The sequence below is a fragment of the Chenopodium album genome, chromosome 10, assembly GCF_948465745.1.
Source record: "Chenopodium album chromosome 10, dcCheAlbu1.1, whole genome shotgun sequence".
Classification (NCBI taxonomy): Eukaryota; Viridiplantae; Streptophyta; class Magnoliopsida; order Caryophyllales; family Amaranthaceae; genus Chenopodium; species Chenopodium album.
In genome coordinates this window covers 34,594,141-34,666,229 of record NC_137843.1, presented here as the reverse complement: position 1 = coordinate 34,666,229, position 72,089 = coordinate 34,594,141, and the positions used below count along the sequence as shown (strand labels likewise).

The 72,089-nt window shown below is 39.5% G+C and overlaps 1 protein-coding gene and 1 long non-coding RNA gene across 5 annotated transcripts; both read left to right on the top strand.

Annotated features, from left to right (window-relative positions):
• Nucleotides 1-47,013: 47,013 nt before the first annotated feature.
• On the top strand, nucleotides 47,014-51,297 carry LOC145563895 (uncharacterized). 4 transcript variants are annotated; one of them, XR_014094664.1, is made up of 5 exons: nucleotides 47,026-47,092; nucleotides 47,819-47,931; nucleotides 48,031-48,200; nucleotides 50,447-50,496; nucleotides 50,716-51,297. It is a non-coding gene; the product is annotated as an uncharacterized LOC145563895 (long non-coding RNA). The 4 variants fall into 4 exon arrangements; XR_014094662.1 differs by having other exon boundaries at nucleotides 48,028-48,200; XR_014094663.1 differs by lacking the exon at nucleotides 47,819-47,931 and having other exon boundaries at nucleotides 47,014-47,092.
• Nucleotides 51,298-62,110: 10,813 nt separating this feature from the next.
• LOC145562407 (altered inheritance of mitochondria protein 32-like) lies at nucleotides 62,111-66,891 on the top strand. Its single transcript, XM_081622678.1, has 5 exons — nucleotides 62,111-62,506; nucleotides 63,812-63,897; nucleotides 65,419-65,724; nucleotides 65,810-65,893; nucleotides 66,219-66,891. The coding sequence occupies exons 1-5, from the start codon at nucleotides 62,291-62,293 to the stop codon at nucleotides 66,574-66,576; spliced, it is 1,050 nt and encodes a 349-aa protein (XP_081478804.1). The 5' UTR covers nucleotides 62,111-62,290; the 3' UTR covers nucleotides 66,577-66,891.
• Nucleotides 66,892-72,089: the final 5,198 nt, after the last annotated feature.

Sequence of the window (72,089 nt, the reverse complement as noted above, 5' to 3'; positions counted from 1 at the left end):
TCTAAGGAACATGATTAAGTGTTTTATAAGATGTAATTTACCTTGCTTGATACATGATTTTGACAAAAGAGTTTATGAATTACAAGGTACAAAATATTTTAAAAGGTTGTTGGACTAATTTCATACCCCCATATGCAAGGATTAAGGGAAAATATTATTTATTCTATTATATATTTTATTTAGTCCTTGCACATAATAATAATATACAATAATGGCCAATTTTCGTACGTAGCTTATATATCAATGATTTATAGAGGTGGCCACATGATTGTTAAATATTTAGAATGACATCATCTTGAAGATAGATATGAACTAATGGCGTTGACTATATATATACCAATTGTACATTTTCCAATCAAATTTGGTGTCCTAGAAAAGCATCATCAGTTGCTAATGAACCTAGAGCACGCCTGAAGTGCAATAGGACTTGTAGCCCAATAGGTTCAAAAGATTATATTAAGTAAATTGATATGTACCATGATTATATAAAATACTCCAAAAGAGTATAAAATGTCCAACGAGCTTAGCATGGATCAAGATTATAATCAAAAGCAATCCAGCAGAGTATGAGTTAATATTAGATCAAATATTAGTCGTTTGTCTTGCTAATTGTATAAACAAACACATGTTGGTGTTCTAATATTACATCATACTCATGCCCATGCATAAAGTGAGTTTAATAAAGTGATCACTAGTGTTGGAAAACTTACTAGAGTTCAATCTTAGAGATATGATTGGATGTGATAATTAAATTAGGCCATCCGGGTTCAATAAATACCCGTTATGGAAACCTAAAGTTTCATTTGATAAGGGTGCTGACACTCCTCAATGTTAGATATATGAAATGAATTGAATGGTAAGACATAACATTGAGATTGAGCTATAATAATTTGTGTTGATGAAAATTTCAAGAGTTAATAGGTCTTGATTTTCATATACGAGAAGAGTAATAGGCGACCAAAAGTTCACCAGAATAACTTATATATTATTTTCAAGTATTAGATGACCAGAAACTCACCAAATACAATATTTTAGTCTTCAAAGATCTAAAAGATCACCACCTAATAGAATTACAAGCAAGTGATTTATGCTTGTATACCAATTCTTTTTTATTGGGGCTATTATATGTCAGCACATAAGAAAAAGGAGAAGAAGGAAAAACATACAACTGCACAACACATATCTCCCCATTGACATTGATCTCCATAAGAGAAAATATTATGGAAAATGTAATAATAAATACACATAAAATTTAAAGTTAATGAATAAATGATTCTTCATTGAAATTGTTCTCTAGAAGAGATAGATCTTATTTAATACAAATCTTCTGAGAGATAAATTTTGATTGTTGTTTTGGGTGTTTTTTGTCCCTTGGGAGAGTTACGTCACAAAGTCTGGTCCGGCTCAAGCTGCACCTGCAAAAACACGGAGACTCCGGTTGTTGGAGCTCCGCCTCCGACAATCAAGTTAGTAACTTGAAAGGAATAAAGAGTACGGAAATTTAGGTGGGTATCTGCTTGGATTCCAAGCTCAGGTATTCTTTGATGAGAGAGAATATGTGTGTCATAAATGATTGTAGATGTCCCCAAAATGGGGGAATATCTCCCTATTTATAGGGTTTCTAGGAAATGTGCCCCTCCCTAGGTCACTCGATCTGACCTAGGACTGGTGGTCTGCGCCGCAAAGTGCGGATTCTTGGAATTAGGCCCTTGAAAGCCGCAATTCTGATGAAAACCTGAGATTTCCACGTGTCAGCTAGTGAGTGGTCGTTGATGACCTGCCAGCCCTTGACACGTGGAGCTTTCTCATTGGTCCATGCGTCTAGGGTATTTTTACCCTAAACATTTGCCCCTCACGGGGGTGACGTGGCAGGCCACGTGGCGCCTGTGACACGTGTTCCCCCATGAGAGGTGAACAGTAAAAACGGCTGGTAATAAATTCGGGGTATGACGGAGATGCCCCCGTTTCACCCTCTATAAATAGGGTTTTACCCCCCCCCCCCCCTCCTCCCCTCACTATTTCCATTTCATTGACTTTCTAGAGAGAGAAAGAGAGATTTTTAGAGAGAGATACTCTGATTCCGTCTACGTTAGTTTTTCAAGATTTCTGTGTGCGTTCTTTGACAACACTCGGTCACCCGTCTATAGCAGTTTTTAGAGTTTTTCAGAGTTAAAGTAAGGTAACTACTTGTACCCTCTTTCAGCTTTTCTTCCTTTCCGCCTATTATACATTTTTTTTCCGTCTGTATACATTCTTTTTTCCGTCTATATACGTTCTTCGAAAATAAAAATGGACTCTCCATCCACACACTCGACACTGCCTAGGACATTCAGTCGGTCTCCTGGTACGGCTGAATCTAGAACCGGGGGTGCCTTTTCTGATCAGTCGGAACTGCTTTGCTCATCCCCAAATTCCTCCCTCTCTGTGTCTGTGCAGGACACAATGGCCAAAGTTAAACAAACGGCTGTTAAGCCTAGACGGCGGCGCGCTAGGGAAGTGCCCGCAGATGGTGCGGATGAGCTAGAAAGTTCATCAGATGGTGCCCCCTCTTCCCAAAGTAACGTGAGGGAGGCAGACGATGAGGAAGTCGTCTCCTCTCAAGAGGCGGAAGAGGCGACAGGCGGCGAGGACGCCGCTGAGAGACCAGGGTTAGAGGCTTCTGGCTCTGGGCAAGATAATTTCGCGGCTGACTACCAGCAGCCGGCCAAGATCTCTGTTAGCCCTGAACCGAAGAAGACAAGGATGCTTCCGGGTGATATAGCCCTGCTGTAGAGTGGCTTCAAAGCCTTCAAAGAGAAGTACCCCTTGGAAAGGGGTGGGATATAATTGTTCCGCCTGGGGACGCAGTTATGGCCTGGGAGGACGACATCGAAAATGCAGACAACTACTTCATCTGCTTTGAGGCGGTGATAGAAGCTGGCCTCCAGTTCCCCCTCCATACGGGGATAAGGAAAATCCTCAAAGGATATGATCTGGGCGTCTGGCAACTCACTCCCAACTCGTGGATGAATATACTGAGTTATATTGCCGCCTGTGAGCTCCAAGATATAGACCCCAGCTTCTCCGCCTTCGCTCATATGCACTACCTGAGCAAGGCCCCAGGCGGTCATGGGGCATGGTATACTCTTACCACCTTGCCCCAATACCAAATAACTTTGGACAAGGTGTCCAAATGGTCCGGGTGGAAGGAGAAGTTTTACTTGATCTCCTCCCCCACATTGAGACACAACCGGTCCTTGCGTCGGTATAATAAAGAACCGGCTCTCCTAGCCAGAAAATGCGCCCTCCCGATACGCTCCTCTAGAGCCCAGGAGTAGAAAATGGACCCGGGTTTCTTCGAAACCACAATTGAGCCCTTGGGGTATGGAACTCAGATTATTGTGCCAAAGAACTGGATCCCCCATCCGGACTTCTTTAAGGACGAAGCCTTTTTATCCACCTGCGGGTTAAGCACCATGTTTCCCAAGGGTAGATCCACTTTACATTCGGCAATTTTGCCATCTTTGTTTTTGTACTTCAACTTTTATTACTTTGACTAACTTTCCGTTTGCCCCTTGCAGCCGACGCCTTGAGAATGGTGGACCCAGAGAAGACCCTGGCGAAATCTGCTGCGTAACTGCGCAAGGGGCAGCTGCTTGCTAAAAAAGCAGTCGTTGAGGCCAAAGAGGCCAAGAAAGGCGGGGTAAGACCGCCTGACCTTTCTTTCAATTTCCTTTTTAGGGTTTTTTGCCGGCTGTTAACTTTTTAATCTTTCCTTTCCAGGGCACCGTCAAAAGCATTCCTCACTCCAACTCCAAGCTTATCAAAAGACCTGGAGACGAGCTGAACAAATCTCCGGCTACTAAGGCTGTTAAAAAGAACCCTTCTCAATCAACCCCCTCGGCCAAGCCGGATCGTCCTACGACCGGCGGCAAACCACCCTCTGCTCTGAGGGCTTTGAGTGAGAGCTCAGGGGGCTCAGAGAAGAAAGCACCGGATGCCTCTGAGGCATCGAAGAGTAGCGAGCCACTCAATGCTACAGGCGGTGTTGTAGCGACTGGGAAGGAGGAAACCCCACTGCCCCAAGCCCAAGGTAAGAACCGTATTGAAATTCCTTGGCCACTTGACTTCATGAGAGTCAAGACTATGGTCGACCCTTCCGGAGGATCGGTAAGCAGCCGGCAACGGATGAATACCAGCTATGCTGCATCTCTCTCACTAAGTACTTATGGTGCAGATGCTTCTTCCGGGCCACCAGACCTCCCGGCATTTGCCAAGAAAATGGTGAGGACTCTCACCCGGTCTGAGAAGAATTCAGTGCCTGATCTGCAGGTGGTGGATTTTGACCGGATAATGGGCCAGCTGGCGGAGGTAAGTAACTCAACACTTGTGTTTTTTTTATTTTATTTTATTAAGTATAAACTTTCCGGCTGATCCTTTCTAGGTTATGCTGAGAGTGGACGGGCTTCGGGGCCCCTTCAGGCGAAAACAAGACGAGGTAAATGATGCCAAACGGAGGGCCACTCAAAACCTGAACTCTACTGAATATGCTAATTATATGTCTGAATTAAAGATTAAAGCAGTAGAGTTGCAAAAGGAGGAGCTGATCCGGAATTTGACGGCTGCCAACGATGCTGCTACCAACCGGGCCAATGACCTTGAGCAACAACTGAAGAATGCTCAATCTAACCTCAAGGCATTGGAGGGGGCTGACCAGGAGAACGCCAAACTCCGGACAGATGTCACCCGATTGGGGATCAAGTTGGTCACACTGAGGAACAAGCAAAGCGATGCCATTGCTAAGGAGCAGCACCGGCTGGTGGAGGAGAATGAGCGGGACAATGAGGCCCGCCTGAAAATAGCCTGGGGGCTCCTCTACCCGGAAATAGACTATGATGTCTACAAACTTCGGTATGATTACGCCACTGCGGTGTATGATGCCCAAGTTCTGGGGGAGGCAGCTCTGCCTCGTTTCAAGGCCTGGGTTGCTGAGCTGGGGTACGAAGTCTCCGATGATGATGAGGAGGAGCCGGCGGAGGGCCAGGGAAACCAAGACAGCCAGCCTCAAGCGGCTGAAGATCAGTCAGGAACCCTCCTTGCCGACCATGACCAGCCGAAGCAGTAGCAACCTCAACATCCCTGAGTCAACCACTCCAACTTCTGCGGCAGTATGCCATTTATTTTCCTTTCCGGCTTGTAGGCCGAGTATTGTTGTACCTTTACCAACTATGTAGTCGGGTAACATTAGTTTTTGTTTCTACACCGGATGTGATTTCGGCTAACAATCTTTTTGGCCTTTGTGCCAGTTTTAATTTTATAAAGTATTCCGACTCAGTCGGTTTTTTGTATTTAGGTTTGATTTTTGAATTTTCAGTTTGCGTGTATACTTGTTATTTTTACCGAACTTATCAAAAGCATGCAGCAAATGGTAAACCCGGCTGTTCTTGCCCCTGGACGGCTGTGTGGTTGGTTTTAACTTGAATTGATTGATTGGCTTAGAAATGTCTGATGCTTTAAAGAGCATGATATATTTGTAAGCCAATCAATCACAGTAGTGATTGCCCCAACCCAAGTGCACAGCCATCCAAACAACAAGCGTTCCGGCCATCTACCCAGACGGTAAATGACCGTCTGAGAAGGTTGCATAGCCATTACAAAACTCTTTTTGCCCCCATGGGAGAGTCTGTGCAATTTTGGAATAAAAAGCCTAAGTAAGAACTTCGGTCGGAAACCGGCTGATGTCTTAGGACATCCGGTATTCCAAAAACTTAATCGTTCTATAGACTGTTCTGGTCAGACGATTATGAGTTGACCAGTTTGGTCATTCAATCTTTGTCGTCTGCATAGGTACGTAGAGCAAACAGAAAGGCTGCTCTTTGCGACGATTGCACCCGGAGGGGTGTCGTCAGACGCCGTTATCCATGCTGGGACAGGCAATTTTATAAAAAAAAAATAACAACCATCCGGCCACTGGCCTCTAGTCTAGGTTGAGACCGACTGTATAGCCACTAAGCGTTTTTGTGCCTAGTTTAGTTATGGCCATTGGCCGCATGTCACTTGGACGTTAAATTTGCTACTAAGTTTCAAACTTAGTTGGTTTAGCAACTGACCTGTCTGTGCATTGCCCAGACGGAATGGAAATTATAAAAACAATAACACAATTGAAAACAAAAAGAAACTTTTCATTAATGGACTCTTTGTTTTCAAAAAATTTACAACTCTCAGAAGTAGTACTTTTTTAAGTTGTCTACATTCCAAGTTCTAGGCAGGCGTCTGCCGTCTAGGGTTTCCAAGCGGTAGGTGTCATCCCTTACTTCTTCATAGATCCGATAGGGGCCTTCCCAATTGGAAGTTAGCTTTCCAAGCTCATTGGCTCTATCGGTTGCCTCCATTTTTCGTAACACGATGTCGCCAAATTTCAAAGGGCTCTTGTGCACTTTCTTGTTGTAGTCTCTCGCCATTCTCAGACGGTATATCTCATGACGCAGGGCAGCATTGCCCCTGCGTTCCGGGAGGGAGTCTAGTGCTAGCCGCATGGCCTCCCAATTTTCCTCTTCATCATAAAGCATGACTTTGAGAGTTGGCTCGTAATGTTCAATGGGCAAGACGGCTTCAGCACCGTATACCATGAGAAATGGGGTTTCACCGGTTGCCCCTTTGGCAGTTATCCGGATGGCCCATAGGACATGAATTAATTCTTCTGCCCATAATCCACCGGCTCTTTCCATTTTCTTTTTGATGCCGTCTGAGATGAGTTTGTTGAAGGCTTCAACTTGATCGTTTGTTTAGGGTCGGCCAACTGATGCAAAACAGTTTGAGATCCCTTGATCTCCCAACCAAGTCTTAAGCTGAGGCATTTCAAACTGAGGGCCATTATCAAACACCATAGACATAGGTACCCAAAATCGGGTGATGATGTTCTTCCAAATGAAAGAGATGACATCCTTTGTCTTGATGTTCTTGACCGCCTCCGACTCCACCCACTTGGTGAAATAATCCACAGCCACCAGAATATAACGCTTTCCGCCTGGTGCAGGCGTATAAGGACCTAGAATGTCCATGCCCCACTTAGCAAATGGGACTAGGCTGTGGATTGCCGTCAGATCAGTAGCCGGGCGGTGAATAAGCTTGCCAAACTTCTGACATTTGTCACATTTCTTCACCAGCTCTTTGGCATCTGCCTCAAGAGTAGGCCAAAAATAATGCCGCCTGGCTCTAACGGCCAGGGACCTGCCGCCTATATGGGAGGCGCAGTATCCCGCATGCAACTCTTCGAGAACTTCCTTCCCCTTTTCTGGGGTAACACACTTCAATAAAGTAGAATTAGATGATTAAACATTAATCGATTGAGTGGATTACCTAGAGTATTAGATCTGATAGTCAAAGGTTCACATATGATTTATTATTTCATCAATCAATTTGTTTCAAGTAATTTCTTAATTGATAGTATCTACAAAGATATTAATCTTGGATCCAATTTGGAAATATTATATATTGACAATGGTATTTATCCATTCAAATTGCATAATATATAATAATGACCATTACACAATACGCCTACTCACAATCAATACTACGTATATGTTTGTTGTTTTGTTTTGCCTGAATACATTATATAGTAAAGCATAAATTTCATCTACTATATTTTATTGACTTCATGTTTAAGATCAAACAGTTTTATCTTTAATTTTTTTAGTCTGCTTGCGTTTAGCCTCATACAGACAATGTTTATTTACTGTATTTATTTTGTGTCTTTGAAATCATGTCCTGATCTTGATGATAAGGATTGACATAATCTTAGTGATAATATCTTGTTATTATCCTCTTTAATTTTTTTTTTTTTTTGTGTCAGCGAGAACAACGAAAGAAAAAACAACCAACTTAAAAAGACCACAAAAGAAATTCTCTAGCACGAGCCTTTCTAGCTAACCAATGTGCAGGAGCCACCCACTCTCTAGGAACCTTCAAGATCCTGCAAGCCTCAGCTGTAGATAATAGTTTCCTGATATCCCAAAGTAACTAGCATAAAGAGATATCGTCCCGCTGCTTCTGGGCGAAAATAAAACCCAAGATCTCAATCTAATTAAATAAGGATCTAGCGAAAGCCTCTAGAGAAGGCATTTTTAATCCCCAGAAACAAGCTCGTAACACGGAATGTAATGCTGATGAAGACACAAGAGAAGCACGGACACCTCCCCTACGAACTGTTGGCGAAACAAAATCACAAAAATCCAACCAGCACCTGTTGTATTGTCCGAAAAGGACCAAGACGCATCACAAATCAGACAAATATCAAAAACAGAAGTAGGCCCCCCCATAAAGAGTAATAGTGACACCCGAAACAAAAGGTCGCAGACAGGGACCCAAGGAGGAGAGACGAAGGCTAAAAATTGAGCTTGTTGCCCCCGTTCAATCAACTGGGAAGAAAGGATAAAAATATCATCTGAAGAGACATCATGTTATCAAAATCGGACATTATTGTGAAAAAGCCAAATAGCCCATATTCTATAAACTAGTTGTACATATATTGTTGCTACAATTACTCCCTAGATTAAGGTTGACTTATATTCTTTATCTTAATCAAGGAAATCATCAATGATTCAAAACATTCTTTATACTTGATTCCTATGATACTCGTATTTGATTATATTTCCATTCACAAACATTTATCATGAACTATATCCCAAGACTGTTGCAATATTAATCATTTATGGATGTCTTTATGTGTTAATTATTTCATTTGTATGTCTTGTGACTCGTGATGACTACTTAAGGCTAGTTAGCATTGCTCTCATGATCTTTTGTACCTTATGTGAGTAATTATTCGCTTTGTTTATAATTGTGTCATGTATGCAGTAGCATTGATACTTATAATACTCTATTAAACCTATCACTTTCATTCATAATTATGTGATCGATTGATACTTATAGCACTCTATTAAACCTATTACTTTCATTCATAATTATGTGATTGAAGAGAGATAAACTATTAACCCAAAAAAAAAAAAAAAAAAAGTGTAACATCTAATTCCAAATTTTCTTTTAAGGAAAGTGCAACATCTAATGAATAAAATAAAATGGAGCAAGTATATTGTTTTCGGAATGGATGGTTTTTTTAATCATGTTTAAGTGGTTATATAATGTTTCTTATTACAAAAGATTGTTTATTTGTAAACTAGTTAATGTCTGTTATGAATTAGTGTAAAACTAGGAGATGATTGTTTAGTATCTATAAGGAACTTTACTAACTAGCATATCATTAGTTCATTAGTGTATCTTGACAATTATATGAGGTCACGCTCAACTATTATAATGAGTAATGTTTTAAGTTTATGGACTAATCTTTAAACCTGTAACTCCTTGATGATCGCAAAATTACTTATATTGTTATACATTACATGATGCATGTCATAATTTTATTGATTGCGTAAATGTTTGTTGTTGACCTCGAAATGTAGTAGTATTTGTGTAAAGATTATTTTGATATAATTAATTGAAAATTCATGAGAATTGAAAATTCATGAGAATTGAAAATTAATTGAAAATTCATGAGAATTGCAAAACATCATTACACATCGTTACATATATTAGCTATTTGAGCAAGAAATATTATCAATGAGGTTTAGGAAATTAAACATGGCATTGTGAGCAACTTACTTGAAAAATTTTTTTGCCCATACTTTACAGATATTTCAATTAAATAATTGATATGATTGGGTCTAAGGAACATGATTAAGTGTTTTATAAGATGTAATTTACCTTGCTTGATACATGATTTTGACAAAAGAGTTTATGAATTACAAGGTACAAAATATTTTAAAAGGTTGTTGGACTAATTTCATACCCCCATATGCAAGGATTAAGGGAAAATATTATTTATTCTATTATATATTTTATTTAGTCCTTGCACATAATAATAATATACAATAATGGCCAATTTTCGTACGTAGCTTATATATCAATGATTTATAGAGGTGGCCACATGATTGTTAAATATTTAGAATGACATCATCTTGAAGATAGATATGAACTAATGGCGTTGACTATATATATACCAATTGTACATTTTCCAATCAAATTTGGTGTCCTAGAAAAGCATCATCAGTTGCTAATGAACCTAGAGCACGCCTGAAGTGCAATAGGACTTGTAGCCCAATAGGTTCAAAAGATTATATTAAGTAAATTGATATGTACCATGATTATATAAAATACTCCAAAAGAGTATAAAATGTCCAACGAGCTTAGCATGGATCAAGATTATAATCAAAAGCAATCCAGCAGAGTATGAGTTAATATTAGATCAAATATTAGTCGTTTGTCTTGCTAATTGTATAAACAAACACATGTTGGTGTTCTAATATTACATCATACTCATGCCCATGCATAAAGTGAGTTTAATAAAGTGATCACTAGTGTTGGAAAACTTACTAGAGTTCAATCTTAGAGATATGATTGGATGTGATAATTAAATTAGGCCATCCGGGTTCAATAAATACCCGTTATGGAAACCTAAAGTTTCATTTGATAAGGGTGCTGACACTCCTCAATGTTAGATATATGAAATGAATTGAATGGTAAGACATAACATTGAGATTGAGCTATAATAATTTGTGTTGATGAAAATTTCAAGAGTTAATAGGTCTTGATTTTCATATACGAGAAGAGTAATAGGAGACCAAAAGTTCACCAGAATAACTTATATATTATTTTCAAGTATTAGATGACCAGAAACTCACCAAATACAATATTTTAGTCTTCAAAGATCTAAAAGATCACCACCTAATAGAATTACAAGCAAGTGATTTATGCTTGTATACCAATTCTTTTTTATTGGGGGTATTATATGTCAGCACATAAGAAAAAGGAGAAGAAGGAAAAACATACAACTGCATAACACATATCTCCCCATTGACATTGATCTCCATAAGAGAAAATATTATGGAAAATGTAATAATAAATACACATAAAATTTAAAGTTAATGAATAAATGATTCTTCATTGAAATTGTTCTCTAGAAGAGATAGATCTTATTTAATACAAATCTTCTGAGAGATAAATTTTGATTGTTGTTTTGGGTGTTTTTTGTCCCTTGGGAGAGTTACGTCACAAAGTCTGGTCCGGCTCAAGCTGCACCTGCAAAAACACGGAGACTCCGGTTGTTGGAGCTCCGCCTCCGACAATCAAGTTAGTAACTTGAAAGGAATAAAGAGTACGGAAATTTAGGTGGGTATCTGCTTGGATTCCAAGCTCAGGTATTCTTTGATGAGAGAGAATATGTGTGTCATAAATGATTGTAGATGTCCCCAAAATGGGGGAATATCTCCCTATTTATAGGGTTTCTAGGAAATGTGCCCCTCCCTAGGTCACTCGATCTGACCTAGGACTGGTGGTCTGCGCCGCAAAGTGCGGATTCTTGGAATTAGGCCCTTGAAAGCCGCAATTCTGATGAAAACCTGAGATTTCCACGTGTCAGCTAGTGAGTGGTCGTTGATGACCTGCCAGCCCTTGACACGTGGAGCTTTCTCATTGGTCCATGCGTCTAGGGTATTTTTACCCTAAACATTTGCCCCTCACGGGGGTGACGTGGCAGGCCACGTGGCGCCTGTGACACGTGTTCCCCCATGAGAGGTGAACAGTAAAAACGGCTGGTAATAAATTCGGGGTATGACGGAGATGCCCCCGTTTCACCCTCTATAAATAGGGTTTTACCCCCCCCCCTCCTCCCCTCACTATTTCCATTTCATTGACTTTCTAGAGAGAGAAAGAGAGATTTTTAGAGAGAGATACTCTGATTCCGTCTACGTTAGTTTTTCAAGATTTCTGTGTGCGTTCTTTGACAACACTCGGTCACCCGTCTATAGCAGTTTTTAGAGTTTTTCAGAGTTAAAGTAAGGTAACTACTTGTACCCTCTTTCAGCTTTTCTTCCTTTCCGCCTATTATACATTTTTTTTCCGTCTGTATACATTCTTTTTTCCGTCTATATACGTTCTTCGAAAATAAAAATGGACTCTCCATCCACACACTCGACACTGCCTAGGACATTCAGTCGGTCTCCTGGTACGGCTGAATCTAGAACCGGGGGTGCCTTTTCTGATCAGTCGGAACTGCTTTGCTCATCCCCAAATTCCTCCCTCTCTGTGTCTGTGCAGGACACAATGGCCAAAGTTAAACAAACGGCTGTTAAGCCTAGACGGCGGCGCGCTAGGGAAGTGCCCGCAGATGGTGCGGATGAGCTAGAAAGTTCATCAGATGGTGCCCCCTCTTCCCAAAGTAACGTGAGGGAGGCAGACGATGAGGAAGTCGTCTCCTCTCAAGAGGCGGAAGAGGCGACAGGCGGCGAGGACGCCGCTGAGAGACCAGGGTTAGAGGCTTCTGGCTCTGGGCAAGATAATTTCGCGGCTGACTACCAGCAGCCGGCCAAGATCTCTGTTAGCCCTGAACCGAAGAAGACAAGGATGCTTCCGGGTGATATAGCCCTGCTGTAGAGTGGCTTCAAAGCCTTCAAAGAGAAGTACCCCTTGGAAAGGGGTGGGATATAATTGTTCCGCCTGGGGACGCAGTTATGGCCTGGGAGGACGACATCGAAAATGCAGACAACTACTTCATCTGCTTTGAGGCGGTGATAGAAGCTGGCCTCCAGTTCCCCCTCCATACGGGGATAAGGAAAATCCTCAAAGGATATGATCTGGGCGTCTGGCAACTCACTCCCAACTCGTGGATGAATATACTGAGTTATATTGCCGCCTGTGAGCTCCAAGATATAGACCCCAGCTTCTCCGCCTTCGCTCATATGCACTACCTGAGCAAGGCCCCAGGCGGTCATGGGGCATGGTATACTCTTACCACCTTGCCCCAATACCAAATAACTTTGGACAAGGTGTCCAAATGGTCCGGGTGGAAGGAGAAGTTTTACTTGATCTCCTCCCCCACATTGAGACACAACCGGTCCTTGCGTCGGTATAATAAAGAACCGGCTCTCCTAGCCAGAAAATGCGCCCTCCCGATACGCTCCTCTAGAGCCCAGGAGTAGAAAATGGACCCGGGTTTCTTCGAAACCACAATTGAGCCCTTGGGGTATGGAACTCAGATTATTGTGCCAAAGAACTGGATCCCCCATCCGGACTTCTTTAAGGACGAAGCCTTTTTATCCACCTGCGGGTTAAGCACCATGTTTCCCAAGGGTAGATCCACTTTACATTCGGCAATTTTGCCATCTTTGTTTTTGTACTTCAACTTTTATTACTTTGACTAACTTTCCGTTTGCCCCTTGCAGCCGACGCCTTGAGAATGGTGGACCCAGAGAAGACCCTGGCGAAATCTGCTGCGTAACTGCGCAAGGGGCAGCTGCTTGCTAAAAAAGCAGTCGTTGAGGCCAAAGAGGCCAAGAAAGGCGGGGTAAGACCGCCTGACCTTTCTTTCAATTTCCTTTTTAGGGTTTTTTGCCGGCTGTTAACTTTTTAATCTTTCCTTTCCAGGGCACCGTCAAAAGCATTCCTCACTCCAACTCCAAGCTTATCAAAAGACCTGGAGACGAGCTGAACAAATCTCCGGCTACTAAGGCTGTTAAAAAGAACCCTTCTCAATCAACCCCCTCGGCCAAGCCGGATCGTCCTACGACCGGCGGCAAACCACCCTCTGCTCTGAGGGCTTTGAGTGAGAGCTCAGGGGGCTCAGAGAAGAAAGCACCGGATGCCTCTGAGGCATCGAAGAGTAGCGAGCCACTCAATGCTACAGGCGGTGTTGTAGCGACTGGGAAGGAGGAAACCCCACTGCCCCAAGCCCAAGGTAAGAACCGTATTGAAATTCCTTGGCCACTTGACTTCATGAGAGTCAAGACTATGGTCGACCCTTCCGGAGGATCGGTAAGCAGCCGGCAACGGATGAATACCAGCTATGCTGCATCTCTCTCACTAAGTACTTATGGTGCAGATGCTTCTTCCGGGCCACCAGACCTCCCGGCATTTGCCAAGAAAATGGTGAGGACTCTCACCCGGTCTGAGAAGAATTCAGTGCCTGATCTGCAGGTGGTGGATTTTGACCGGATAATGGGCCAGCTGGCGGAGGTAAGTAACTCAACACTTGTGTTTTTTTTATTTTATTTTATTAAGTATAAACTTTCCGGCTGATCCTTTCTAGGTTATGCTGAGAGTGGACGGGCTTCGGGGCCCCTTCAGGCGAAAACAAGACGAGGTAAATGATGCCAAACGGAGGGCCACTCAAAACCTGAACTCTACTGAATATGCTAATTATATGTCTGAATTAAAGATTAAAGCAGTAGAGTTGCAAAAGGAGGAGCTGATCCGGAATTTGACGGCTGCCAACGATGCTGCTACCAACCGGGCCAATGACCTTGAGCAACAACTGAAGAATGCTCAATCTAACCTCAAGGCATTGGAGGGGGCTGACCAGGAGAACGCCAAACTCCGGACAGATGTCACCCGATTGGGGATCAAGTTGGTCACACTGAGGAACAAGCAAAGCGATGCCATTGCTAAGGAGCAGCACCGGCTGGTGGAGGAGAATGAGCGGGACAATGAGGCCCGCCTGAAAATAGCCTGGGGGCTCCTCTACCCGGAAATAGACTATGATGTCTACAAACTTCGGTATGATTACGCCACTGCGGTGTATGATGCCCAAGTTCTGGGGGAGGCAGCTCTGCCTCGTTTCAAGGCCTGGGTTGCTGAGCTGGGGTACGAAGTCTCCGATGATGATGAGGAGGAGCCGGCGGAGGGCCAGGGAAACCAAGACAGCCAGCCTCAAGCGGCTGAAGATCAGTCAGGAACCCTCCTTGCCGGCCATGACCAGCCGAAGCAGTAGCAACCTCAACATCCCTGAGTCAACCACTCCAACTTCTGCGGCAGTATGCCATTTATTTTCCTTTCCGGCTTGTAGGCCGAGTATTGTTGTACCTTTACCAACTATGTAGTCGGGTAACATTAGTTTTTGTTTCTACACCGGATGTGATTTCGGCTAACAATCTTTTTGGCCTTTGTGCCAGTTTTAATTTTATAAAGTATTCCGACTCAGTCGGTTTTTTGTATTTAGGTTTGATTTTTGAATTTTCAGTTTGCGTGTATACTTGTTATTTTTACCGAACTTATCAAAAGCATGCAGCAAATGGTAAACCCGGCTGTTCTTGCCCCTGGACGGCTGTGTGGTTGGTTTTAACTTGAATTGATTGATTGGCTTAGAAATGTCTGATGCTTTAAAGAGCATGATATATTTGTAAGCCAATCAATCACAGTAGTGATTGCCCCAACCCAAGTGCACAGCCATCCAAACAACAAGCGTTCCGGCCATCTACCCAGACGGTAAATGACCGTCTGAGAAGGTTGCATAGCCATTACAAAACTCTTTTTGCCCCCATGGGAGAGTCTGTGCAATTTTGGAATAAAAAGCCTAAGTAAGAACTTCGGTCGGAAACCGGCTGATGTCTTAGGACATCCGGTATTCCAAAAACTTAATCGTTCTATAGACTGTTCTGGTCAGACGATTATGAGTTGACCAGTTTGGTCATTCAATCTTTGTCGTCTGCATAGGTACGTAGAGCAAACAGAAAGGCTGCTCTTTGCGACGATTGCACCCGGAGGGGTGTCGTCAGACGCCGTTATCCATGCTGGGACAGGCAATTTTATAAAAAAAAAATAACAACCATCCGGCCACTGGCCTCTAGTCTAGGTTGAGACCGACTGTATAGCCACTAAGCGTTTTTGTGCCTAGTTTAGTTATGGCCATTGGCCGCATGTCACTTGGACGTTAAATTTGCTACTAAGTTTCAAACTTAGTTGGTTTAGCAACTGACCTGTCTGTGCATTGCCCAGACGGAATGGAAATTATAAAAACAATAACACAATTGAAAACAAAAAGAAACTTTTCATTAATGGACTCTTTGTTTTCAAAAAATTTACAACTCTCAGAAGTAGTACTTTTTTAAGTTGTCTACATTCCAAGTTCTAGGCAGGCGTCTGCCGTCTAGGGTTTCCAAGCGGTAGGTGTCATCCCTTACTTCTTCATAGATCCGATAGGGGCCTTCCCAATTGGAAGTTAGCTTTCCAAGCTCATTGGCTCTATCGGTTGCCTCCATTTTTCGTAACACGATGTCGCCAAATTTCAAAGGGCTCTTGTGCACTTTCTTGTTGTAGTCTCTCGCCATTCTCAGACGGTATATCTCATGACGCAGGGCAGCATTGCCCCTGCGTTCCGGGAGGGAGTCTAGTGCTAGCCGCATGGCCTCCCAATTTTCCTCTTCATCATAAAGCATGACTTTGAGAGTTGGCTCGTAATGTTCAATGGGCAAGACGGCTTCAGCACCGTATACCATGAGAAATGGGGTTTCACCGGTTGCCCCTTTGGCAGTTATCCGGATGGCCCATAGGACATGAATTAATTCTTCTGCCCATAATCCACCGGCTCTTTCCATTTTCTTTTTGATGCCGTCTGAGATGAGTTTGTTGAAGGCTTCAACTTGATCGTTTGTTTAGGGTCGGCCAACTGATGCAAAACAGTTTGAGATCCCTTGATCTCCCAACCAAGTCTTAAGCTGAGGCATTTCAAACTGAGGGCCATTATCAAACACCATAGACATAGGTACCCAAAATCGGGTGATGATGTTCTTCCAAATGAAAGAGATGACATCCTTTGTCTTGATGTTCTTGACCGCCTCCGACTCCACCCACTTGGTGAAATAATCCACAGCCACCAGAATATAACGCTTTCCGCCTGGTGCAGGCGTATAAGGACCTAGAATGTCCATGCCCCACTTAGCAAATGGGACTAGGCTGTGGATTGCCGTCAGATCAGTAGCCGGGCGGTGAATAAGCTTGCCAAACTTCTGACATTTGTCACATTTCTTCACCAGCTCTTTGGCATCTGCCTCAAGAGTAGGCCAAAAATAATGCCGCCTGGCTCTAACGGCCAGGGACCTGCCGCCTATATGGGAGGCGCAGTATCCCGCATGCAACTCTTCGAGAACTTCCTTCCCCTTTTCTGGGGTAACACACTTCAATAAAGGTTTAAGGAAACCAGCCTTGAAGAGCTCCCCGTTTCTCATCTCGAAGTTTGCTTCTCGTTTCTTCATGACGACTGCTTCTTGTGGTGAATCAGGGAGCGTGCCGTCTGTTAAATATGCCCGGATGCCATCCATCCAGGTAGAGCTTCGGTCCAAAATTCCAATGGGTTGTTCATATATACTTCTTTTTTCCAGAACTTCCCAAAAGACTGACCAAGGCGTATCACAATAGGCGGAAGATGCCAATTTGGACAATGCATCCGTCTGGTTGTTGTCTGACCTGGGCACCTGACTCAGACGGAATTCTTCATATATACTTCTTTTTTCCAGAACTTCCCAAAAGACTGACCGAGGCGTATCACAACAGGCGAAAGATGCCAATTTGGACAATGCATCCGCCTGGTTGTTGTCTGACCTTGGCACCTGACTCAGCGAAATTCTTCATATATACTTCTTTTTTCCAAAATTTCCCAAAATACTGACCGAGGCGTATCACAACAGGCGAAAGATGCCAATTTGGACAATGCATCTGACTGGTTGTTGTCTAACCTAGGCACCTAACTCAGACGGAATTCTTCAAGTCCCCCAGCCTCTTCTTTGACTGCCTGAAGACATTTGATCATAGCCGGATGAGTTGCTTCATATCTACCCTCATATTGTCTAACGACCAACTGTGAATCAGAAAAGGCGTCAATCTTTGTTGCCCCTGCTGCCTTACACATGCGGATTTCGGCTAGCAGGGCTTCATACTCTACCTCATTGTTTTAGGCCTGAAACTTGAACCGTAGCGCATATTCAAATTTGTCTCCTTTAGGGGACTCATAGATAATGCCTGCACCACAGCCGTTCTTCGTAGAGCTCCCGTCTACATACACCTTCCAAACCTGATCAAGATTATCCGAAGAAACCGGACGAGTCATCTCAACAATGAAGTCGGCAAATGCCTGACCTTTCACTGCCTTTCTTGGTTCATAGGAGATTTCAAGACTTTGCATTTCAATAGCCCATTTCAACATTCTGCCAAATGACTCCAAGGTAGACATTGGCCGCTTGAGGGGCTGATCGGTGTAGATTACAACCGAATGTGCTAGAAAGTAAGGTTTCAGCTTCTTGAATTCCATATACAGAGCAAGGCCAAATTTTTCAACCATGGGGTACCGGAGTTCAGCATTTTTTAGCACATGGCTAATGAAATAGACCGGGAGCTGGATGCCGTCTCTCCCAGCAAGGAGAACAGCACTAAGGGCATGGTCTGAGACGGCTAGGTACATGTATAACGTCTCTTTGGGCAAGGGGCTAACAAGCCTTGGCAAAGAGTGCAAATGTTCTTTCAGTTTCTGAAAGGCCGTCTCAGCATCATCCCCCCATTCAAATCTAGTCTTCTTCCTGATTGCTTGGAAGAAGTAAAGGCATTTGTCACCTGACCGACTGAGGAACCTCCCCAATGCCGCCAGGAAACCAGTTAGTCTCTGTACTTCCTTGACAGTGCGGGGTGACTTTATGTCAATCACCGCCTGTATCTTCTCCAGGTTAGCCTCTATCCCCCTTTGATCAATCAGGAATCCGAGAAACTTCCCAGACTCAACACCAAAGACGCATTTCTTAGGATTTAACATAACCTTATGCCGTCTGAGTGTGGTGAAAGTTTCTCGGAGGTCAGCAAGGTGATCCGCCTGCTGCTTGGATTTGACTATCATGTCATCAATGTACGCCTCTACGTTCCTCCCAATTTGATTAATGAAGACTGTATTAAATATCCGTTGGAACGTAGCCGGCGCATTCTTCAAGCCAAACGGCATCACAGTATAGCAGAATAGCCCCTGATTAGTGACAAAGGCCGTCTTCTATCTTTTTTCCACAGGGGTATCTAATGGAAGCCGGAACAGGCATCCATGAAACTCATCAGGGCATGACCATTCGTAGAATCGACTAAGCTGTCGATCTTTGGAAGCGAATAACTGTCCTTCGGACATGCCTTGTTGAGGTCTGTGTAATCAACACACATACGCCAGGTACCATTCGGCTTCTTTACAAGCACAACATTCGCCACCCAGTCGGGGAAATTACATGGCCGAATGAACCCAACATCCAACAGCTTTTTGACTTCGGCAGCTGCCGCCTGACTTCTTTCCTCGCCGTGATTTCTCTTCTTTTGCCGGATGCGCTTCTTTTTTGGATCCACGGCGAGTTTGTGGACAGCGAGATCCGGGCTGACGCCTGGCATCTCTTCCACTTCAAAGGCAAAAATGTCTTTGAATTCCTTCAGCATAAGGTGCAAATCTACACCTAAGGTAGCATAAGCAACCGTCCCAACCTTTACAGTACGCTCTAGACAGCTGTCATCCAAAGCGAGGTCAATGTTTTCACCAGCCGGTTGGGGGCGGAGCTCATCTGACCGCTCTCCGGTCAGTGATTGCTATTTCTTCTCTTTCTTCACCTCCACCAGCTAAGCAGCTTTTCTTTTCTTTCCGGCTGCTGGTGGGGCTGGGTTGGCATCCTTGACATTGTCAAGGTCTATTGGTTCCTGCCCTTGGCCGTCTAGGGCCATAGTATCTTTGACGGCTGAGAGGTAACACTCCCGGGCCGTCTTCTGATCCCCGTTCAAGGAACCAACAGAGCCATCATCCCTCTCCTAGTTGATGAGCATGAGGGAAGGGATGATTACAGCCTTGGCTTTGTTGAGGGTAGGACGGCCTAAGATGATATTATAGGTGGTCAGTTCCTCAACGACCAAGAATTTGACGACCAGATGTCGTCCTTCTCCTTTCTCTCCCAGCCGGATGGGTAAGTCAATCCTATCGACTGGGTAAACCATCCCACCCCCAAAACCTACCAAGGGGTGGGTTACCGGATGCATGCTGATGGGCTTGTATTTCAGCTTTTGCAAGCACCGGAGGTTGATGATGTTCGACGAGCTGCCGGTGTCTATAAGGATCCGCCTCACCAGCTGATTGGCGACCTTACATTCAATGACGACCGGGTCGTCATGCGGACGGCGAACGCTGTCGCTGTCGATCTCAGTGATCAGGACGTCTGGGAAGGTTGAACTAGCTGACGCCTGCTCATCATCATCCTTGTCCATCTTTCGAAGATGGCTTTTGGTGCCCCGGATTGTAGGGCCACCACACGAGAACCCGCCTGCTATTGTTTAGACCGGCTCCTTATCGGTGTCCGAACTACTAGTAGGCTGGGGAGTCTTGGAAGACTGCCCTTTGTTCTTCTTTTTAGTCCCTCCTAGGGACTTAGAATTGTAGGACTTTAACATCCCTTTGTCAGCCAGACGGTCCAACGCTCGTTGAAGGCTGAAGTAGCGTTGGTATCGTGGCCAACTTCCTCATGGTATTGGCAGAATTTGTTCTTGTTCCGTGACTGGACGGAACTCTTCATTGGGTTCGGCTTCTCAAGAGACAGTCGATCCTTTATCTCCATGAGGATGGAGTTGCAGTCCTTGTTAAACTCGTACCTGGGGACGTACAGTTTAAATTCTTTCTTTTTCTTCTGGGACAGCTGGTCAGAATCACTAACCGCCCAGACTTCTTTTCTCTTCTTGCTCTCTTCTTTCTTCTTCGCCGGCTGAGCAGACCGGCTTTCTTTTTGTTAGTCAGACTTCTTGGAGTCCGACTAGCTACCAGGCGTAAGAGGTCGGTTGCTTGAATATAGCTTTCCGCCTCCCTCAAGGCCACCTGCAGCGTAAATGCCCCTTTTCTAACGAGATCAAACTTAAAGTTCGACCCGTCTCTCAGACCCTTAAAGAAGTCTGTGAATGCTACCTCGTCAGACAGTCCTTGGATCTGGATTCTGACCAGGTTGAACCGCCTGACATAAGACCGTATCCCTTCTCTCTCACCCTGCTTAAAGGTGCTCAAGTCAAGACTTGTTTTCTTAGCAGGGATGTTCATTGAGAAGTTGGTGGAAAACAAGAAGGCTAGCTTCTTGAAGCAATCAATAGAGCCGACTAGCAAGTTGCCAAACCACTGTTGGGCAATGCCCTTCAATGTAGCCGGGAAACATCGACACCAAGTGGCATCGTCCCAACCCTGTAAACACGTGAGGTTGGTGTATGCCATTAGGTGGTCTTCTGGGTTGGATGTACCATCATAGGTACCCACCAACACATTCTTAACCTTGGTCGGCTGGGCCGCCTCGGTTATATTCTTGGTGAACGCAGAAGGTTGTTCACCAAGTTTGAAACTGTCTAGAAAGCTCGAGGTCGAGGCTGACTTGCAGCCTGTCCGGCTCTCATGTAAGGACTGTGAGTTCCTTACAGAAGTTCCTTTGAAACTGTCTGGAAAGCTCGAGGTCGAGGATGACTCAGACAGCTACTAGTGTCTCCTCCGCTCAATGATGTGCCGAGCGTCGGAGACAGATTTCTTGTTGGTTTCCGGCCGATTATGCCGGGTGTGCTGCAGAGGACCCTTTGATAAAAGGATCTTAGACCAGTCAAGTCTTGCGGCTGCCTTCTCCTTCTCCTTGGGATGAGGAGTTGGCCGCCTGTCCTTTACCGGCTTCTTCCTCTCAGCTGGAGGAGTCTTTTTAACCGGCTGACCCTTGCTAGAGCCAGCCTTGTTTTTGTTGATCATATCTTTCATTTCACCCTTGAAGGAGTTCATGAATTTCATGAGCTCGTCCCGGGTGACTGGGTTTCCCCTTCCGGCCTCTTAGAGGACCTGCTTGGACCCGCCTAGTTAGTGTGTCGTTCTAGTTGATCTCTAGAACGGACATACTTGGAGATGAATGACCCATCCTCTGCCATATGTGTCTCCACTTCATCATCATCATCCTCCTGGTCTGTATAGACCACCGGTTGTTTCTCCGGTTAAGGAATACTTGTGTTTTCCGACTGAATAACCGGTTGTAGATTGTTGGGATCAGGAAGTGGTACAGACTCTTGAACCATCTTTGAGGTACTCTCCCCACAGACAGCGCCAAATGTTTTGGGTGTTTTTTGTCCCTTGGGAGAGTTACGTCACAAAGTCTGGTCCGGCTCAAGCTGCACCTGCAAAAACACGGAGACTCCGGTCGTTGGAGCTCCGCCTCCGACGGTCAAGTTAGTAACTTGAAAAGGAATAAAGAATGCGGAAATTTAGGTGGGTATCTGCTTGGATTCCAAGCTCAGGTGTTCTCTAATGAGAGAGAATATGTGTGTCATAAATGATTGTAGATGTCCCCAAAATGGGGGAATATCTCCCTATTTATAGGGTCGCTGGGAAATGTGCCCCTCCCTAGGTCACTCTGACCTATGACTGGTGGGCTGTGCCGCAAAGTGCGGATTCTTGGGAATTGGGCCCTTGAAAGCCGCAATTCTGATGAAGACCTGAGATTTCCACGTGTTAGCTGGTGAGTAGTCGTTGATGACTTGCCAGCCCTTGACACGTGGAGCTTTCTCATTGGCATGCGTCTAGGGTATTTTTACCCTAAACAATTGTGATCCTTCAATAAAATGAAATTTAATGCAAATTTATATATTAAGTTGGTATAAAATTAGATGGCCCTATAAATGAGATATTTTACCAACTTAGGAGGAGAAGAATCAGCAAAAGTTGGAAAAAATCGAAAAATAAAAATTTGATGATCCCTATAATGGTAGTTTGAAAAGTTATACACCAACTTTTATCCATATACTATCAAGATATGTTGCACATTTATGATTTAATTTGTATTCAGTTATGACTCATGTTGCATAGCGTTAAAGATACGTTTTAATTTGGTCATATTATATTATGTGTTTACATACATTAAGATAAAATCTTGTCAATTATACATGAATCACTACACCTGAAGTGTGGGTTGTATGGTCATATCCAAAATATAGATATGATATGTGGCAAGATAATGCAATTAACACTTTTAATAGTGTAATAGTGTATAAATACCCCAAAAGTGGTATAGATATCTGAATTATTACAATAGATGGCCTATGATGTAAGAAAAATTATGATGGTACCAATGAAAAACATATTGAGATATCATTGTCAAAATAGCATGCAAATTAAAACTGTAACTTGAAGAATTATATGATGATACTGGTATATGATGGAACCGATAAATAATGCATATGCATGATAGAATGGACTAGTGAATAAGAGATCTGGAATATATGTTCATTCTGATGTCGGCGTGAAGATAATCATCATAAGTTTATCACGGACCAGATGTCCAATGAAATATGGATTTTTAAATTCACACTGCTTGGGTAGTGGAAGTACTCTTGGGATGGGTGACCTCCTGGGAAGTTTTCTCGAGGTGTACATGAGTGAGGACAAAATGCGCCGAAAGGACTTGTGTTGGTCTGTTAGGATAGTTGTTGGCCCTTGATGCGCATTTCGTGACAATAGGCCCTTCCCTAAATTTTTTTGGGGTTAGGGTGTTACATGATGCGCATTACGTGACAATAGGCCTCTTCCAAATTTGTTTGGGGTCGGGGTGTTACATGCTTTGTTCTTTCTTTTTGTTTTTCTTAGCTTGTTTTAATCTTGCCCTTTCATTTGTAATCCAAGGGGTGTAATTCAAGAACTCCATGGTTGTTTTGTAAATCCTATAAATAGGGCTAACTTGCTTTTGGTGACAAATTTTGTTTAATTTTGAATCTCATGAGATTTTCTCTCTCTACCCAAAATGTTTGTGATTATTGAAACCTATGTGATTTCTCCTCTAATCTTTCTCATACTTTGTGTTAGGCTTTAATTAAACCCTTGTTGCATCAAACTTGGTGATTGATGTGATAAGAATTTATCTATGTTATTTGTTCTCTTTCAAATTGCATCTTGAACATTGAAGTTTACTTAAAGTTGGGTTTTTGTTGGTTATTTCATATCAATTTGTTGGTTGTTTCATATCACTTGCCATAAGTTTAAAAGATGTAAAGATAATGTATAAAAGCGGGAGGAATGAAAAAAGGTGGATAGGAAGGACGTATGAGGGAGAAGGTCGGTGATACATAGAAGTAACATTTGGACTATTTGGACATTTCAATTAAATAATAAATACAATAAATTTGATTATGTAATTACCATGAGAAAATTATAACATAAAATTAATGAAAAATAATACCACCTTGGTAATGTTAAATTCAACCGTAAGGTCGTAATTATATATTAAATTAAGTTACATATATGTCACCAGCTTCATTCACCCATTGTAAGAAAGAGTTTTTCATTAACAAGACTAAGAAAATTATGTTTTTGAATTCTTTTAAAGTTATTTAACTTCTAATAGAATTTTAATTAATTATAAATTTCAAATTTATTTTAGTCAAACCCTATTTGAAAGCTATTTAAATAAATAGCTGCACTAGTGTTGTTAGAATAGCGGAGCCAAATTCAAGATAATGGGTTCAATGACACCACTTATTAACTCACTCTTTTCAATGTAAGATTTTTTTTATGTTATTAGATAAATAACATAAAATTATAACATAAAATAATATCAGCTAGGTTTGCCACTAGTTGTTAGATTGTAAAATTTATACCTTACCATTAAATGTTTATTTTATCAAGGTGATATTATTTTTACAAGAGGGAATTAATAAACTTTACAAAGGTGGTATTATTTTTCATTTATTTTATGTTATAATTATCTCTTGGTAATTACCCAATCCAATTGTATTTATCGTTTTACCAAAATGTCATAGTAGTCCAAATTTTTCTTCTATATATCACCTTCTCTTCCACATATCCAGCCTTTTAATTACTCTCACTCTTATACATCATTTCTACATCTTTAAAACTTATGGTGAACCTTAATTAAAACTCGCCGCCAATTGTATTTTATCTTTTTTATTTGAAACCTTCAATATTCGCATCTTGGTGAACCGTTATGAAATTTTAATTTTCCTTTTCAGTTACATATTTATATAATATTTTTGGCTTATTCTTTATACATGTTTGAATCAAATGATGATTTAACATGGTGGATTATATATGTATATGGTTGATTTTATACTACATGCTTTGTTCAAATATTCTTTTTTTTTCTTTTTTATAAACTATTAATTTTTAATTCTTATCTCATCTTTCATTTGTTCTAGTTGGTGAATTGGTGATGTTCATGAAGAGTTTGGGCTTTTATCTGCTTCATGCATATTTCTTCTTTGATAATTACTCTGATTTGATTTATGTCAGTATGAAGTACTCTCTTCTAGTGATAGCTCAATGGATTGAGGCAAATTTTTTTTTTTTTTTTTTTTTTGGGAAATTCCCATAAGTACCACTCTAGATTTGACTTTCCCATTGATACACTAGCTTTGTTTTGTTGATGGGATTTAGCCAGAAAAGAAAAGAAAGGAAGTGAGTTTTATTATATTTCCATGTTTGGTATGATAAATGATATTGGAACTGGTAGGAAAGGAAATGAAGTGAAAGGAAAGAGTCTTTACAAAATTTTCACTTTCCTTTCCTTCCAAAATTGGAGGAGTTTAAGAGGAAAGGGAAAAATAAAAGATGTTTCATTTCTCTTCCCTTCATTTCCTTACATTAGAGCATCTTTAATGGTAAGCTAATTGTAAAATTAGCTTGTCATGCCACGTATGATTTTAATCTAACCTTCATTTTAGCTAATTTGTATCCCAATGGTTAGCTACTAGATAGCTAATTAAATAAGCTTGATTTTCTCAAATAAATTTTATTATTTAATATATTAATCTCCTAAAATTTTGGAAACTTTTTTCTTGGCCAAGCTAATTGTATTTTTTAGCTCCAATGGTCAAGCTAGTAGCTAGAGACTTTTAAAAATTGTAAGCAAATCCCTAGCTACAACCATTGGAGTTGCTCTTAAACATCTAAAAGTAAAATCACTTTCCCTTCCTTTCTCTTCTTTTTTTTTCTCTTCCTTTACATTAAGAATGTTGAACCAAAAAGGGCCTAATCAAAGAAGAGAAGGCAAAAAGATAATATTGTACCAATGGGAAAAGTCGATCATTTCTAGAGTTGAATTTCCCTTTTTTTCTATCAACTTCATTTTGTAATATTTATGTTTTTTTTTTTTTTGGATATCACATGTTAAATTAATCTAATTTTACTTTCTTTTAGAAATAGTTCGATCAATCCCATGCTTTTCTATCAACTTTTTTGTAACGTTTTGAGTCAAAATTTATTTGCTATTGCATGTTATATCAATCAAACTTAAATTTCATCTAATGATAGATCAACAAATCGATCTGATTATTTTTTTTTTGCCAACTTTTTCATAGTGTCTTACGTTATGACATATCTATCTCCTATTGCGCGTTAAATCAATTAAACTTTAATTTCTTTTTTAAAGATAGATCAACGAATCAACCCTTTTTTTTCTTTTTTTTTTTGAAAAAACCCAATTATTTTGTTATCAAATTCATTTGTAACGTTATATGTCATGATTTTTCTGCTATTGCTTGTTAGACTAACTAAAACTTACTTTTGGTATCAAATTGATGAACCTATCCAATTTTTTACGACCTATGGCTAACTTTATTTAAGTTTTTTTTAATTATTTTGATGTACTTTTTTCTTTTGAATTTTGGCCATACATGTTGTTTCATTAAAAAATAACGGCTACATTTATAATTCATAATAAAACAATACTTATGTGCTCAATGTATTGAAAATCGTGGACCAACACTTAATTATACTTTCTTCATCTTTTTCATCAGTTTTTATAATTTAACTTATTTTCATAACATCAGATGGTAAAAATCGTTAAAATTATAATTACTCTTGTATATCTTTCAAAAGAATTAAATAAACATTTAACTAACTAATGCGCAGATGTAGAGTTGTACTAATTCAATGCTCAATTATCATAATGTTTGTCAAAATTTAAGGAAAAAAATAATCTTCCCAACCTTTAAAAAAGTATGAGATAACTCTTATAAATAGTATTTGGACAATTATATCCTATAAAATATTTATTTACTTATTTACCCTCATTAATATAATATTAATTGACTCTTTTTTTAAACTATTAAAAATAGTTTATGGACATTTATGCCCTTAAAAACATTTGTTTACATATTTACCTTCATCAATGCTATCAAACAATAAAATTTGTGACGTAAGGTCAAACCAAAAGACCTCCCCATGCATGACTAGCTATAGCGCGCATCGCGCGCATTAGCTGCCTTAGTGGAACAAAAGGAATGAATGAAAGAGGAAAAAAAAAACCGGCCTTATTAACTTGATACATTGATAAATGATTTTGTTGGATGAAACATTCACAAGTTTAATTTTACTTAAACAAACTACGTATTATATAAGACTATAAATTTTAAACCTCATATTTGCCTTGTAGAAATTCATAAGACTACAAATGATGCAACACAAATATTTTACAATAAAATACTTACATTGCGGATCTTGACACTACAACAAATTAACCTTTGTGCCACGAATTGAATCGTGACACAAGTTTAAAATTCTCGTGGCTAAGTAATTTTGCCACGAGAATTTAGAAATTTACTCCCGTGGCACAAGAGGCCGTGGCTAGGAATTTGCCACGGGAAAATGGATGTCGTGGCAAATTTTATATTTTATGCCACGAGTATTCACGTGGCAAACAAATTGACTTGTCAGGAATATTAATGTGGCTAACGAATTATATGCCACATATTCTACCGTGGCTAATAAGCTTGTTTGCCACAAATACTATCGTGGCTAATGGAATATGTTGCTTTAAATATTACCGTGGCTACTAACACTAGTATTTTTTTTTATTGCATTTTTCACCCAAGTTGATCAATAGATATAGTACAAATATACTTATAAAACTTAGATATTTCCACTAATAGCTTGTAAATTTACACTTTTCATCCGAAAAAATTAAAAAAAAAAAATACAATTAGTTAAATAGAGTACACTACAATTGAAGCAGCAACAATCAGCAAAGCAAAAGCAGTGTCCGGCCACAGACGCAACGCCTAGGCCAACTACAACAATAGCAGTAAACCTTGGAGCATCTAAAACACCTTGCTTTCTCCAACTAGCACACTGCACAACACGAACTTCTTCAGTTTCAGCGAGCAGGTGCTTTCTTTGTTTTGAGATTATGTCATAAGTCCAAGATTTAATTCACTGCAATTTCAGGAGAAACATATATATTTGCATATACTAAAATAAGTATGAGCAGGAGCATATATATAGTACTACACTAAGAAAGAATGTCCAAAGTACAATCTTGTACATTACAAAATATCACATGTACATTGCAAAATATCAATTTCTACTTAGTTTATGAGAATTTCTACTTATTAATTATTCAGACCAGACTCTCAGAAGGAAGAATGAGAAAGCCTAGACAACATATGCATTTGTATTTATCTACTGTTCAGTTCTTGTTTCAAGTCCAAGTAGCAAATATCACACTTTTCTAAGATTGCATTTAGTCAGACTAAAGAGCCACTTTCAATTTCAACAACTATAAGCAATTAAAAAAGAAGCTAAATGAAGGTTCATGCAGTCATCTACTCTGCCAAATTGCTACTAACAAGTAGAAAATGGGAGGTTTCATTGTAGACATGGTAGTCATCTATTTTTGAAGACATGAAAGCTGAGAAAGATGATAAATTCTTATATCAGTGACAACGAGGAAGGGCATGAAGAACATGAAGTTGGAACTCGAAAAACGAGAGAAACTGAAGGCTGTAATGCTTTTAGGTTGGCATTTCTCAGTATTATTAAGAAGCATACTGATGATAGGGCACTGGTAATTTCTATATGATGTGATTGATGTCCATTTCTACAAGTAGTAGATATTAGTATGTGGCTCATATGTAAGGGTCTTTATTCTGCAAGGTCCTGTGCTATCCATACAAAAGAAGCTTGTTGTGGAAAAGCTGCAGAAGAGGTAACTGAGCGAAAGGTTAGAGGCAAAGCAAATAAGGAAAAGCAATTGGAATATCACACTAAGACACTAAGTTTAAATACAAATTTCTTTATAATACATCATTTTCACTTTTATATATCCCAGCACACTAATTTTACGGAACATTGTCCTGACCTTGTAACTAAGTTGAGGGGAAGAGACATGTGAAGCTAGCAAATTTCTTAGATTCCCATGAAAAAGTTCTGATAGGTGTTGCCACAAAAGAAGGTAGTATAACATATCCATTACTAGAGTAACAAACAAAGAGATCTAGTTATTTACACTCATTTCTGGGCAAAAACCTTGCGAATAAAGAAGATATAAAAACTATATCATTCCCATTAGTCAGAGATAGTCCAATCTTTTAGAATGCAAATTGAGATATGGAGTTGAACTTTAACAGTAAGTAAGCCATAATCATAATCCAATCTGGAATGAAATTTTGTATATGATATATTGCTACACCTACTCACAACAACGCTCCAATATAACAGTGAGAAAATTTATCATTGAACATCAAGCATGAAATCATGAATATGGGGAGTTTGACTTGCTTTCATGCCATGTAGCAATATACTATTGAGGAATATCAAAACTACCAATAATTTAGTCATAGAAGATGGTAAGAACAAGGAATTTGACAAAATAAATTTGAACCGTACAACATTAGTTGGAGTATGAATACTTATACAATGATGAGGTTACCCAACTTTCCAATACTAAACACTTATCTCATTAGCTGAATAACTATTTTCACGTAAAAGCAATTACATTGCATACCAACTCTAATGTTTTCATATGTACATGGATATTAGCATTTAATACATATGGAATAACAAAATGGTCAAGGGAAGGTTAGGGGTGATATAGAGTAGTATTTTTATCACTCAAAAATGAAAATTGGTGGGCAGATATGTATCTAATCTAATGGTGATATAACTAAGAATAATTACATGAGACAAAATAAATTAGTAGCAGAAAACAACCACAACAAAGTATGCAAACTGTATAGACTTGCAGAAGATATGTCATACAAACGAAATCAAGCTATGTGTTATCAACAAACAACGACACAAAAGCTAAATTATACTACAATATTAACAAGTGACCATATTAATGAAACAATAGTCCCTCATTTCACGGTTTCACCTAAGAACAAAATCCTACAGATGTCAAAAACAGAAAAGTTCGACTAAAATTGATCAAACAAAGAACTGCCCGACAACTAGCTTCACTTTACATCTATGGCAAGCTCAAATTATAGATTGGCATTCATTCAATGCCACATATAAAAAGCTTCGAGATATAAATAACTAACCAAAAATAGGGAGGATGAGCATAATGCAAGAGGAATTATATTTCAATAATCCCTTGCTCATCAATTGACCAAATAAATCGATCAAAAATCAAAACAAACTAAATTTAACACAATTAAACATCCCCTATCCCTAATTTCCCAAACTTGATAACATTATAGGGTTTGCAAACCCAATAAATAAAAAATTAAGTCAAAATTAAAATTCGAGAAGATCCTTCAAGAAAAATACATCACATAAGCAACGCCAAAACAGAATTTTATTTTTGTTCTCCCCCCTTTCCAAACATTAAATTCCCAGCGAAATTTCATGAAATTATCAATAATTTTCTATCAAATTATACATTACAGACTATTTATAGTCCTGCAATTAATTCCCTGTATTTTGAAATGATAGTCGATGATTTAAAACAAGATTAAAAACAATTTTACCTGAGAAACTGATTCAATATTGAACAGCAAGCAAACCCTAGATTGAGAAACTGATCGATAGTTGATAACGAAAGGCAGGTTCTTCTTCACCATAAACTTTATACTCTGGTGGAGAAGGTGAGTTGAGCGAAAATGGAGGAGAGCACAGAAGGTTGAAAATGAAAGGCGGGTTGTGAGTTTTGTTTTCCCTTTTTCAAACACGAAAATAGTTCAACCCAAATATTTAAAAAAAATAAATAAATGAATAAAATAAAATAAACAGCAGGGCAACTTTGAGATAAGTTGCGAGTAGATACAATAATTTTGTTCAACTTTGTTTGTGACACTAGTTTGTTTTCTATTTTTTCTTCTGATACATTAGGAATTCTCTTCGTGAGGAGGGGGCTTTATAATGTTTATTTCTTCATGACTTTTTTAAAAAAAAATTATTTTAGTAATTAGCATCGTCAATCGCTAATTCGGGTGCTTCTAATAGCAATTTTTCCATTAGTGTAGGGACTAAAGTTTTTATAAAACTAGCGCATTTCTTTGGTGTCTTTTTAAAATTTTACTACTAGTGTCTAGTAATATACACTTGTTGGTGTTTTTGTGCTTTAAAAAAAGCAAATCTATATAAAAAAATAAAAAAGTTAATTTTATATTAGAAATAGATCATATATATTCATATATTTACCCTTTAATTTGTATTATGTTTCATATTTTACTCTATATCAATTAGTGCTTATTTTATTTCAAATATATATATTAAAGTTTAGAAGCAAAGAAAAACAAACTTATATAGCTAATTCATGTTATCTAATTAATTGTCATGTAAATATTTATTTTTAGTAAAGTTATTATAAGCTATGATTTCCTTCTTTTTTATGGCATGGCTAGATCTACCTATAAAATTTTTATATTGTAGCAAATTTTTATATTGTTGCCACGGGAAAAGAGATATTCGTGGCACAAATGTAAAGTTTGCTACGGGAAAAGCACTACTCGTGACACAAGTATGAATTTGCCACGGGAAAATAAATACCCGTGGCATAAATTATTCTTCTTATTTAGGTTTGTATCATAATTCATTTTTCCCGTGGCTATATGAAATTATGCCACGAATTTTGAATTCCCGTGGCATAATTTGTGGCACAAGTGATGATTTGTTGTAGTGTGAATTGGTTGGAACCGGGTTCAAGAAAATGGATATCATAGTGAACAGTTACACCATAAGATATTTTCCTTTAAATCTAAATTTCTAGTTTATCTTCCTTCTAGTTGAGCTCCCCCCCCCCCTTAACGTGCTCGCTTCTGCAGACTACATAAGAAAATACAATATTTGTGAATAATATGAATCATACAAAAACCATGCATGTATAAACTTAATTAATAGAAATAATCAAACTAAGACAAGCTTACATACCAGTTGGTTTTGCCCCCTTCTATGACCTCTTCGGGTGATAGCCAAGGTGAATGAAGTCATCGACTTCAGTTAGAGACCTAAGTTGTTCAATGGACTATATATTAGTATAGAATTGCATAGAAAATACAACTTAGTAATATAAACTAGGGTATAAATTATTGGGAAAATGGAACTAATAATCCCACCTATGTCACTTCTGCTAAAAAAAATCCCATCTTTCATTAGGAGTGAAAGTTCGGTGTTCGGTTTGAATTAAGGCCCAATTTAAAATCAAACTGATCAAATTAATTCAGTTTTGGATTTTTCAAACCGAATTCAAACTAAATTACAATTCGGTCCAAGCCAAACTGAATCAAATTTCGAATCAAACCAAATCCAATCTAGAAACCGAAATTTGTTGACCTGAATTTTTAAGGTTTGCGAAATTTTATAGAAAAATGAACAAACTATATTATTTTAATGAATTAAGATCCGATAATTGACAAAACAATCTCAAAATCTATTTTATTACATTAATTCTTATAAGCCTTAACTAATAATATAATCTAATAAGACTACTCCTGACATAAAAATTACATAAGAAAATATTCAAATGTCGTCCTTCTTATATTGTTCTTCCTACCTTTGCCTCATCAAGAACTTCAGATCTATGTTCAACATTACACACACACACACACACACACACACACACACAAAAAAAAAAAAAGTTACCAAGAAAAATAAATGTACTCCATTTCAAATAGATGGAATTATTTATGCTACGCTTCTAGTTGCAATTCACATAGGGCTTGTATGTTGCAATCACAATTTTATTGTGAAAATCAAATTCGTAGATCAAATTACATTATTTTTATGTGTTGCATGTGAAATATTGTTGAGGGAAGTTTAAGAATAAAATGGAAATTGAGCAATAACTTACAAGAAGAGAAGAGATGATGAAGAATGTGCCATGAGAATGAAAGATGGGAAGAGACATACTGATGTATGAGAGAGAGAGAGAGAGAGAGAGAAAGGGGGGGGGGGAGGGAGGTGGATATGAAGGGTTGTAAGAGTTAGGGTTTTATTATTTTCTATTTATATGGGAATGCTAAGGCTAGGTGCTTGGTGGGCTACAAAATTTGGGCCTAGCTTAACACTAAATTTGTTGGCACACATATATTTCTAGCATAATTCGGTTCAAGTTTGATTTTCAATTTTGAAAAGCCCAAAATCAAATCCAAAATGAAAATTAAATTTTCAATCTGATACAAACCAAATTGAAAAAATGATCCAAATTGATAATATTGTTCGATTTGTTTCAATTTTATCCATATTACTTTCACTCCTTCCTTTAACCCTCATTTTCTCAAAACAAGCCATTACCGGTTTATGAAATTGGTAACCAAGGTGTCTTGTCACGTGTGTTCTTATAATTGATTTTTTATTACATAATTTGTGGAAAATAAAGGAATAAAAATAAATTAATTAAAAACCCTTTCCCCTTCCCTCTCTCCCTTATTGAAGCCCTTCTCCCCCCTTGCCGGATCAATTGCCCGTCGGGCTTAAGTGCCATCCCTTGCCAGACCACCGCCACTGACCGGTTCACTAACCACCTAATCAAGCACACTAAGACAACTAACAGGAAACCACATAACCAAGGCCCAAGTAGACATCAAACCAAGCAAAAAATGCCCAATTACACACCCGTCTGACCTGACAATAAGGGCATGGCAATGTAAGCACCAATTGCGCCACGCAAATGGATCAACAACCATGAAATCACCCAAACAACATCAAAAGTCCATGTACAAGAAGGGTCAGGCTAACATTGGATGCAAAAACGGAAAGAAATACGGCGCCATTCACGAACAAAAAGTTTAACCCAAGTAACAAAAAATCAGCGACCAAAGAATATGAGTCATGATAGATGGGGTCCACCTTACTTCTTTGGTGAAATTATTGAAAGGAAACTTGAAATTAATATTGTCATTGTGCTTGAGCAAGAAGAGGAGGTTGCATTGATTTGGTGATTGAATTGAGCCGGTTCCTCGACATTGGGTTGTGCAAAGCCTCCCCTGCTGGACATTAGGTGGTGATTGGTGGTGATCGGGTGGTTATTAGGGCTTTGGGTGGTGAATTGGTGATCATGTGGTGGTTATGGATGGATGGGTGGTAGTAACATGGATGAAGGAGGTGAGGTAAGAGAAGAAGAATTAAAGAAAAATAAAATAAAAATCGAACCTGCGAAACTGGTTGAAGGTTAAAAATATCATTTTGAGGAGGTGGGGGTAAGGTGGTATTGTTGCCAGATTTCGAAAAGGTGGGGTTGTTTTGTGCAAAATGCAAAGGTAGGATTATTACTTTCCATTTTTACTAAACTAAGGGAGGCTACGCGCGCGTTGCGCGCGACATAATCGATGTTTATGGTCAAGTTGTAATAGTTTGTCATGACACCCAAAACTTACTGGCTAGGCTTTTGAACGCATATACTAAGAAATAAATTGTTGACAATCATATCATTGCGTAGGTACGGAAATGTAACACTTGAAAATATATATACACCATTCACTTTTTAGTTGTACGCTTTTAATGGTGCAATATGGCTTTTGTTGTGAATTATAATATACATCATCCGTCACTTTTAGCTGCAACACTTGAAAATATATATAAATTTTTCATTTTTTTATAATTGATCTTTATTTTTATTGACTTTTTTTGTTGGGAAAAATAGTCATGTGAGATCTTATTAGATTCATCTCAATTTATATATATGTTTTAAATATTTAATCTTTAGATTTTTTACATGTCTATAATCTAAGATACAAGAGATTGAAATTATGTATTGACAAGCGTGAAAGTTAAAATGTTGCAACTAAAAGTTAACGAAGAAAGTTTCAAGAGAAAAAATGTTTAATTAGGTGATGAGGTAATTAAATTTGGTGGGTTTGTGTGTGTGTATGTGTATGTGTTTTTTTTTATGAAAATAGTAACAAAGTGGATTATATCCAGCCTATTTCCCCACCCCTTGAAGAGGACTATTACAGGTTAGTTTTTCCTTCTAACGTTAGAAGAAAAATAACTTTGGGCGTTGGAAGTTGGAAGGGAAGGAAGACTAAAGAAGCTAAGAGAAATAAATATGGGCAGCATAAGAGTTAATATGAGATACATGGGTATATGGGTAAATAAACATTTTTAGGGGTAAAAAAGTCATCACACTATTCATAAGAGTTCTTTTGAACTTTTATAAGGTAAGGATAAGGATTATAATATGTGGATATCTTTAAAACAATGTAAGAAATTTTTTCATACCTTATCAATTTTTCCATATCTTTAAAATAAAGTAAAAACTTGTTTATACCTTATACATCCTTATGTTCTCATTTCGACCATACATTATTATCAACACATTTTGTAAGTTCATCTAGTGAGTACCTTGGCATTCTTTCATTGCTGGATGCCAAAAACCATCATAATCTGCAAAAATGCTCATTTGTTTGATAAATGAATTGAAAAGAAAAATTGAAATTCCTACAAAAATATTAAATGAAAAAAAAATATAAAGCGAAATATATTAAAAACTACACATAGTGTTTAAAGTAAAAAAAAATGTCAACCTAAAAAACGATTGTATTTCAAAAAAAAATAACTAATATGTATTCTTATATTCGGGTGTCGATAAAGATTTAAAGAGGATATTTGAGCCCTTAGCAACCTTAAGGTTAAAGTTTGAGGTCAAAATTAGCAAAAAAAAAAAAAAAAGCTTAAAATGTCATGATTTGTATATTTCGTTTTGTTTCACACAAAAAAAAAATGTTTAATTAAAGTTAAGGTGGTCATTATGACCTTAAATGATCAAAATTTGCAGTCGAAATAAATAAGAAAAAAATGACCACAATTGCCCCAAACTAATATTTAAGTGTTTTGGTGTGTGTCATCTTGTCACACGGTGTGGCTGGCTAGTATATAAAAATTACCAAAAAAATTCTAAAATTTACCCTAAATTTAATTAATAAAAGTTACCTCAGTGTACTACTGTACTATAATAGTAATGTACATCGATGCATACAAAAGTTTTTGTGTTTATAACTGCATGGGCATTTTGTTATTTTTTTTCCTTTCATATACTTTGTGTCCATCTAAAATGGTGCACAAAAAAAAATAGAGGAAGTAACTTGTTTGTATATATAGTTTTATATGGAGATGTTTATTCGGTTGTCCAGGTTAGGTTCAATGAGGTTAGGTTGGGCCGGGTCTACTTTTAAACATGAGTCATAATAATTTATTATGCCCATGCAAGTCAAAATATGAATCGGATATATTTCAATAGGTCTTAGCTGCACCCTAGTGCAGCTAAAATAGCTTCAACACGTCCTATAATCTGAACATTTAGTAAAAAAAATATGAACACATAATTAAATGAACATTCGGTAATAAAAAATGAACATGTACATAAATGAATCATTAGTACTAAAAAGTGAAAATGTTTATAAAAAAAATGATCACTTAGTATATTAAAAATGAATAACATTATCCTATAATCAAATAATTGTTGAACCACGGCCTTAAAAAATGAACATTTAGCAAAAAAAAATTATAGACACATAAAAAAATGAACATCGTAATAAAAAAAAAAATGAACACGTAATATAAATACGAACATTAAATTAAAATAAAAAATAGTGAACACATAAAAAAATGAACATTTAGCTTGTTAAAAATGAACATTTATCATATAATCATAGAATAGCTTACCATACCTAATAAAAGGAACGTTTCATAAATATATATGAACACATTAAATAAATTGAACATCAAGTATAAAAATGAACACGTAAAATTATGAACACGTCAAAATAAATTGTGAACATTTAGTATATTAAAAATGAACATGATTTTCATATACATAGGTTCAATTTCATTGTATACAATGATTATTGAACAATAAAAATATATAAAATAAATCGTTAAAATAAGTTCATTTTTTATTTACTAAATGTTCATTTTTAGTTGTACTAAATGTTCATTTTGTACTAAATGTTTTGTTTCGGGTGTTTTTATGTCCCTTGGGAGAGATACAACTCGAAGACTGGATCCAACAAAGCCGCCTGTACCTGCAAAACAACGGAGCTCCGGATGTTCGGAGGTCCGTCTCCAAAGGTTAAGTTAGTACGGGTTCGGAGTAAAAATGTACGGAAAGTAAATATCTTCTCGAATTCCGAGATCAGGTGTTCTTTGTTTTTCGAGAGTAATAAGTGATGTAATGATTAGGACGCGCCCCAATAAATAGGGGAATCTCCCTATTTATAGGGTCCTAGAAAGGTGTGCCCTGTCCTAGGGTTTGATGACCTAGGATTTGGGGCTGCACCGTTTTTCGGCAGCCTCGGGATTTGGGCCTTGAAGGCCGCCAATTCTAGAAGTCATATATGCTTGACACAAGTCGGCCCTTGAGAGATCCACTTGGAGGCTCTCTCAGGTGACACGTGGCGAGCTCTCATGGTGCCATGTGGCAGGGTAGAAATACCCAAATCATTTGCCCCTCACAGGGTGACGTGGCATGCCACATGGCGCCTGTGACAGGTGTCAGCTAGGCACTAGTCCGGCATATTACCGTTTACCATGGGTAAAATTCTAAAGGTTTTTACCCTAAACTTTTCACCCTTTCTATAAATAGGGGTTAACCTCCCCTCATTTTTGCACGCTTACAAAAATCTTTGAGAGAGAGAATCTTGAATCTTGACTTTCTAAGAATCTTGAACTTGTTCTTTTCTGGGAAAACATCCGCCACTTAGAGACCTATCCGCCTGTTCAGCAGACGTCTAGGACTTCCAAGCGGCTCTTCATACCTTCACTCGTAAGGTAACCGTCTGTTTTCTTTGCTTTTTGTTTTATTTTTGTTTCTTTTTCTTTTGAAAATGGTTTCCCAAACGCGCGCAGCACGACCTAGGTTAGCGATCAGCCGGTCACCGGGGACGGCTGAATCTAAAACTAGGAGTGTCGACTGCTCTTACTTGGACACCCCTTTGCGAACTTCTCCGAATCCGACTGTGTTTGTGCTTGTGCAGGACATCATGGCCAGAATGAAGCAAACCAGTAGAACGTATAGGACGGATGGTTCTTGGTACCATTTGGAAAGTTCGAATGTATATTCAGAGGGCTCCATTAGGGCTCCTGTTACTGAAGTTTATGATCATCCGCCCAGTGCTACTAGCACCCCAGGCTCTTCGATTTTGGAGGAGTCTGAAGATGGGCCTCAACAAAGGGCTTCTAAGCCGAGGGATCCGGCCTCGAATGAGGAAATAGGGGAGGACACTGCTGGCACAAGCCATCAGGCCCCTAATTCGGATTCAGAGTCCGAAAAGCTTTCTAGCCGAGCCTCCGACGATTCTTAGGAGAGGCACTCTCGGCTAGAAACGGCGAGAGACTCTCTCTCCGTTGAGATGGGCAAGGGATGGGCAGAGGACTCGGCCCATCGCCGTGAGCAGTACGCCGCCTACTTCCATCATGTCCCAGCTGGGAGACATGCAACCATGAAGGCAAGGAAGGAGAGTTTAGGGCTAAGCATATCATGGGACATGGAATAATTTTGAGTGTCCCTGCTTTTGTGGACACTGTAGTTTGGCCAAAGGCGTCAAGCTACGGGGACCATGCTTTGGTTGTTACGAGGCGGCCATATAAGCCGGCCTTAGATTCCCTCTCCACCCGGCTGTGGAGAGGATCTTGGATGGGTACCAGCTGGGTATCTAGCAACTTGCCCCCAATTCTTGGGTAACTATTTTGGGGTTTGTTGCCGCATGCAAAATGCTCGAGGTAGAGCCAATCTTTGAAGCGTTCGCCCATATGCACTACCTCAGCCGGACCCCAAAGTCAAATGGGTCTGGTTGGTATACTTTGTCAAGCCATAAGGGCTGTATGATGGCGGTTGGGAAGGAGTCCAAGTGGAAGGACTGGAGGAACAAGTTTTATATCGTTACCTCCCCCGACCGTCTAAAGAATAAAAAATACAACCGATGGAACCGGAATCCTCCCCTCCCTTCAAGCGGAGCTGAACTATCGCCTGTTCCTAGGTGGGCAAAAGAAGAAATTTTTTACCGCGGTCTCTTCAGAGTGACCGTCAGGTCCAACCAGGAGACTGGGAAGAAAGAAGTTATTCCCTAGAGCTACATTCCTCGTCACGAGTGGCTCTCTGATGGGAATTACTTGGCCGCCTACGGCCTGAGTACTGAGAGGTCGAGAGGTAGTTGGCCGATTGTTTTTAATTACTCGTTCAAACTTGATGTCACTTTGACCGATACTAACTCCAATTTCTCCTTTCAGATAAAGCAATGGAGAAGCTCTCGGCCTCCAAGAAGTCGTCTGCCAACGCCGCCCACTACCAGGCACAGGTGTTGGGTAAGAGGAAGACGTCCGACCAGGAGGCAGAAAGACCCCCCAAAGTAAGTCTTTTTGTATATAGCAATTTTTGAGTAAAATATTATTTCCTTCACTTGCTTACAATCTCTATATTTGCCCAAGCCGGACCCTAAACAGCAGAAGCAGTCGGCTGGGGACGTGAAGACTCTTGGCTTCTCCCGGAAGCATATCTCCAACAAACCCCACATGAAGGTGGGAGACGGTCCCAATCCTCCTACTGGAGGGAAGTCCCCCTCAGGCCCTGAAGGCTTGAGGAAGCCGAACGCTAAAAAAGCGTCGAAGAGTTATAAAGGTCCACTCAATGCTTCTGACGACTTGCCAGCAAGGGGGAGCAAACGAGCTCCAGGCGGCGATACGCCATCTAAGGAAAGGCCGGATAAGATGGATGGTACAAGTACCTTCAATCCATTGCCTTACCCTACTAGAGTTAAATTCCATCACCAGTCGTCGAGTAATTCCGAAGACAGCCGGTCCATTGGCCGGATCTATGCTTCCTACTTACAGAGTGTTGAATGTGTAGATGCTCCCCTGAGGCCGAATCTCCAGAACATGGTGAAAACAATGTTGAGGGTTGTCCCTGCTGAGGATAAGGACTCGGTCAGAGGAGTCGGCATCCTCAATTTCGATGCCATCCTCACCCTCCTTGCAGAGGTATATATCATATCAAACATTTTTCTATCTTTTGGTTTTTCATGCCGCTTGTATTTTAATAATTCACTTTTGCCGAATGCAGGGTATGCTGCGGGTAAACGGTCTTAAGAGGCCATTTAATGAGAAGAACAAGGAGGTAAAGGCTGCAAATGCTCGGGCCGCCTCTTCTCTAGATACGGCCGCTTTTGAAGTTTCTCAAAATGAATTCTGACAATTGACATCCTATATTCTCAGGCGGCCGCCAATCTGTAGGTCAAGCAGAATTTGGACGCAGCAAAGAGGCGGGTCACCGAGCTAGAGAAAGAGGTGAAAGGTCTCAAGGCTAAGCTCAGGCCCCTCAAGGAGGCGGACAAGGAGGCAGAAGGTCTCTGCGGTAGGGTCAACAAGCTTCTCAAGAGGCTGCAAAACCAGGAAACCCAACTCCGAAAACAAATTCCGGTCCAGGGCAGAAGAGGAGAAGGAAATCTTGGTGAAGCAGATGATGGAAGACAAATGACTCTATTATGCGGATGGCCTAGGAGTCTTTCTTCCCTGGCAAAGACTTTGAAGGATGGAGGAAATCATTCGAGTTGGCCTCTTCTGAGTTCACGCCAAGCTTATGCAAGAAGCTGAGGAGGCGGCAACGAGGGAGGAAGAGGAGGAGGAGGATGAGTCGGACTCAACCGAGGGGTCGTCTTCTAGGGGGTCTGATCAGGACGAGGAGCAAGAAGAAGGAAATCAGGAGCAGTCATCCAAGGGAACCAAGGATGGGACGGCTGCTAATATTGAAGTGCTCTCCCCTGATACTTAAGCTTTTGTTTTTTCTGCTGGCGTATGGCCATTTGTTATTTCTACCGGCCTATGCGCCAAGTAATATTGTCTTTTTACCGACCAAGGGGTCGGGTAACTCAACAATTTCTGCCGGTTATACCGGTCAACTTTTACAGTCGTCTATAGGGGCGACTGGTTAATTTAATGAAGCATCCAGTCAACTGACCGGTTTTTATCATACTTGTCTTTAAAAAATTTTAAAGCTTTCAATTTTATTTGCCATGCATAGATTTAGGCTAAGTGTTTAGCTTTACTATATACTATGCGATTGTTTGCGATACCGGATGTCTTTTCCCCTGGCCGGATGTTCGGTTGGTTTCAAAAGGTGGTTTGATTGACTTAGAAATTGTATTTAAAAGAGTATGATCGGTTTCTAAGTCAATCAATCACTATGGTGATTGCCCCAAACCAAGCGAACAGTCGGCCATTTTGAGCAGACAGGTATATGCTTGAACTATTCGGCCATAGGCCTTAAGGAATTGTTAAGTCTTTGGACTTGACTTATAATTGGTAAATGGAATCTGGCCGCCTGCCTTGATGCCTTAGGGCAGTAACAGGCGGTGCCTTATGAATATTAAAGCCTCTAAAATGAATAAGTAGTCTCTTCCCGCTTGTATTCAAACAGCTGGGAAATTTAGACTTTTTAGGTTTCAATTTAGATTAAGTCAAACAGCTGCGAGCGTTATCTTGATCTAGATAGTCGGTAGGGCCGTTTGTTTTTAGTTTATAGAGCAATGTACCACCCAAATGGGAGATGCTCTCTTCGACGAATTCGCCCGAATGGACGTCGGTGGTTGTCGTACTCATGTTGGAGCAGACGATTGAATATTTATAAAACACATTTGGCCGTTGGCCTCATTAAAAAGAAAGGTTAGCCGCTACGTTTTTGCAACTTAGCTTATGAACGGTGAGATCAGGCCGTTTGCACATTGTGCAGGCGGTTCCTTCAAATGTAAAAATTTAGGTGGTCTGCACATCGTGCAGGCGATTCCTTTTAACATATTAAAATATTAAGTGAGTTCAGGCCGTCTGCACATTGTGCAGGCGGTTCCTTTTAACGTATTAAAATATTAAGTGAGTTCAAGCCGTCTGCACATTGTGTAGGCGGTTCCCTCAGAATAAAACAAATAAACTTAATTGGAAAAAAGGCAGATTTCTCACTAATAAGTAAATTCAAAAGTTTACAGAATTTCAAAAGTAATACTTTTTTAAGTTATCTACATTCCAGGTTCTGGTTAGCTGCTTGTCGTCTGGTGTTTCCAAACGGTAGGTGCCGCCTCTTACATCTTCATAGATTCGGTAGGGGCCTTCCTAATTAGGGGTTAGCTTTCCTTGTTCATTTACACTACCAACTGTCTCCATTTTCCGTAACACAAAGTCCCCAACCTTTAGGGCCCGCTTGTGCACTTTCTTGTTGTAAGCTCTAGTCATTCTCAGACGATAGATCTTATAACGCAAGGCGGCATTGCCTCTACGTTCTGGAAGTGAGTCCAATGCTAGCCGCATGGCCTCCCAATTTGCCTCTTCGTCATATAGCATGATTCGAAGAGTCGGCTCATAGTGCGCGATGGGCAAGATGGCCACTACGCCATACATCGTGAGAAATGGGGTCTCTCCAGTTGCCCCTTTACTGTTGTTCTGATGGCCCATAGGACGTGTGGTAGTTCATCCGCCCATAGGCCGCAAACTCTTTCAATCTTCTTTTTTATGCCGTCTGAGATTAACTTGTTGAAGGCTTCAACCTGGCCGTTTGCTTGGGGTCGGCCGACTGATGCAAAACAATGTGAGATCCCTTGATCTCCCAACCAAGTCTTGAGATGAGGCGTCTCAAACTAAGGACCATTGTCAAAAACCATAGACATAGGCACCCTAAACCGGGTGATGATGTTCTTCTAAATGAAGGAGATGACGTCCTTTGTCTTGATGTTTTTGACCACCTCTAACTCCACCCATTTGGTTAAGTAATACACGGCAACAAAGATATACCGTCGTCCGCCTAATGCAGGAGTATATGGCCCCAGGATGTCCATGCCCCATTTGGCGAATGGTATTGGGCTATGTATAGCCGTTAGGTCCGTGGCTGGACGGTGTATAAGTTTGCCGAATTTTTGGTATTTATCACATCTTTTCACCAATTTCATGGTGTCCTTCTCAAGGGGTAGGCCAGAAGTAGCCCTGCCGTCTGGTCCTTTCTGCTAGAGACCTGCCGCCTATATGTGAGGCGCAAAAGCCCGCATGCAAATCTTCTAGATTTTCCTGCCCCTTTTCGGGGGTGATTCATTTCAAGAGGGGTTGTAGGAACCCTTTCTGAAAAAGCTCTCCTCTGCGAATTTTAATGTTAGTCGTATGCTTTTTCAGTGCGGCTGCTTCTGGAGCTGAATCCGGCAACGTGCCGTTTAGCAGATATGCCCGGATGTTATCCATCCAGGTAGATGTTCGGTCAAGTACTCCAATGGGATCCTCTTCAATGCTTCGTTTTTCCATTACTTCCTAGAAGACTGACCAAGGTGTATCACATGAGGCGGATGATGCCAGCTTAGACAGAGCATCCGCCTGATTGTTTTCAGACTGAGGCACTTGACTTAGATTGAATTCTTCAAGTGTCCCGGCATCAGCTTTGACCGCCTGTAAATACTTGATCATAGCCGAATGGGTGGCCTCACAGTCACCATGGTATTGGCTAACGACCAACTGAGAGTTAGAGCATGCGTTAATTTCAGTTGCCCCTGCCGCCTTGCACATGCGGATGCCGGCTAACAGGGCTTCGTATTCTGCCTCATTATTTGAGGTCTGGAACTTGAACCGTAGTACATGCTCGTACTGATCTCCCTCAGGACACTAATATATAACCCCTGCACTACAGCCGTTCATGGTGGAGCTCCTATCCACATACACTTTCCAAACCTGATCGGTGTTATCCAGCGCAGCCGGCCTTGTCATTTCGACAATAAAGTCGGCGAATGCCTGCCCCTTTATTGCCTTCCTTGGTTCGTAAGTGATTTCCAGACTTTGCAATTCAATAGCCCATTTGAGCATTCAGCCCGATGATTCCAGGTTTGTCATTAGCCGCTTGATCGGTTGATCATTGTAGATCACTACCGAATGTGCCAAGAAATAGGGTTTCAACTTCTTGATGGCCATATAAAGGGCAAGGCCAAAATTTTCAACCATGGGATACCGAAGCTCTGCGTTTCTGAGAAAATGGCTAATGAGATAGACCGGGAGCTGGGTGATTAGCCACTTTGCATTTGGTGAGCACAAGGTCATCATGCGGCCGGCAGACCTTGCCCCGGTCCTTCTCAGTGATGACAACTTCTGGGAAGGCGCTGGTAGTAAACGTCTGCCCTTCATCAACAGAATTGACCATCTTCCTCAGATGGTCCTTGGTGCCCTGCATGGTTGGGCCACCTCCAGCGAATCCTCCTGCTATAATGTAGACTGGCTCCTCATCGGTGTCCGAACTACCAGCAGGCTGGGGAGTCTTTTTGGAGGACTGCCCCAGATTCATCTTAGAAGTCACTTTGGACTTCACATAGGACTTCAGCAGCACCCCTTTATCGGTCAGACGGTCAAGCGTTCGCTTGAGGCTGTAACAGTCGTTAGTGTTATGGGCGACATCCTCATGGTAGTGGCAGTGTTTGTTTTTGTTCCGATTTTAAGCGGAACCTTTCATTGGATCCGGCTTCTCTAAAGTCAGCCGGTCCTTTATCTCCATGAGGATGGAGTAGCTATCCTTGTTAAACTCGTACTTTGGAACGTATGGTTTAAATTCTTTCTTCTTTTTCTAGGATAGCTGTTCAGAGTCATCAACCGCCCAGACCTCTTTTTTCCTTTTGCTCTCTTCAGCCTTCTGAGCCGGCTGAGCAGGCGACTCTCCTTCTGCTTAACAGACTTTTAGAGTCCGACTGCTTATTAGAGGAGCAGAGTTCGGTCGCCTGTATGTAGGCTTCCGCCTCCATCAGGGCTCCTTGGAGGGTAAATATTTTCTTGCGGACGAGGTCGAACTTGAAGGTCGACCCATCCTTCAGACCCTTGAAGAAGTTTGTATAGGCTACCTCGTCAAACAGCCCTTGAATCTGGATTCTCACCAGATTGAACCGCCTGACGTAGGAGCGAATCCTTCTCTATCTCCCTGCTGCACATTGCTCGGATCGAGGCTTTTTTTCTTTGAAGGGATATTCATAGAGAAGTTCGAAGAAAACAAGAACGCGAGCGTCTTGAAGCTATTTATACATCCAGCTGGCAGGTTGCCGAACCACTATTGGGCTATGCCCTTCAGGTTGCTGGGAAGCAGCGACACCAGACGGCCTCATCCAACCCCTGCAAATATATGAGTTGGGTGTATGCCAGAAGGTGATCTTCTAGGTTGGAGGTACCATCATAGGTTCCCACCAACACATTCTTAACCTTGGCCGGCTGTTTGGCCTCGGCTATTTCCCTAGAGAACGCAGAGGGTTGTTCTCCAAGGTTTTGTAGCCAAAGCTGCCAGTCCATAGGTTGAAAACTGTATGCCGCCTGTCCTCCGAAGAAGGCAGGTTGTATGTAGGGTAGAGCAGGCGACCTGTACAATGGCTGGGCCACATACCGTACCGAATTAATTACATGGGGACCCGTGTGGACGGAAGGACCGCCTAACAGAGTTCCATGTACAAATTGTGAATTCCTTAGTGAGGTATTCTTGAAGCTATCTAGGTAAGTCGATGTGGAAGCCGACTTAGACAGCTGTTGATTCTTCTTTTGCTCAATGTAAAGTCGAGCATCAGAAAAGGTCTTTTTGTTGTCGTCCGGCTGCACATGCCGGATGGCCTTTCTCTTTACCGTTTCTAGGAAACGGATTTTAGAAAGATCAATCAGGGGCCGAGCCTTCTCCTTCGTAGCAGGGTGAGGAGTAGGCTGACGGTCCTTGACTGACTTTGCTTTCTCAGCTTGAGCTGGTTTTTTGGCCAACTGCTCCTTTTTAGAAGCAGCCTTCCTTTTGGTGATTAAGTCCTTGATTTCACCCTTGAAACTTGTCATGAATTTCATGGGCTCGTCTCAGGTGATTTGGGCTGATCCTGCCGCCTGCGTCTGATCAAACGGCTGCTTAGGGGGCTTGCTTGTACCCGCCTGGTCATTGTTCCGCTCTCATTTGTCTTTGGGACGGATGCATTTAGAGATGAGTGACCATCAGGGGCTATAGAGGTTTTGACTTCACATTCGTCGTCAGAGTCATGGTCCGTATGGACCTTTCCATCAACCAGAGGTTGGTTGGTCTCTGGAGGCGGTAAAGGTTCTTGTGAAACCATCTTTGAGGTACTTTCCCCACAGACGGCGCCAAATGTTTCGGGTGTTTTTGTGTCCCTTGGGAGAGTTACAACTCGAAGACTGGATCCAACAAAGCCGCCTGTACCTGCAAAACAATGGAGCTCCGGATGTTCGGAGGTCCGCCTCCGAAGGTTTAGTTAGTACGGGTTTGGAGTAAAAACGTGCTGAAAGTAAATATCTTCTTGGATTCCGAGATCAGGTGTTCTCTATTTTCGAGAGTAATAAGTGATGTAATGATTAGGACGTGCCCCAATAAATGGGGGAATCTCCCTATTTATAGGGTTCTAGAAAGGTGTGCCCTATCTTAGGGTTTGATGACCTAGGATTTGGGGCTGCGCCGTTTTTCGGTAGCCTCGGGATTTGGGCCTTGAAGGCCGCCAATTCCAGAAGCCATATCTGCTTGACATGTGTAGGCCCTTGAGAGGTCCATTTAGAGGCTCTCTCAGGTGACACGTAGCGAGCTCTCACGGTGCCATGTGGCGGGATAAAAATACTCAAATCATGTTCAATTTTAAAGTACTACGTGTTCATTGTTTTTATTTACAGAAATTAAACACAAGTTTGTTGCAATTATTTTAACTCTTAAAATTTGAATATCCACCTAAAATTTAATCTTAATTCATCATAATAGCAATACTTATCGGTCTTTAACATGATAAATTAGGAATTATAAGTGCAAAATTGATAGATTTCATTAATTTTATAACATTCACATGTATATATATTTGTATATGTATAGAATCAAGATCATGTGAGAACCAATGTCTATAATAGGAACTAGGAATTCATTGTGACCGTTAGTCGCTTTCAATCAGACGGCTCACGTTTCACCTGCCTTTTTCAATTTCATTAAGGGTATTTTCGTAATTTGTTCAGTTGAATGACCTCCCTTTTGATTCATGCGCCGCTTCATTAGCTTTCTCTCTCTTCTTTAGATTTTCTCTCTCTTCCTCCTAGTTCTCTGAAGAGGTGATTTTTTTTCTTCGCTCTTCAAATTGTTCTCTTTTGCTGTTCAATTTCTCGCGATAATATGTAAATTTCGGTTTAATTATGAATTTTCTCGATTTTGAAACATGTTTTTGCGATTTTGATTGCTTAAATTAGGGTTTTTGCGAAAATCTGGTTATGCGGTTTTCGATTGGGAAAATTAGGGTTTCTCGCGATTGAATTATTTGTTCGAATTTTGTGATTTCCATTGATATATTAGGGATTTAATATGTTTATGTATTTCAATTGATTTATACGAAGTATTAGATTATGTAATTTACTTTTTTGAGCTTAGATGTTAGCACAGGGTTGTTACTATTGTGATTGTTAGCTGCCTAAAACTCTTTACGATACTTATATTTTGATCAATTTGCGGCCAACCACGATGTATTTGTTAAACTCTAATACTACTAAAACTGCACGGACTTGATTGGCAAATCTATTGTTGAATTTTTCAAAGCATCCACATGTTTATGCTTTAATTAAAGCAATTGATATCATTACTTTTGAGTTGATATGACTTACTTTTGAGAGACTTTTATATACTAGCTCCTGGTATAATTTGATGTAGTTTAATTTTGAGTATTTATTTATTTTACTTTTTGAGTCTTTTTTATGCAACACATGAAGTTTAAAAAATCACAATTGAATTTTTGTTGTATTTGACTTAATTGATTATGTGTTCTTTTTATTCTGTTTCATTTTCAGCTACCTAGCTTATGCCTCATGGTATCGAAGTGGTGTTGGATTCTATGTTATATGTCATTCTTTTCAAATTAGATTTTTCGCTAACTTGTGATAGCTTGGAGAATTGCCTAGATGTTAGTGAAATTCTATTTACTTTCGAGTTATCTTATTTACTTTTGAGTTAGTCTTATTTACTTTTAAGTTAATTGTAATTATATTGCTGTGGGCAGCAGCTGCAGCACTTGTACCTGTAATGCAGAAAGGGAATGAAACTGCGGGAAGTCTTCACATTGCTCTGAATGCTTTAAATGTTATCTTGTTCATATGGCAGATCCCCACTGGAATTGATATAGTCTTCAAAGTTTTTCAATTCACTAACTGGCATTGAATCGCATCAATTCAGGTCTGGCATTCCTTGCACATTCCCTGTGCTAAATTGTTTACTCTTATAAACAACTAAGTTGTTTTTCCTCCCTGTTCCCATTTCCTTGTCCCTGTACTGTGAATAGCTTTATACTTGCAAGGTGCAAATATGTATTGTCTAGTGGTAAAAATCGTAATGAAACATGTGATTCTTGTATCTATGGAGCTGTAGTGTTACATTCGTTTGAATAATTTATCCAAATATGGCCTTGGACACGCAACAAAATACTTGAAAAAGAAAATGACTATTATAATGGGGCAATGGAATCAGAGGGATGATGATAGACAAGATTTTATTTTTTATTTTTTTTATTTTTTATTTTTTATTTATTATATATATATATATATATATATATATATATATATATATATATATATATATATATATATATATATATATATATATATATATATATATATATATATATATATATATATATATATATATATATATATATATATATATATTATATATATATGTTTGTTTGTTTGTTGAATGAGCCTCAATAACCTTCTCCTGTGAGCTATTTATTCTATATTGGCATTGGTGGTGTTGTTATCAATGGTGATGTTATATAATTTATTTCATACATTATGTGCTACTATTCTTACTACTGTCTATAATAGGGTGTTCGAATGAGGTACGTTGGAATATAATGCTTGGATGAGAGACTTATGAAAATATTACTTTAGAAAGAAAGGATTGGAGGGTGAATAGGGATCCATGTTATGTTATTTGAAAATAGAATGGGGAAGCGAAGGGGAGGGAAGTAGAACGATCATATTTTTTCCCCTTAAATCAAGTACTACAAATGTTAAAAGATTTGGAAATGTAGTGCTAACTACTCCCCCTCTTTTCTTTTCTTTTTTTTTTTGGTAGAATTCTACTCCCCCTTTTTTTTGGTTGAAAAAATGAAAAGTTTTTTAAAAAAAATGCATACTTTTCATCAGAATTTAGATTAAGACACTAGCTAAATACCATTGACAACAATTCAGTGGAATTCTAGCATAAGCAGAGTATGGAAGCATAATATAGTACGACCTTATGGAACTTGTAAACAAAATATTTCCTGAACTTTTCATTTATTCGGGTTTTTGCATCCAGCTGTAAACCAAATTCTCTATTGTAATCTCTTGCTTTTTCTACCACAGTACTTTATGTATGACATCAGTCATCTTCAACTTTATTCTTTTCTGTTTCGCTGCTATTAATCCTTTCCCCCCTTCCATTTGGAATCACATTTTGTTCCCTGTATGAGTTACCTTGCTTCATCGTGTTTTGAGCACATTGTAGAAATTGTCATACAAGATTGTCTTTACATAGGGTACCAGAATTACATGAGGACCGCCTTTACGTTTTACAGTTTTCATTGAGCCCTACAATCGTTACTGCACACTTCAGGAATAAATAATGTATCTGACTTTAGTAACCTTGATGGAGTAAAGTCAAGAAGTGTAGTGCAAGGAGATAGCATAACATCTGTAAAGTGAACTTGATTTTGACAGCAGAGGCAGCAGAGCTTCTTATAACCGAGCTTTTAGATTCTTCAAGAAGTTGTATGTTTTTGCTAAGCTTATTATCGAGGTTTTAAAGATGCCCTGCATGATCACATGTCAAATGGTTTATATTGCAGTCCAATATGTGGACAGTTGATGAGCTCTTCCGTTAATTTTCGGGAAGGGCCGCATCCCCAATAATGCAGTACAATCTGTGGACAGTTGTTGAATATATTCCCGCTGAGGTTAAGAGACTGTAGATTGTGGAGAATAATATTTTTAGCTTATTTTAGTTTCTTTCCTATGTTTCATGTTAAGCTTGACTTAAGAACCTTGTAATATAATAAAGGAAAAAGGAAGACACTTGCAAATGACTCAATTTGATCCCAATCGTGGCTATCTTATTTACTTTTGAGTTAGTCTTATTTACTTTTAAGTTAATTGTAGTTACTTTTGAGTTGATGGCAGTGAATGAGTTTGGTATATACTTGTGTGCATGGAGTTGATGGTAGTAGCTATGTGGGGAGTTAATGTGGGGTAAATGGAGCTAGTTTTTGTTGGCATTATAACTAGAAATATTTCAAATCCAAGCAATGGGCTGATAATCACATAAATTTTCCTAAAAGGTGTGCTATTTTGCCAAAGTTTTGTCCTTTGTCAGCTTTCTAGTATTTCATTATAATGTATTTTGGTTATTTGATGTTCTCTTTGCTGTCTGACTTCCAACAGGAGCTCATATTGGACCAGAGCCTACTACAGATCGTTTTGTTGTTGTCATGGTATTCTCCAGCCTGCATTATATTTTTTTGTTGTGTGATCCTGCTGATCAAAAGCAAAGTCTGTTTCATTCTTCTCCCTTTTGGTTTTTTTAAGTCTTGTCATATGTTCAGTCTGGACCTTAATGCATATTGTGCATTCCACTACAGTATTGCTGCATTATGTAATGATATTTTAGTCAGTTTTATCTCTAATAATTTTGATACTTTGTGTATATTCAGGTTGAGTGTCCTAAGTATCCAGGCTTTTGTATAGCACGACAAAGGAAGGAGTGTGAGGGCTGCTGCAGCTGCCGGCCCTGCCAAGGCTGCTTCCGTGGCTGTCGGCCCTGCCTAGGCTGCTGCTGCCCCTGCCTTGGCTTGCTGCTGCCTTGCCATGGCTTGCTGTTGCTTGCCATTTCTGCTCTGCTGCCTGTTGTTGCTATGCTACTTCTGCTCTGCTGCTGTACATGTTACTCGAGAGTTCTTAGAGTAGAGCAAAACGGGAAGCTGCTGTGAGCAAGAGTGCAGCCTGTGCACCTAAGAAGCCTGTGATGAGGAGCAACGGAAGCATGAGCAGAAGCAATATTATTTATTTACTTTAATGATGTTTTAATTTACTTTTTAGTCTTTTTTACTTACTTTTGAGGTATATTGATTTACTTTTACTTCCAATGTATAATATATACTAGCCTACTAACTCAATAGGCAGAGCATTGTGCAAGTGCACAAAAGATGCGGGTTCGAATCCCACGTAGGTTTATGTGAGAAATCTGAAGATTAGAATTCGTAATGATTTATTAGATTTCTTCTTTTTTTCGTTTACTTTTTATATAGTTTTATTTACTTTTAATTTGAAAACCTCTACATCATATTGAACCAATATATTTGTTTCTTATAATTTGACTCATCTTGTAAGGATATGAAAGTCAATAACTCGCAGTTTTTGTGCTATAATAAAGTTTTCATAGTCATTTTGCATTTCAAGATAATTTATTATTCATATACTTTAGAGTTAATTTGATTTATTTCAATGATACCCTGATTTACTTTTTAGCATTATTTATTTAGTTTACAATATTTATGATTTACTTTTGAAATATCTATCAATGTAGTTTTAATAATCCCCCACACTAGCTTTCAAATCTCTGATTCTACACTCCCTCATATTTCGATTGCTCATGTATTATAAATCATAGTTTAGCTTTTTTGATTAACTATAAAATATAATTGGTTTACTTTAACTTGGTTTCTATCTACATTTGAAATTGATAATATAATTGGATTTATTGGGGCATTTTGTTAAACAAACAGTAAAAAAATGTACGTATTAGTTCACTTAGCTTGCAACCTCAATGCATTATGGTATCTATTTCTACTTCTAATTTTAAATCTAGACCACAACCTACTGCCCAGGTGAGGCTAATGTGGAACTACTGCATATAAAAAACAATAATTAACATTATTCAAATATGCAAAGTTTCATAAGATTTAAAACGAAATTTGTTTCCAACATCAATATGTATTAGCCCAAATTTTATCTGGAAACTTCTCAGCATAAGCATCTATTATAATTAGTAGAAAAATACACAAATAAATTTAATTTGTAGCGATTTAATGAATTTAAACCTATGTAGGAATTGAACCTACACCTCTATGCATCCGCATAGTGCTCTACCACTTGAGCTAATAGGTTTACTTTAAAGTCCTTTTTATTCACTTCATATTCTTTTTTATTTACTTAGAGATATTGTATGTATTTCTCGTCATGAAAGCTTTATATTTGCTGACAGAAAGCAGCAATATACTTTATTAAGGAATGCTAGCATAACATCATCCATTACACAAGGAGGAGCCTCCTCAATCCATACTCATCTCCACATACTTTTTTTTAACGCAAAAGAGGATAAAGTGGTAAGACCACTCCTAGAATAAAAAAGATTACAGAAAGACAAAGAAAGCACGAAATAACTAAATATAAAAATGATGACAAAATGTCGAGTGAGGGTGACAGTTGAAGAAAAAGTTTGGCGAGGAACAACAGCAAAGAAGCCTTGATCAAGCAGCTTCAAGATCTGGAATTTTAGCAGTGTGTGTGTCAAACATCTCATTAGTAGGACAGAGATGGAACATTCTTACCTAAGGTTGACATCTTCCAAGAGAAGCTAGTTGATGAGGCAAATGGTTGACTGCAAGAGAAGATGAGCAATGTCCCTGATAATGTTTCCCATGTCATGGTCAAATAGGAATTTGGGTTATTGAGCATTTCCCTTAGAGCATTAGCACTTCCACGTTCCTACCACCACAGGATTTCAATGAAACCAGATATGCTCTTGCTAATGGCCAATATATATCAGTGCTACACCCATATATTTTCTAATCTGACAAGAGCAAACACAACCTACATTTGTGACTGCTTATATTCTAATCATAGGTTTAGTTTTTTTTATTTACTTTATAATGTAATTAGTTTACTTTTATTTGGTTTCTATCTACTTTTGAAATTGACAAAATAATACTCATAGGAGACATTACTAGTTCAATAATAGCACAGTGTGTAAGCAGCAAGTAATATAAGATTTAGCTTTATAACTTCTTTAGATGGTAAAATTGTACAAGGTTGTTCAATATCTCTTACAAAGCCACAACGTCACATTGATTTGAATGACTGCTTAAGCTTTTGTGAAATATGCAGGGGCTAGATTATAATGAATTTCTAAATCAACAGGTCAACAATTAAGATTAAGAACAAAGAAATGAGCAGCTTTATATCAACCAATGATCAAGAATAGGCAGAAAAGTGACGAGCTCTGCAATAGATTGCTACCTGGTTGTGAATGTAAACTCCAACGTTCTCCAAGTTTGAAGCATTGCCCATACATCATCAAGTGTAACTTCAGTCTTGAAACCAAGTTTTGTCAAAATACTTTAACACTTTTAACCTGTTTCAAAAAAATTATACATCTGAGAAATATTCAACTCATCTTACAGCATGCAAATAATTGCCAATGTTACGCAAACAAAAAGAACCCTCTCCTTTCAGTTTTACCATAATATTGAGTACTAGCTAATTGTGGTTAGAGTAGAAGCTCAAAATTTATGCAAAATTATAAGCTAAAAACTAACATTCAAAAAATCATAAAACTCAATTGTCATAAAATTACCATGAGAATTTACTCAATTCACATAGATTTGTGCTAGGACTCAGATCAGAAAACAGGGCACACACACACACACACAAGCACAGAAAATGTAAGTAGCTAATTGATATGATGTATTGATAATCAGTGAAATTATGCAATACAACTCTCCTTCTTCTGAGAGGAAGGAATCTCTCCAACAAACTCAATCTTAATCAATATTCAGCATAATTTCTTCTATTAGAAAACTCCTATATAAAATCAGTTGCTAGCATCTTCTACAGCTAAGAGGAATAACAAACTTATTTCCCAAAATTACCACATTACCCTAAACCCCATAACAAACTCATAGCAGAATTCTTCCAACTCAGCATCAAGTTGCTGGGGAATTCTTCTTGGGCTTCCTTCTAGCATATGTGATCAAAGGCCTAGGCTGATCCCTTGCAATACCCCCTTCCCAAACTTGCACCTTGTCCTCAAGGTGGAAAGAGGGGAACCTTGCATCAATCTCAGAAAAGTGCTCCCAAGTGGACTCAAACTCCTGCAATCCTTTCCACTTGATTAAAACTTCTGTAGCTTGCTGAGAAGTCCTCACACCCAGCACTGCCTCAGGTTCCACATCAAGAACCAAATCTGAAGTAAGCTGAGATGGGAGCTGTGAAGGGAAGTGTCCTGTTCCAATAGCTCTTTTCAGCTGGGAAATGTGAAAAACGGGGTGAATTCTGGCAGAGTCAGGCAGCTGCAACCTGTAAGCCACCTTCCCTACCCTTTGCAGCACTGTAAATGGCCCATAGAACCTAGGAGATAGCTTCTCATTCCTCCTCTTTGCCAAAGATTGCTGTCTATATGGCTGTAATTTCAAATACACCATATCTCTCACCTGAAATTCTCCCTCTCTTCTACTCTTGTCTTCATATTGCTTCATGTAGCACTGAGCTTGAACCAAGTGAAACTGCAGTTCATCCAGTATTGCATCTCTCTCCAGCAGCTGGTCTTCAACAGAAGAAACAGAAGTACTCCCTGGGGTGAAGCGCACTAGCTGAGGTGGGTCCCTCCCATATAGTGCCCTGAATGGAGTGCAATGTGTGGCTGTATGATAAGCTGTATTATACCAATATTCTGCCCAAGGCAGCCAAGATGCCCAGCACTTAGGCTTACCATTAACAAAGCAACGTAGGTAAGACTCAACTCCCTTGTTAAGAACCTCGGTCCGCCCATCTGTCTCGGGGTGGTAGGAAGTGCTTCTACGCAACTGAGTACCCTGAAGTTTGAACAGCTCAGACCAGAAAACACTCAAGAACACCTTGTCTCGATCTGAGACAATGGAAGAAGGGACACCATGGAGTCTAACAACCTCCTTCACGAAGCAATGAGCCACTCCTTGAGCTGTGAAAGGGTGCTTTAATGGAATGAAGTGGCCGTATTTTGTGAGGCGATCAACCACCACTAAGATTGAATCCCAACCTCCCGACTTAGGTAAACCTTCCACAAAGTCCATGGATATGTCTTCCCATACCTTGTCCGGAATAGGCAAGGGTTGAAGCAATCCTAAGGGAGAGAGAGTCGAGGTCTTGCTTTGCTGACAAACATGGCATTGTTTGACATAACTTGCAACATCTTTCCTCATGCCTGACCAATACCACTCGGCTGCCAAACGCTGATAAGTTTTCAAGTCACCAGCATGCCCTCCAACTGGTGAATCATGGTACTCTCTGAGTAACCTTGCTGAAAGCTCAGAATTGGCAGGAATTACTATCCTTCCCTTGTATCTAAGCACCCCATTTTCAACAGAAAACCATTTTGGAGCAGAACCTCCCTCATGTAACTGAGAAGTCAGTTTTAGCAGCCCCAAATCCTTGTCAATGAAGGACTTAACATACTCCCAACTCACCCCACAAGCTGCCACCAGGTTGGTACACTCCACCTCTGGTTGGTGTTGCCTTGATAGAGCATCGGCTACCCGATTGGTAGGGCCCGGCTTGTAGTGAATATCAAAAGTATAACCAAGAAGCTTGCTCACCCACTTTTGATAAGCATGCCCCACTTCTCTTTGTTCCAATAAGAACCTCAAACTCTTTTGGTCAGTGCGCACTATGAATTGCCTTCCTAACAAATAATGTCTCCACTTCTCTATAGCAAACACAATTGCCATGAGCTCTTTTTCATAAATAGGCTTTGCTCTAGCATGAACTCCCAAGACCTTGCTGTAATATGCTATTGGATGAATTCCTTGCAACAAAACTGCCCCCAACCCGAAGCCTGAGGCATCAGTTTCAATAACAAAGGGCAAAGAAAAATTAGGCATGGCCAGAATAGGAGCTCTGGTCATAGCTAATTTCAGAGCTTCAAATGCATGAGAAGCTTCAGCAGTCCACCCCCAACAATCTTTGCGCAACTGGTCAGTTAAGGGCCTGGCAATTTCAGCATACCCCTGGATAAACTTTCTGTAATAGCCTGTAAGGCCTAAGAACCCACGCAAGTCTTTAAGATTCAAGGGTACATGCCAATTCACCATAGCATGAATTTTCGAGGCATCAACCTCCACACCCCCTGCTGAAATGACATGGCCAAGATACGCCACCTTTTCTTTCCCAATCTCACACTTCTTCATATTTGCATAGAGATTATGTGAGGCCAAAGTTTGCAGAACCTGCTGCAAATGATGATAATGCTCATTCATGGACTGACTATAGACGAGTATATCGTCAAAGAAAACCAACACGAACTTCCGGAGAAAAGATCTAAACACCTCGTTCATAAGAGACTGAAAGGTGGCAGGGGCATTGGTGAGGCCAAAGGGCATTACGAGAAATTCGTAATGTCCCTCATGAGTGCGAAAGGCAGTCTTGGGCACATCCTCCGTTTTAACTCGAATTTGGTGATATCCCGATTTGAGATCCAACTTCGTGAACACATGAGCACCATTGAGTTCATCAAGCAATTCATCGATCACCGGGATGGGAAATTTATCGGGAACTGTCTCTTTATTTAAGGCTCTATAATCGACACAGAACCTCCACGAGCCGTCTTTCTTTTTAACGAGAAGAACCGGGCTAGAGTAGGCACTAGAGGAAGGTTGAATAGTTCCAGCTTTGAGCATGTCCTGTACCAACTTCTCAATCTCATCCTTCTGGTACTGAGGATATCTATACGGCCGAACACTAATGGGGTCAGTCCCATTCTTTAAGATTATGGCATGCTCAATGTCTCTGGTGGGAGGCAGCCCTTCAGGCATGTGAAACACCTACTGGAATTGGTCAGTGAGAGGTCGGAGAGGGGCAGGAACATAAGTGCCACTCTCCTGCTGCCCATCCATCTGATTGAACTCTACCAAAATGCCATGTCCTTCCCTTTGCAAGGTCTTAACCATGGCCTTTAGGGAAATGCAAGTCCTAGCCAAATGTGGTTCTCCCTTGAGGGTCACCATTTCTCCCCCAACTTGAAATTTAAGAGTCTGGTGCTTCCAATTTGAGGCAATTGTGCCCAATTTCTCAAGCCATTGGATGCCTAAAATCACATCCGAGTTGCCAAGAGGTAGGATGAGAAAATCCTCAACAATGGAAATTCCCTGTAACTGCAATAATACCCCTCTACTTATTCCTTCTCCCTGAACTGTTTCTCCGGTTCCCAAAGTCACCCCAAATTGCTTTGAATCGGAGATGGGTATTTTCAAGTGAGTTGCTGCCGTGGTTGATATGAAGTTGTGCGTAGCTCCTGGGTCAACCATCACAACCACCTTGCCCTCGCTGATGGTGCCCACTAATCGCATCGTCTTAGGGCTAGTTATGCCCATAACGGAACAGAGAGAGACCCCTGGTTGAGGGTCAAGAGAGAGAGAAGAAGCAGGGGTTGTGGGGTAGATCGGAGTTGCGGGAAGAACAGGGCTAGTAGGGGAAATAGGGGAAATAGGGGATGAGGGAGCTGTGAATTCCACCATGGCAAGTTCACCTGACGCGCCACCATCATCCTCGTCTTCCTCAACAGTCAGGAGAACGCTAAGTTCCCGGCGACGGCACCGATGATTCAAATTCCACTTCTCATCACATCGGAAACAAAGTCCTTGTTCGCGTTTGTGCTGCACCTCCTTCTCCGACAGCCTCCTTATTCCTCCGGTGTTATTGTGGTGGTAGGTGAGGCGGTTTGAGTGGGTCTGGGTGGACGAACTTAGGTTAGGGCTTGTGTTTGGGCTCGGGTTCGTGTTTAGGTGTGGGTTCGTGTTTTGGGTAGAGGAGTTAGGATAGGAACGTTGGATAGGGGAGGGTGTTTTCCACGTGGGAAGATTCCCACCATATCTGGGTTTCGGGTTGACCCGGATCTTCTCTTCAACCCGCATTGACAGATCCATGGCTTGATCCAAAGTAACCGGATCCAGGATCCGGACCTCCACGCGGATCCTTTCCTCCAACCCGTTTATATATTGCCCCTTAGCAATATCTTCTGGAACACCTTCGAGTGGAGCTAATAATTCGATGAATCGTCTCCGATAGTCCGCCATCGTGCCGGTTTGCTGGTGAGCCAACCACTGCTCATGCAGCGTTCCCATTGCGGTGGTGCGAAATTGGCGGAGGAGTAATTTCTTCAGAGAATCCCAAGTCAGTAGCGGGTGGCGACGATGCTCCCATTGATACCAAAGCAGGGCATCGCCGTCCAAAGCCACCACCGCCGCCTCTAGGCGATCTTCCTCGCTGAGCCGATACAAGTGGAAGAATCGCTCAGCCCTGAGAATCCAGCCATCGGGGTTAGTTCCATCAAAAATCGGTAGATCCAGCTTCCTCAACTTCCAGTTCGACTAACAACCTTGAACACCACCAGCTCCAACCCCCAGCTGCGGTGGCGCTCCGGCGAATGGATTATCCCACTGATAAGGAGGTCCATTCACTCCAGGTCCTCGATTCTCCGAACGAATCTCCGATCGATTCTTCTCCGAACTAGCAGCAAACTGACTCGTGAGATCAGCCTTAAATGAAGCCAAAGCTGATGCGATCTCTTCAGCAACTCGACCCGAAACACCAGCAATCTCCTGTTCCAGCAAGTCCAGGCGCTGAGCATGGGTAAGGCGAGCCATCCTACACTCCGATGAGGATCGAGGTTGCTCTGATACCAAGTTTCTAGGACTCAGATCAGAAAACAGGGCACACACACACACAAGCACAGAAAATGTAAGTAGCTAATTGATATGATGTATTGATAATCAGTGAAATTATGCAATACAACTCTCCTTCTGAGAGGAAGGAATCTCTCCAACAAACTCAATCTTAATCAATATTCAGCATAATTTCTTCTATTACAAAACTCCTATATATAATCAGTTGCTAGCATCTTCTACAGCTAAGAGGAATAACAAACTTATTTCCCAAAATTACCACATTACCCTAAACCCCATAACAAACTCATAGCAGAATTCTTCCAACTCAGCATCAAGTTGCTGGGGAATTCTTCTTGGGCTTCCTTCTAGCATATGTGATCAAAGGCCTAGGCTGACCCCTTGCAATTTGTTCACAAACTCACCAGCATTTACATAAATTTCAATGTCAATGTTTTATGATCAAGGTATTTTAGGAATTCTAGCAACAAAATCAATCACTATAATCATTCACAATTTAACCTCAAAAATTATATATAAGAATTCGATTTTCATAATTAAGAACCTTAAATTGACTATACAAAATATAAAATTAATGATGAACAAGGATAGTGAAATTAAAATCGGTGATTAACAAAAAAAAAAAAAAAAAAAAAAAAAAAAAAAAAAAAAACCTTACCTCAAAAACTACTTCAATGGAATCTAGAAAGCCTAGAAGTTGCTTCAATGGAGTAGTGAAAGCTCAAAAGTTGCTTCAATGGAGTAGAGAAAGCTCGGAGCCCGCTTTAAAGGAGAATTCAGAGGCTCGTTGTAATGGAGGAGAGAGAAAATGCCTGAGGAGAGAGAAAATGCGCATGAGTTTTGAAAAATGAACTGAATATGCGTGATTCAATCTAGACCGTTAGATCGTGCGCCTCTTCTCTTAGATCTGACGGTCCTGATTAGTTCCTATTTTCTATTATAGGATTGGTTCTCATTATAACCTGATAATATATATATATATATATATATATATATATATATATATATATATATATATATATATATATATATATATATATATATATATATATATATATATTTAAAAAAAACCCTCAAAATTACCTTTTGATTCAAACCGCGACGATGACGACGACGATAGAGATTGCTACAATGGTGACTGTAGACACCCAAATGTGTCTCCCCAAAACCAAACCCAGTGATGAATATTTCTCTTTCTTTTTTCTAAAATATTTCTTTTCTTACTCTATTTTATGAAAAATAGTCAGTCCAATTTAGTTTGGTCTATGATAAGGGTCCAATAATAGTGTAGTTGGATTGAGCTTGAAAATAGCTTTTTAATGATATATTATAAGCCCAATTCCGATGAATTATGAGGAAGTTATGGATTAAATTAAATTAAGCCCAATGATTTTAAATGTGGCCCAATGATCTAGAGGAGGGCCTATTAATTATTGTTCCTAAAGTAATTAGGATTGATTTTGATCTTCTGGAATATTTAGAAGGTTCTCTTTAATTCTAATGGAATTAGGACTATTAATTATATTTTAAAAATGTTTTATTTAGAATAAAATATGTTAAATTTGATTTCGAAAACTGCTCGGACGTATAATTACCTGCAACCGGTGTTAAAGGTAATTACGCGTGGAAAAGCGCGTTGACTTTTGGACCAGCGCGCAGGGTCGTCGCCAGACGCTGACCTTTGTTGCTTGGCGACGAGCCTGTCGTCTGGCGCTGGCTTCTGTCGCTTGCGACATGAGGTATTTTATTTCGAATATAATTTTCTTCGATCCCGTGCTATTTTTTCTATAAATAGGGGTCATATCTCCCTGTTTTCAGGGGATCTACAATCAACAATCATATAATTCTATTCTCTCTCTCTAAAAGCTAGAAGCTTTCTCTCTCTCTTCTAAACCTTCCCTTTTACAAAATTCCTCATACATTAGATTTAGACACATCTAGCCAAGTTCGAAGTTGCCTTCGCCCTAGATGTGAAAGGTTTAATATTTCCGTGGGTTTGGTCCCAAATCTCTATTTCCATTATTTAATTTAATTGGTTGATTTATTATTTTCCTTGAAGTTATTAACGCGTGTATTTTGTTATTAGAAAGAGATACGAGGCATCCAATTAAGTACTTTAATTGCTTTATTGATCTTTTGATATTGTAATCATGCTTAGATTATTTTGTTGATTCCTAGTATCATGTTTGGATGTTATATTGCTTCCTAATATCATGTTTAGGATTAACTAATATTTCTGATATTATTATGATGCTTCCTATTTCTTTCCTAATATTATGTTAGTATCATGCTAGGAATAAAGCTTTAATCTTATTGTTTAGTGACATGCTATGGTTTGTTATTAATCTTGTTAGTATCACGCCTAGGATCTTGCTATTATTATGCTTTATTGAGATTGAGATTATGATGATCATTATTTATTATGTTGCTTGATGATTATTATTGTTATTGCTTGATCACGCCTTTTATGCATGTTTAAAGGGAATTTGTACTTGTAATCACGCTTAATAAAATAATTAATAATCTTGTTTAGGCTAATATGATTATAATTCAAGTGATCGCCAATAATAGATTTGTTTGTGCATTAATATTCAACCAACATAGTTAAACAGGTTTAGGGTTAATCTATTGGTTGTATGTTAGTCAGAAAGCGCACATGAATACGAGAAGAATAAAGTAGAGGCCTATTTAGGGCAGGTTCAATCTCTTTTAGGTTGGATTTATACCTTCATCCCCGAACTTCCAGTCATGGTTCCAGACCTATTGGAGTTAACGATCTCCTGGATCGTTAAGGGGTGTAACCTTCACCCTGTGAACGGTTTACAAGTTCCTAAAACTTGTTGGCGACTCTTTTACTCTAGTTTCCTTCCCTTTGGACGCCACCATGCTTAAGTGTATGATCACAACGGGGCTCAAGTGTGGGATGTTTAAAATATTCCCTACAGTGATAAAATTGGAAATTGCTCAAAGTAGAAGAACAAAGAAATTTAATGATTGAAGGAAAATGAGGTAAGAAAGAAATTTAATTAACTTTTAAGAAAAGTAAAAACAAAAAAGAGGAGAGAGAAAATTTTGAGATGAGATTATAACAGAGGAGAGAGAAAATTAACATATATGTAAGAAAGAAGAAGAGAAAGTTAAGATATAAAGAAAGGGAAAAAAAAACCGTATGTTCATTTTAAAGCACTGCATATTCATACATACGGTGGTTGGTGCAGCTAGCTTAGCTGCACTAGTATGTAGCTAAGATTTTGTGGATATATTTCAGGTCAGTTTTGGATCAAATCGGGTCGGATGTGGTTAGTTGTCAAAATTAGAAAAATAGAAGTATAGAAGTATAGTTCACAAAACGCAAAAAATGCGTTTAGCGTTTGGAAGTGGAAGACGTCTACTTCTGATAATTTCAACAACCACAAAGCATTTCCAGCAGCAGCAACAACAACAACAACATCACATTCACAACATCCCCTCTTTCTTCCTCAAAACCTCCTCTTCTCTCGTCTCTTCTATTTTCCCCTCCAATAACAATCCCCTTTCCCTTTTCTTCTTCTCAACCTCATTTCGAGCTCCAACAATGGCGGCCGTTGACTCCACCAACTACGGATTCGATCGTCCTGAGATGTTTTCTCTTCCCGTCGCTAATTCCGTCGATGCTTACGATCGCCATGTCTTCCTTTGCTACAAATCTCCCGATGGTTGGCCTTCTAATGTTGAAAACTCTGATGTCGATCCTCTTCCTAAGCTTCTCGCTTTTGCTCTCAAAGCTCGCAAGGATGATATTCCTCTCAAGGTCTCTATTTCTTTTGATTTCGTGTTTTTTTTGATTGATTGTTGTTTCTGAAATTAGGTTTTTGTTTGATCATTTGTTGTGGTTTCAATTTTTGTTCATTTTTGATCTGTTTCATGTTATGTTTCTCTAATTTTTGCTGTTTGACTCCAGATTATTGTGTGCTGTATTATCATTGTTAATTATATAGTTTTGTTTGTTCGTAATTTGTTTTCACTAGCAAAATATATGTCGAAATGTGTGATTCCTTTTGTTAGCTCAGAATCCATTACTGTTTTATATGATGAATTATTTTTGTTGATTTTTGATCTGCTTCATGTGATATTGCTCTAATTTTTGCGGTTTGACTCTAGATTATTGTGTGCTGTATTATCATTGTTAACTATTAAGATTTATAAATGACGAAGTATATAGTTTTGTTTGTTCATTAATGATTTTCACTAGCAAAATATGTTGAAATGTTTAATTCCTTTTGTTTCAGCTCAGAATCCATTACTGTTTTATACTTTTTCTGTTTTTTTATTATAGTTGCAACACTTCTCTTTTCACGCTTGTTGATGTATGTTTTCAATTGTTAATATCTTTAATTACCAATATGTAAAAATTGTAAACTTTAGGTATTAAAATTGTATAGATCGAGACAAACCTAACAAGATCCCAAATGACTATATTTTTACTTATGTATAAATCGTCAAAATTAGTCAAAGTGAAACACATGTATAGTGTAAAAGTCAAACTGTTGTAACTATAAACAAATGGAGGAAGTATGATGAATTATTTTTGTTATGTTTATGGTATTATTTTATTTTTCCTTATTGATTGTGTGAATGTAATTTAATAATATTGTTGTATTATATCAGATGAAGAGTTGTAGATTTTCATTTTCTGATTTAGAAAGATATATTTGAGGCCTGGTGTAAAATAAGGTTAGGTGATATTAATCAACTTTTGTAGGCTCTAATTATACAAAGTAGATGGATGTGTTACTCGGGGATAAAACTGTTGATTTGATGTTTAAATGGCAGGTCGTAGAAAATTATCTGTGATTAGTAACACTAATTTGCTGCTATATACTGTGAATTCGTATTTCGGGCTTGTAAAGTTCTTTTGATGGGGTTTATTTTCACATTTTGATGCTTATGGCATTGAAGTTATGAGTCATGACGTACTAAACTTTTGCTTTATATCTTGGGTTTCCAATTGCCTAACTAGTTTCAATGAATCGAATCACCCATACTTATTTTAAGGGTTCGTGCTATTCAAAGATGAATCAGTCACTAATGATAATGCTTGTCTCTTATTATATAGACTCGTCTGACCATATGTGGTGGCTGCAATGGGGATGAGTGCTCAGATGGGGATTTATACATTTTTCCAGAGATGGTCAAATATAGGTAAAGAGTATTCATAACGACTTCTATTATTTAACTGTTTAATGTTGATTTCTTTTTGATCTCTCATTGATGGCATTTTGGAGTTAAGAAAAATTTGTAAAAAAAGTCCTTTTAAAACACAAATTGTTTTGAAATAATTCCTTTTATAGTTTATTATTTGTGAGCAGCAACCTTTAATCTGAATTTTATTAAAATTAGCACTATTTTCCCGGAATTCGGCCAATAAAGTCAAATTGTCGGCTCTTATGGTGTGTGAAGCGCACACTCCTTTCTAATTTTTCTCTCACGCCGATTCTCTTCTCCCTTTTATTATCTTCATTTGTTCTTCAGCAATATTAACTTTCTTTTGCTCTCCTTGCAAATCCAATAGGTTATATTTCTTGTACTTTCATGTCAAGGTGTGATTAATTTTCAATGTTTGGGTGAGAATCTTCCCCATTTGCATGTATAAACATTGAACTTTCTTGAACAGAATACAAACTATTTTTGTCTATCAAAATCCTAAATATAAATCAAAGACTCAATTGCAAAGAGAAGATTAATTAAATACAATACCCTATCGCTCACTTCTTTTTCTATGGTGGTTGTTTTTCATCATCCTCAATTCCTCATCATCATAACTCATCACTATGTTGTGCAAGACTGTTTGATCAGATTGTTGCTATAATCCCATATTCGTATTATTCTTTCTATTCCACGGATAATCAGTTTCTCTTTGAAAAGCTTAAAAGGAATGCTTAAACTTTTTTCTGAACATGACATATGGGTGCAGAAGTAACTGAATTACATTTTTTAATGTCAGAAAAAGTTTGAGAGCTGTAATAGCAAGAATTTCAATCATGTTGAAGCAAAAATCTGAATATAAATTGACTTGATGTCCTTAAGACATAGATTTTCCAAGAGGAACATTGAATGTAGCATACTTGCTGTATTGGGGTAACACTTTTAATAAATACAAAAGCACATGAGAGACACACAATATTACATTGTTGGTAGCTATTATGGGTTTTCCAATAAGTTATAGCGGGAAATTTAAGTATTTAACGGGATATATGTTGTGAAACCACTTCTACTGGAGCCTTTATTAATATTTGATGTAACAAGTGAATTGAGGCTAACATGTTGTAATTCAGAGAGAGAGAGAGAGTAGGAGGAGAGGGAGGGAGGGAGGAGGAGAGGGAGGGAGAAGGAAATCTGAGGTCAATCAAAGGTGTTACTTATAGTAAAATTTATTTTACCAGGTGCTTTCTCAAAAAAGTAATGAAAAATAAAATAGTATTTCACAAAATTTTGAACTTTAAAAGGCCTTTTTTGTGACAAATTTACCTTAGTTTTACTAGCACATTTATGGTGCCGATGAGCTATGAAATGTAGGCCATATTATTTCTCGATGGTTTATTTTTTGCTTTGACTTTTTTTTTTTTTCCATTATTCATTTCTGCTTTGACCTCTTTTTTTTTTTTTTTTTTTTTTTTTTTTTCTTTTTCTTCAGCTCTAAATTGAATATTTTGGTGATTGTAGGGGGTTGAAGGAGTCAGAAGTGGATGCATTTGTGGATGACGTTCTTGTGAATGGTAAGACATGGGGTTCTGAAGTACCTGAATCCTTAGTTGGTGCATATATTTTTGTTTGCTCCCATGCAAGCAGAGATAAAAGGTGTGGTGAATGTGGTCCTGTCCTCATTGAAAAGTTCAAGGGGGAGATTCAGTCGAGGGATTTGAATGATAAGGTTTTCGTGAGTGCTTGTTCTCATGTTGGGGGTCACAAGTACGCTGGAAATTTGATCATCTTTGGGACAAATGCTGAGGGAAAGGTTACTGGGGATTGGTATGACACTATCATATTTCTTTTCGTTTGCTTGACATTTGCAGTGGTGGTGTCAGGGACTAATTAGTTACTTGTTGGCTTGCAGGTATGGTTATGTCACTCCAACTGATGTGCCAGACTTGCTTGATGTGCATATTGGCGAAGGAGAAATCATAGAAAAGTTATGGAGGTATGTTATGTTTTCACTTATATCTGTTAAATTATTTGTCTTGTTGGGTGCTGTTTATAGATTTAGCAAGTTTGAATGTGGTATACCCTGCTCCATGGCCCATATTGGCATTTACTCTAAGCTTTAGGCTTCATAATGTATGACAATTTTGCCTTTATGACATTTTTGCCCTTTAAAGCTGAACAATGATCATTGCTTAAACAATTAGGAAATTTCTTTTCTGAAAAAAAAAAACTTTCAAAAAACTTGACTACCTTGTGCCTTGAGAAGTTTAATGGTAGGTGTGTTACTGCATGTATCTTTGACACTTAATTATCAATTTTAGGGGTCAAATGGGCTTGGAATTAGAGGCTGCTGAAAAAGAAGAGAACAAACCCGCAACTGAAAACATTCAGGAGAAAACTGAAGAGAAATCACAGGAAACTGAGGTTAAGGAAAGTACAACAGGCTGTTGCCAGGGTACAAATGCAGTTTCTTGTTGCAGGGATGGCTCTGTTGCCAATGGAGAAGTTGCGGAAGTAAACCCAAAGGAAACCTCAGATGGGCCTTGCAAGAAAGGAACGGTATACTTGCCAGCTTGGGCAGGAAAATGGGAGCAGAGTGATCTTCTGATGGTCGGCGCCGTTGTTGGTGCTGTAGCAACTGTTGCTGTGGCTTACAGCATCTTCAGAAGGTTGGCATAGGTTCTCAAAATATCTGCTTGCATTTAGTTGTGTGAATGACGATCTTTTTGTAGTGAGGTTTAAACAATAATCTTTAAATCCTTGCGTTTGGCTACTAGTTAATTGCTAATATAACCTTAAAGTGGGATGGATATGGGTGAATTGGTGGATTTAAAGACGAATCACTTCACTATCCCAATATATTGCTTCTTAAGCACTACACAGTTTATATTTGGGAATGGAGAATCCTTGTGTTACATTGAAATTACACTTGTATTAGTTGTGTTGCTAGTCAATTTCTAGCCAATATGAACACCGAAACCTATTTTCTGTGCATCGACCAACATTTCTCTGATGTGTGTATCTCTGTATGTTACTCTGATGTTTGCTTGCTGGGGCCTGGGGGTCGTGGAAGGTAGGAAATAACATTTGTTCAACCTTTGCTTTCGGTCAAGGGGAGTGGATTGCAACTTTGCAAGACACTTTTAGGAACTCTGCTTCTTAATTCTTATATCAATAGCCGATGTTCGTTGTTATAAAGTTGAGGACTGGAGGAAACAATTTCAACTTGCGAAGTTTATAACTTGGCTGTTTACAGGGTTTAGAACTCTTGTTCTACCCTTGTTTTAAGATTGGCTAATAAATATGGGGAGATGTGTTTTGTACAAGAGGTTAAGGTGGAGTTAAGCCAACAAATGGTGATTAAGTTCTAGTATTTTTCACCTTTTTGTGATTAAGTTTCCAAACACCACCGTTCGGTAATTGGAGGTCAAATTCTAGTTGAAAAAATTAAACAAGGAATAAATAATAACACTAAAGTAGCAACCGTTGACGTTAATATTATCTACATGGTAACTTTACAAGAAAAATTTTCCCGCTAAATAAAATTTGATGTCATTATATTTTACTTTGAGCACTTATTTAGTATATTAAGTAGTTTTTGTATATTAAGGGCATGTTCTCTTCAGCTTAATTTCAGTTCCGCTTAACTCAGTTCAGTTTCTAATTTCCTTCTCTCATAAATAGTTCACTTTAGCTCAATTCAGTTCAGTTCACCTCAGTTCAGTAAATCAAAACAGGCCGATTGAACAGGCCCTAAGTCTATAATCACAACCTCTTGATAAGGATTGACTTTAGCATTGTATATATTCTTTGGTAACTACCTCCTAGAATTACTATAATTGCAAATATCCGGGAACTGAATGGATTTAAAATTTTTTGGTTAATTTCTTGGTTCAGTTTTAAACAATGTATGGTCCATTAGACTTAAGCACTGCATTTGACATGTTTAGGTATGTTATTAAACAATATTAAACACGTGAGCATATTTTAGGCCTAACTAATAAGCGGATTGAACTCTAAAAGGATTAAGTCTCAAAACTTACATTGTATGACATTTTAAAGTCAATAAACACTTCAACTTTGATTTAGGTTAACGGGTTTTTATATCATCATTGCACTTTCTTTCGGGACAGGATACCAAATGTAAGTGTCTACACTACCAACAAATTGTAAGGAGAGAGGAGAAGATGCTCGCGACTGTTGTTGGGCGATGTTGCTGTCGCTTGTCGATAGTGGTTGTCGCCCTGTAGTGGCCTGATGGTGGCTTGCGGCATGAAGAGGGAGAGAGAGGAGATAGATGTGTGAGAAGAGAGAGAGAGTTTTGAGGGTTTTGGGGTTTTAGTAAAATTGCTCAATTCTAAAATTAAAATAAAACTTTTGGGGAAAATTTATGAACATGTGGGGTTTTTATACTCCCTTTTATAATAAAAATAATTAATATTTACAAGTATGCCATTAATGAGAAATTCTTTCCTTTAAAATTCTTTGAGTTTTCCTACTTAAACTTTTTCAAAACTTTTCATTTTTCAAAAGTAAAACTAGTTAAGCAATTGATATTACTCCAATTATATACTGTTTGAATAATATATTTACTCGTATTTTGTAAACTTTATAATTAATTTATAAATTATAAAAAATATTAGTATAAAATATTAATATAAAATGTATAAATACGTAGTATTACAACAAACTTTGCAATAAATAGCTCATCTTACTTGAGCATACTCAATTCTTGGAGATGTCCAATCTCGTATCCCTCACAACAATTTTTTTTTAAAATTTATTTTTATTTGTGTTCTTAATCAAAATCCTTAAAGTAGCTTCATGAAAGTTTTTGTCTGTGACTCAAAGTAACTCTTATGTTTTCGTGTTTGATTTCAACAACTTTATCATCAATCATTACCAGATTAAACAAGTTTAATCCTTTTTCACTCTTAACTACAACTAACTCTTTTTCTTTTATTTTTTCGAATTAGGCTTCTCTTCATTCCAATTTGAATTTGTTTATCTCCCTCCATGCTCTTGCTTTTTATTTTATTTTATTTATTTTTTTGGTTTGACAATATCATGTTGTTGAAATTAAGAAATGGGCTCACAAGCACCATTTGTGGGTTATTGTTCTTTTGTTGGGAATTAAAATGTTTCTATAAGAGCTTTTTTTTTTCAGATTAATTATATTTTTCTTTGAAGGGCTTTAGATTGATTGCTGTTTTTGATCCCGAACTCAAAATAAGGCAAAATAATGTATCATTGAAAAACTCTAGAAGTTTGCTTTTGAACCAATAGTGAAAAATCTGTCGATTTTGGGCTTGATATAGTATTTTTCGCAAATCTCATTTGTTTGTAATCAAAATTGCTCTTATGATATATATTGGAAAACTAATTTCAAGGGCTATCCACCAATATAAGTTCCATATACATGGAAATTCTTACGACATGGCAAATAATGTATCATTGAAAAACTCTAGAAGTCTACTTTTGAACCAATCGTGAAAAAGGTGTCGATTTTGGGCTTGATATAGTAATTTTTGCAAATCTCATTTGTTTGTAATCAAAATTGGTCTTATGATATATATTGGAAAACTAATTTCAAGGGCTATCCACCAATATAAGTTCCATATACATAGAAATTTTTAAGGCATGGCAAATAATGTATCATTGAAAAACTCTAGAACTCTACTTTTGAACCAATCGTGAAAAAGGTGTCGATTTTGGGCTTGATATAGTATTTTTCGTGTTTTGGGTGTTTTTGTCCCTCGGGAGAGTTATAGCTCGAGGAATGATCCGACTGCGTCTGTACCTGCAAAACCACGGAGACTCCGGGTGGTAGGAGCTCCGCCTCCGACGATCAAGTTAGTACTCGAATGTGGGTAGGAGAAGGTGCGGAAAATGAAAAGTGAGATCTTCTCGGATTCCGAGATCAGGTGTTTCTCTGATGTAAGAGAATGTAGGGTCTGCTGTAATAATCAATTCCTGTCCCGAAAATGGGGGAATCTCCCTATTTATAAGGTATTGGGAAACGTGCCCCTGGTTATTTCACTCTGACCTAGCTTTGCTGGGGTGCGCCGTATTACGGCTTTCTCGGGATTTGGGCCCTCGAAGGCCGCTTTTTTCTCCCAAGCTCTAGGAGGTACATGTGTCAGATGGAGACTGGTCCAATTCGGACCAACCAGAGTATGACACGTGTCAGGACTTAATTGACCCACGTGGCATGGGTAAAATTACCCAAAACATTTGCCCCTCACAGATGTGACGTGGCGCACCACGTGGCATCTGTGACACATGTCACTCAGCCAAAGGAAATAGTTTTTTTTTTTTTTTTTTTTTTTTTTTTTTTTTTTTTTTAACTGTGAAAATTGAACCTTTCACATTCCGGGGAAATTGCCAGGATGCCCCTGTTTTTTACCCCTCTATAAATACACAATTTACCCCCCTCATTTTGGACGTTTCCAAAACACTCTAGAGAGAGAAAATCACCAATCCTAGAGAGAGAGAATCTGCTGTCTGTCCGCGTGAACACAAGCGTTGTTCATTTTCCGCCTGCCTCAGCCGGTTTACAACCGCCTGTGCCCCAAGCAAGCAAAGTCGACTTCAGCAGCATCTCAGTCGGTCATCACTGTTTGCCCCCCTTTCAGAGACAAACGTAAGGTACCGCCTCTACTCCCTTTAGCTCATTTACAATTGCTTTAATTCATTCAATAAATGGACTCATCATCAACACACACGGCACGGCCTAGGTCAGTAGTCAGCCGGTCTCCTGGTACGGCCGAGTCTAGGACTGGGAGTGCCGGCTCTGGGTGCATGGAGCAATTTTATACTCCTCAACATACCATCTATGTGTCTGTGCAGGACACGATGGCTAGAACTAAACAGACAGCCACCAGACGGCGTCGAAGAAACGGTACTTTGGAAGTGCCGTCTGATGAGGTAACCCCGGTTGAGGGGTCAGAGAGCAATGAAAGCTCAGGGGAATATTCCCCGTTTAGGATTCCTAGAACCCCAAGTGACACAATCCTATACGATGATGGTAGAGACGGGGAGGGAGCCGTCTCCCAGACGGACCTTGATGAAGCTGGCCCTGAAGATAGAGACGGGGAAGAGTCTGCATCGGGGTCAGCCGGCGACAAGGGAGACGGTGAAAGCTCTGCCTCAGGGTCTAGCTCTGAGGATGATAGTGATGCCCCTCTTTCCCCGCTTGAGGATAGTGAGGCTGAAGAGAGGAAAAAATGGGAAGCGAAGGATGATCCTTTTCAGATCCATATCTCCGCTAAAGACAGGCGGGCACTGCTAAAGGGCATTGAAAGCTTTGTAAAGAAGCGGCCCCTGGGAAATGGATATACTATCCAGGTGCCACCTGAGCTAGGCACCATCTCCTGGAAAGATGACCAGGAGAACGCCAATGCCTACTTTGGATGCTATGAGGCGGCATTCCTGGCAGGCCTCCGGTTCCCGCTTCACCATGCTGTGAGAGCCATACTGAGGGGTTATGGCCTGGGCATCTGGCAGCTCTCCCCAAATTCATGGGCTAACATCCTGGGATATGTTGCCGCCTGTGAGATGCAAAACTTGAATCCCACAACCGGGGACGTAATAAAGGTCCCTAATAATTGGATTCCCATGTGCACATGGTTTAGGGATGAGGCGTTCTTATCCGCCTGCGGGCTTAGCACGATGTTTCCAAAGCGTATGTTTGATATACACCCGGTTTAATTTCGCTTGTACTATTGTTAGCTAATTATGATTTTGCACTAATCATGTGTTCATTATTTTTGCAGAAGAAGCTTTGAACATGGTTACTGACGAGAAGACTCCCAAGCAATCCTCTGCACAAATCTGGAGAGACCTGGCGGAGGCTAAGGCCGCCAAGCTAAAGGCTGAGGTAAAGAACCATCTAGCTCCTTGAACTGTTTTTCCAACAGACATTGCCGGTTGTATATTTAATACTTCGTTAATTGCAGGGTGGAGAGGCACCTAGGTCCTTTACTAAGAACCTAGCTAAACGGCGATGGGATGAGACCGCCTCCACCCAAACCAAGCCTGCAAAATCCGCCAAAGCGGCTTCAGGTAAGACGGGCCCCGAAGGCTCTTCTGAGAGGAACCGCCTCTGCGTCGGGGGGAGAAATGTCACCATCGGATGTTTTGGAGTGGGCTTTGATATGGTCCCATCCGGCCTCTCTACGCCTGCGGGTGGT

Bases quoted from the DNA above. Each gene is read 5' to 3' on its own strand.
- LOC145562407 (XM_081622678.1), top strand. From the start codon at position 62,291: ATGGCGGCCGTTGACTCCACCAACTACGGATTCGATCGTCCTGAGATG. The intron at 63,898-65,418 runs GTAAAGAGTATT...TGGTGATTGTAG, and splicing joins CCAGAGATGGTCAAATATAG to GGGGTTGAAGGAGTCAGAAG. The intron at 65,894-66,218 runs GTATGTTATGTT...TATCAATTTTAG, and splicing joins ATCATAGAAAAGTTATGGAG to GGGTCAAATGGGCTTGGAAT.